This window comes from Scleropages formosus, chromosome 6 (genome assembly GCF_900964775.1).
Source record: "Scleropages formosus chromosome 6, fSclFor1.1, whole genome shotgun sequence".
NCBI lineage: Eukaryota > Metazoa > Chordata > Actinopteri > Osteoglossiformes > Osteoglossidae > Scleropages > Scleropages formosus.
This window is the reverse complement of record NC_041811.1, coordinates 25,280,379-25,352,467: the sequence shown is the minus strand read 5'-3', so window position 1 is coordinate 25,352,467 and position 72,089 is coordinate 25,280,379. Positions and strand designations below refer to the sequence as shown.

The 72,089-nt window shown below is 39.6% G+C and overlaps 2 protein-coding genes across 4 annotated transcripts; one reads left to right on the top strand and one right to left on the bottom strand.

The window, feature by feature from the left end:
- Window positions 1-45,834: 45,834 nt before the first annotated feature.
- Window positions 45,835-49,844, top strand: klf4 (Kruppel like factor 4). 3 transcript variants are annotated; one of them, XM_029253108.1, is made up of 5 exons: window positions 45,838-46,113; window positions 46,284-46,410; window positions 47,404-48,181; window positions 48,272-48,436; window positions 49,030-49,844. In XM_029253108.1, the coding sequence occupies exons 1-5, from the start codon at window positions 46,109-46,111 to the stop codon at window positions 49,203-49,205; spliced, it is 1,251 nt and encodes a 416-aa protein (XP_029108941.1). In that variant the 5' UTR covers window positions 45,838-46,108; the 3' UTR covers window positions 49,206-49,844. The 3 variants fall into 3 exon arrangements, with proteins under 3 accessions (XP_029108939.1, XP_029108940.1, XP_029108941.1); XM_029253106.1 differs by having other exon boundaries at window positions 45,835-46,113; window positions 47,404-48,436; XM_029253107.1 differs by having other exon boundaries at window positions 45,836-46,113; window positions 46,203-46,410; window positions 47,404-48,436.
- Window positions 49,845-53,233: 3,389 nt separating this feature from the next.
- On the bottom strand, window positions 53,234-69,039 carry rad23b (RAD23 homolog B, nucleotide excision repair protein). The gene is made up of 10 exons (XM_018755204.2): window positions 68,803-69,039; window positions 63,669-63,750; window positions 60,582-60,661; window positions 59,757-59,956; window positions 58,852-58,907; window positions 57,938-58,065; window positions 56,940-57,078; window positions 54,850-54,977; window positions 54,352-54,504; window positions 53,234-53,925 (listed from the first exon to the last, which is right to left on the bottom strand). The coding sequence occupies exons 1-10, from the start codon at window positions 68,866-68,868 to the stop codon at window positions 53,812-53,814; spliced, it is 1,146 nt and encodes a 381-aa protein (XP_018610720.1). The 5' UTR covers window positions 68,869-69,039; the 3' UTR covers window positions 53,234-53,811.
- Window positions 69,040-72,089: the final 3,050 nt, after the last annotated feature.

The following is a 72,089-nucleotide window of genomic DNA, read 5'->3' as shown; positions in this document are numbered from 1 at the left end:
TGCTCCTAGATAATTACAAGACTTGATCAACCACTACACCCCAACCGGACCGCTTCACTCATCTACTTCTGCTTGCCTGGTGGTCCCAAGCATGACAGGTAAAGTACGGAAGTTCTCGGTTCTGGTTCCGTTGTGGTGGAATGACCTTCCCCTCTCACTCAGAACTGCTGAAACATTTAGTAAGGGTCTGAAAGCTCACCTCTTCCAGACTCACTTGGCCCATGATCTCTCAAGGTCATGAATGGTGTAAATTTTCATGCACCGTAACTTTATGATCATCCCCAGATAAGCCTTTACACAGCCGCTACTCCTGCATTGTATGTAAATGTTTGTTTACCTTAAAAAAATTGTAAGAAGGTAATCAGGAATTGTCTATTCTGACTGTTATGCATCTACTCGTGCGATGACCATCAGTGCATATAGTGGAAAGAAACAAACTAACTTAAGAATCACACGCCTGCAACTATATCTCTCTTTCTCCTAATGTAATGCACAAATTGTATTTTCTCTGAGATGTGCATCGCTTTGGAGAAAAGCCTCTGCTAAATGAATAAATGTAAATGTAAATTACAAAATATTCAAATGTAATCTGAATATGGTACATAAAGCGCCTGATAATGAGGACAGTATTTGGATCATCAGATAGTGTAGTGGTTTATGGCACAGACTTGTAATGTGGTGGTTGAAAGGTCCTAGCAGTATCCTTGCTGTGGTACCTTAAAGAAAACTATACAGTTGTGTAAACTGAAAAAATCGCAGACTATATTGGCCAAGTACAAAATTAATAATAATTAATGTACTGCTCTGCTCTGGGTGGTGCGGTGGGTTGGTCCCGGTCCTGCTTTCCGGTGGGTCTGGGGTTCAAGTTCCGCTTGGGGTACCTTGTGACGGACTGGCGTCCCGTCCTGGGTGTGTCCCCTCCCCCTCTGGCCTTGCGTCCTGTGTTGCCGGGTTGGGCTCCGGCTCCCCGTGACCCTGTATGGGACAAGAGGTTCAGGTGGTGTGTCCTCTGCTCTGCTTCTACTGTCACCATACAAGAGCATGTAACCTTTGGCACAGAAACACTGAATGAGTGAAGGCTATTTAAAAATAAATGGTCTCTGTGCACCTGTGTCATGATTCTCTTTAAACAATTTACATTTTCATTTATAGATTGAACATAAATAACAATATGTTGGAATTATGGATGAGATAAACAGTCCTGTTTTACTACTCTGAAAGTTTTGGGAAAGCCCTGCTAATTCCTAGGATTCAACACTGGAGAGGTGTGTAGGTACGTGTGTGATATGTGTGTTGACTTGGCTATGCCAAGTAGAAGGGATTGCCACACCTTGACTGAATCAGCGCAGCAAAGGCTAATTCAATGAAACAATGCTGCTAAAGCGGTGATGAGTAACACAGTTGATGGCGTAATAACTGGGGCGAGTCTGACGTTAACAAAAACCAGTTTTAAAAACTTAAAAGAGCTGGAAATTTGCCACAATTCAGAGATGGGGCAAATATGCCGTTACCAGGCAATTATGAATATTTAAAGACAACAAATAAATAAATCAGAGAAATATTGTAATTGTAGATGAAGACAATATGTATGTTTTATGAGAACTTTCTCACCTGTCCATAATACTTTCTCGGTAATTGCCCTGGGAATCATCTGTAAAATGCAAAAAATATGGTTTTGAATGTTCTAAGGGCTAAAGACTCCCCTGAAGTCACAAGTTCTCTTTAAACATGTGCATGTCATGTGTTCAGTAATTTTTGAAAAAAGGCCAATACGCAGCTACTCATGTGAGGTATACTGGTTTATATGGTGGTACGTGATAAATTGACAGGACTCAAAGGTCATGTTCTCATCTAGATCTCGCTTTCTGTTGGCATAATGTGCTCTTCGTATTGTCCTCTGAGGTGTATGTTGTTTTTTGGAAAGTGTCTGCTAAAGGAAAAGATGTAAATGTAAATAAATATAGTTTAATCCCTGCACTGAAACAGACCACAGGGATAGCACTTCTACAGCAGTGATCTGCTTACTTCCAAAAGACCTGGGGCTCTTCAGAAAATTATGGTGACTCTCACCCTTGTACAGAGCGTGAATGTTGCAGGTCCTCTCCAACCGGTTCACTAGATGCACCCCCAAGTCCTCATGTGTTCCAAGCACTTCTGCTTCTTCTCTATATACGTTCCACTGAACACAGTGGATCTTCTGAAGTTCGCCACCATCATCATTGTCTTGAAGGGTTTCAAATGTTTTAGTATGTGCATATTTCTACTTTTAAAAAATGAAAATAGCATTGACTTGACAGAGGAAGGGAATTTGGAGTGTGAAATGTGGGACTATAGATGCAGCACACTGTTTGTCTACTATATTATGCGCACTGTAAGTAGAAGTGCTTGTTGAATACACACACACACACACACACACACTTTCCAAACCGCTTGTCCCATACAGGGTCACAGGGGACCGGAGCCTACCCGGTAACACAGGGCGTAAGGCCGGAGGGGGAAGGGGACACACCCAGGACGGGACGCCAGTCTGTCGCAAGGCACCCCAAGCGGGACTCGAACCCCAGACCCACCGGAGAGCAGGACTGCAGTCCAACCCACTGTGCCACCGCACCCCCCCCTTCTTAAAATACATGTGCTGAAAAACACTAATGTTAATTTGTACTCGGATTTACTTCATTACCTTGGATCAGCTATACTACTGTCACGACAGGCCGAGAGAACCGGGACGGAAAGACCCAAGTGTGGAGTCATTCATTTGGAGTCAGAGGATCAGGCAAGTTCTCGGTGTTGGGGACAGGCGGAAGGTCGGTCGATCGGCGGTCGGGGTCAGAGCGGGAATCCATGGGCGAGGTCAAGAGACGAAGCGAAGAGTCGTTCAAACGGCGGTCGGAGTTGAAACGAAGATCCGTGGGCGTGGTCGAGAAACAAAGCAAAGGGTCAACAACTGGAGAACGTGAACTGAGAACTGGAGATGAGCAAGGAGTCACAAGGAAGAGTGGTTGTCTCTGATGAGATTCCACAAAGGTATGGGAGCTGAGGAGGGTCTTTTAAAGGGTGAGCGGTTAATCAGGTGCTGGAGCAGAGTCAGATGTTGTCGGCTGAGTTGTGGGTGTGGACATGACAGTTAGATTATATATTTTCTTAGTTTCCAATCATCTAAAATTTTCTTTTCTGTGTACCTAAAAGAAATTTACAGGATGCAGATGACAGACAATAATACATGTAAACAATTTTGCAATGAATACACCCTTTGAAAAATACCTCAATCAGTGATAAGTAAAGGACTAACTAAAGACAAATTTTTATTTTTTCATTCTTCAGCAAGGACATTTTTGCTTTTATTCTGGTTTGTTCTGTGCAAAAAAAGTGAGTGGAAAAGAGCTGGACATGGAATTTTGAGTGCTAGTTAATTTTAAAATTTCTCATAAAGAGTACTGACAGTATAATACACTGTGAGTCATTTACTTTTTCAAGTAACGTGTTAAATTACAGCAAAAGTGAAACATTCACATTTTGACTGCATGAAACTTAAGCTAATAAGCCCTAAATTATATATGTTGTTAAACTGGTGCAATTTTCTTGTGCACAGTTGAACAAGTAGTCTGCAGTACAAGTACTGGTCAATGTAACTTGGTCTCTGAGACTGAATTAAAATTGCACTGACTTGCATCATTTATTACATCATATTACTAGTTTTAAACCTTCATTATTACCACTATGATACTGTTTAATAATTTTGTGTTATTTCACATCACTGAAGCCTTCATGCTGGTAAGCATTTTTTAGAAATGACGCAATCAAAGGTAAGTACCAATTACTTCTGCAGGTAATAGTGGACCTCTAGTATACTGCCTTAATGATTCATTCATGAAGCAGTGCCATTTGATCCCAAATCCCAGCAACCGTCAATTAACTGTCTTCAGTAGTGCTGAAGCTGTAAACATGAATAAAAAGTCATTGTGAATGTTGATTTCAGTCACAACAGTTAATACACCAAATTGTACCTGAGACACACTTAAATTTGATAGACATTATACCAGATATTTATATTTTTCAAAGATTTTATACTGTTACTGAATGAGACAGTGCGCACACACACTGGTCGAAACAACTTGTTGCGAGCGAGGTCGCGGCAAATCAGAGCCTAACCCAGCAACACAGGGCGTAAGGGGGTTGGGAGGGGGGTCCAACACACAAGACGAGACGCCGGAGTGTCACAATGCACCCCAAACAGGACTCGAATCCCAGACCCACCGAAGAGCAGGACGCGGCCAAACCTGCTGCGTTCCCCTTAATGCGGCAACACCGCCCAACAAATAGTTCACTTTCTCAAATTGTACCTGCAGGTTTAAATAACGAAGTGTGATCATGACAACATGATGTCACATGAACTGTTGTTGGTGTTTGGTTACTCAGCTATCGCTTTTAAAAAGAAAGAAGCAGAAAATCCATCCATCCATTGTCCCCAGCGGGGTCGCGGCAAGCTGGCGCCTTGCCCGGCGGTTCAGGGAGCAGGGCTGAGGGGGGACACACCCCGGATGGGACGGGACAGGACGGGACGAGACAGCAGTCCATCACAGGGCACCTCGAGCAGGACCTGCCACTCAGCAGGCACCAGCTGAACCCACCGCTGTGCAGCCCCCTATTCATATATAAATCACATATGAAAAAGAAAAAAGCTATTTAACAAAGACCATGTTTTTACTAATTCTGCAGTTTCATCCTGTTGTGCAGGAACAGCTTAATACCACACAGGGGAACAAACCAAGGGTGTTGCAATCAGTCCTAACTTGGTGAATAATGATGATTTTAAAACATTTAAATTGTGATGGGGGTCAGATAAAGAAAAATCAAGAACCGCCTCAACAGAAACAACATGACAAAAAGTTTCAAGCTCTGTGACTCAGGCCAGGGTCATTAACCAGCAGTTACAGGCCTACACTAAGTAAATAGTGATACTTAAATTGTTTCTGTCTAGTAAATTTTCTTTTATAAAAGTGCATTCAAAAAGTATTCAAACCCCTTCATTTCTTTCATATTTTTTCATGTTGCAACCTTATGCTAAAATCTTTTAAATTAATTTTTTCCCTCATCAATATACATTCAATAACTTGTAATGACAAAATGAAAACAGGATTTTAGAAATTTTTGCAAATTTATTAAAAAGAAAAAACTGAAATATCACATTGCCATAAGTTTTCAGACCCTTTTCTATGACACTTGAAATATAGCTCAGGTGCATCCCATTTCTTTTGATTATCTTTCAGATGTTTCTACACCTGTTTTGGAGTCCACCTGTGGGAAATTAAACTGATTGGACATGATTTGAAAAGACACATGCCTGTCTATATTAAGGTCCCATAGCTGATGATGTGTATCAGAGCACAGAAGGGCACTCTTGTTTAATAATACACTTTGTGTTGTCCTAATTCTGCATATCCACTTTCTTTAAATATAGCCCTTTGTGAAAATCCAGCCTAAGTATGTGAAAATATGATTTATTACTTCTTTAATTAACATGATTTTTAAGCCTTTTTAAGGTATCTCAGCAATGTCATTGACCCAAGAAGTGTTCTCAGTTGTAGATGTGGCTAAACTTCACCATTATTCTCAGCAAGAGAATTTTATTTTTTACATAGGTTCAGACTATATGTAACTTCTTACCTAGCACTAGATTTCCTCATCATTTGTCAAGCATTGAAAATTAAAATTAGAACTAAAAAATAATAAACAATGAATATGAAAAATAAAAAAACTCATAAAATGAAACACTGAATCTCTAAAAGAGTAAAATCTTTGTTTTCTGGCTGAGGAAAATTAAAACCAGCGTTACATATACAGTGTAGCTTTTTCAATTCAAAAATAATTCTTTCCAACTGAAATTTTTTGTGCAGATTTATGCAAGTATGCTTTCTGAAAATTGATTTAATCCTTTTTGCAGCTCATCCCTTGAGTAAATGTTTTAAATTAGATCTGATTTGAGCAGCAGTTAAGATATCAGTGAAACACCAAGAAAAAATACTTCAGAAATAATTAACTCCAGAACAACATAAAGGACAAAGAAAAGCATAGTCTCAGTTATTAATTTAAATGAGTGGGTCTGTTTTTGTGAATTTTATGACCGAGGAAATATATTTCTTTTTGCTTACTGGTTATTATAAAGGATCCATTTATCTTTGGGGCTGGAGGGTAGTAAAACACTTTCCTTGGGGTACTTTAACTCATTGGGAAGCATTCATCACAGTCAATTGCACACATGAGCAGAGTCAGTAAGTGAGCACAGTCGAGTCCATGATGGTACAGTGGAGGTTATGAATAAAATAACTCACATAATAACATTGTGTAGTGGACAGCAGGCAGTCAGGCCATGGAAATCAGGAGTGCCGAGGATTTCCCTGGCTCTGTTTTTCCAATCTCTCTGGCTCAGTGGTTGTCCTTGGAGAGTGTAAAAATGTACCAAAAACACACTGCATTAAATAGATGCCATGGAACATATTTCCACACAATTTCCACACAGGTCACAATTCTTCATTCAGAGATCATTATGTGTGTTGGAAATGTTATTTATTTTGAAATGTGTTTTGAAGGCCCCACGACCCTGACTTGGACAAGTGATTAATGACAGTGAATGAGTGTGTATTGAAGGTGAAAGGAGAATAAATTCATTCTGTACAAAAAAATTGCTGAGTTTTGACCAATATTATATAATATTATATTCTAATAGAGCAACCTATATTTTAACTAGCGATGGTCTGAACCCAGGGGGTGCAGCGGGTTTGGCCGGGTTCTGCTTTCTGGTGGGTCTGGAGCTCGGGTCCCATTTTGGGTGCCTTGCGATGGACTGGGGTCCCGCCCTGGGTGTGTCCCCTCCCCCTCCAGCCTTGCGCCCTGTGTTGCCGGGTTAGGCTCCGGCGTCCCGTGACCCCGCTCGGGACAAGTGGCTTTAGGCAATGTGTGTGTGTATGTGGTCTGAACCCTTAAATATATTGTTAATTAATTCACATTTGATGGTTTCCTAAATGTCCAGATTTGTAGGTGTATTTTTGCTTCACAAGGCCCATTCACAAAAGGTAATGTCATCATTTGTTAGCTTGGCAAGTCTATGTAGCCAGTTCTTGAAAAACTACATTTAGTGTACACACACACACACACATTTTCAGAACCGCTTGTCCCATACGGGGTCATGGGTAACCGGAGCCAACCCGGTAACACAGGGCGTAAGGGGACACACCCAGAACGGGACGCCAGTCCATCACAAGGCACCCCAAGCGGGACTCAAACCCCAGACCCACTAGAGAGCAGGACCCGGTCCAACCCACTGCGCCACCGCACCCCCACATTTAGTGTACATTTTTAAAAATATTTTAAAAAAATGCAACAAGAAAACCTGACAGCACTTTGCTTGGTGTGTCACCATGCTGGACACCACCAAAGAAAACTCGCAAAAGATCCTCTGCTGAAATAATACATTACAGATCATACAAGTTACACTAACTGTTGAACAGTTACTACTTGCTTGCCTTCAGTGACCATGGTGTCCCAGCTATTTTTGACATTTCATAAATCAAATACAGTAATTTTCGTGACTGTTTGGCATCATTTCCAGCATTCACTTTCAGAGGTTACTTGTTTTCGAGCCTGCTTAATTATGCCTGAGTGTCGTCAGATAAAGGCATCGCGTTTTGTGCGTCTCTTCCAGATATTACTCATTAAACCTCAATTTAAATCATATTCAAAGATAAGAGCTTTGATGGTTTTGCCCTTAGCAGAGTCCGTTGATTACGTCCCTAAGGTTTGGTTTTCGGTCATCTGCTCATAAGGAGCTTGTGCAGGCCGATACTGTCAGAGAAGAAGGCTCCGTTCCTGATCCAGTTAAATTTGCAGTCTGCAGACGCTCACGGCCGACACTTTTGACTCTTGCCGGCCCATTGTTCTGTTACTCTGATGTCTGCAGCGACTTGAGTTATTGGGCTCCAGCAGCCAGAAAAACAAACCTGAAAAAACAGATCCAACACGCTGATTGAAACTTTGAGGCATTTATTTTCTTCCTTTCCGGTCATGTAGACCACAGATACTTTTTGGTCGCAAAAAAAAAGAAAAACATTGGCTCTGCCTGTATTTCTGCAACCTCTTGGGGACTGTCCCAGTTTGCACATCATAGAGCAACCACAGAGTTGACACTGAGGCTGTGTGAGACTGGCAGTATAATCAAAACCAGATGGCATTTAAAGGTCCGTTGCCTGACCACTGCAAATAGACAATATGCGTATTGTTTACACTTTCTCTCATCCTGTTTTCTGTAATTCATATTTTGGCCACCTGTTTTGTGTATGAAGAAGCACAGAAATGTATTGCATCCAGTCAGCTGTACTTCAGATTCATCTGGATACACCATTCCATGGGCTGCACCCTGTTACCTACATACACTGAAACAGGCAGTGCATTAACATATCATACTACCATGTGCTGAAACTCCTAGAAACTGGTGAATTTCAGTGTGTGCAGCACTCATCACAACCACAACCACACACACACATTTTCGGAACCACTTGTCCCATACGGGGTTGCGGGGAACCGGAGCCAACCCAGTAACACAGGGCATAAGGCCGGAGGGGGAGAGGACACACCCAGGACGGGACGCCAGTCCACTGCAAGGCACCCCGAGCGGGACTCGAACCCCAGACCCACCGGAGAGCAGGACTGTGGTCCAACCCACTGCGCCCCCGCACCCCCGTGCCCCCCCTCATCAGAACCAATACATTGATAACCGTTTCAGAAGAAAATATCATTTTACAATAAATACAAAATAAATGCCAAGACAACAAATGCATACAAATACAATAAATAAAAACCACAAAATATAATAAGTTTCATGTTAAATTCATTACAACCAAAATCTAGTACAGTACTTGGACTTGCTGTTAATCGTATTATATCCCTTTTCCATGAAGTGCAAACACTGTATGTGTTAATGGGAGGGTGCCGCAAGTGACAAATACATAATTATATTTATATTTTTTAACGCACGTACACAGTCTGAAACCATTTCATTGCCTGGCTAAAGAATAAAGTAAAATCCTTTTGGCAGAAAGTAAAGATAGCTATAAATTATATAACTTGTTTGTTTCCACTCAGAAACACCCCATACATTTTTATAATCATTTCCCACTTATTTAGTAATATTCCAGGGTAACGGTTCATCCTGCAGGAACTCGGAGGAAACAAGCCTGTGTGTTAGAGGGACTTACCTTTCTTCTTTCTAACATCGCTGGAGTTTGACACAGCACAGCTCATGCTCAGAAACTTGCATGTATGCCTTCAGCGATCAGATGCTGCCGGTAGTGTTATCGCAAGTTGAAATCATCACGCAATTCATAGTTGGTACAGCTCTTACCAGAAGACAAAATGAGGAAATGGAGTCTGTTTCTTCCCCATATATCAGCAGCTTTTCAGATCCAAGCTTTGTAAAGGATATTCCGACATGAAGCGTACGACAATCCAAAAGTTTGCAAACAATATCTGTTAAACATGTGAGCGCTGTCTGGGGTAATAATATATGAGATCATCACCCTTGCATGTGAGTGATTTATATTCCGTATTGCAGAGCACGGTCCACGTACATGTGCAGACACTTCCGACAAGTGTTTTTGATGCAAGCGTAATTGCGAAGTGTCTGATTTGTTTTTGATTTTATATAAGCTCACAGTAATCAAGAATTTAATTCATTGTATAGTAGCTGTGTCTATTTTCTTTTAACTACAATAACAGAAGCATCCACTATTTTGGAGGCAATTCACTGCGAAACTGTTTCATTACGCTGTCGGTAATTGACACTATCAGGAGACGATTCTGTTGTCTTTAGATGTGGTGGTGACTGTCAGCATCATTTGAGCTCAGTTATTGCAACCATATTTGCCTCAGCATGCCCTGCTGTTTGTAGAATAACCGAAAACCCAGAGAAGTGACTTTGTGAATAATTACAAAGGGAACATCTTGGCAAATTAAAAACTTAAAATGAGCAAATACAAAATGCAGCTGAGTACAGATTGCACAAAAACCTCCACATATGCACTTCTGTTTCCGACACAACGGACCCTTTATGCTGCCAAAAGCTGTACATGTAGCAGTTCTGAAAATGTATTTTTAATGTGTTAATTTCTTTAGTTATTTTACTTTAAAAAACATACATTAAAAGGGGTTCATTTTTCTAGCCTGAAGAAATAAATTTGGATTCGCTCTTCGCTGGTTTTAATCACTGGAAAAGTTAGGCAAACATTCAAAATTTAGTGAAGGATTATCTCTAGTACTTTGGAGAATATCTGTCTTTTTAAATATTGAGCTCCAGAATATTTTAATTAACAAACTTAACCACACAAGAGTGACGTTTTGATGCGCAGTTTAAATCCTTTCAGTACTTTGTAGCTCAGACCCTTGAGGGATATAAGCCTCTCATGTGTCATTATTTGCACAAGACCCATCATATTAAGGTCAGACAGCGTTTTCATAGCTTTGGACAAAGACAAGCAATGGTATTTAGTGTGGAACAATTCAAACAGCGCTGGTGGAGTTCTTCAATCTTCTCACTTTTGGATACAAGAAACTTGAAGGAGTTTATTATGTGTTCTTCTCAGACACGATACCTTTTATTCTTATCTTGCAACTTTTCCTTTTCTCAAAAAAATATGTAGATACCACAAGTTTGCAAGTTGCTTGGTTTCGATAATATTGGCTGTTTACCCATAGCAAAAGCCATTATGATGCTGTAATCCTATTTGTCTGATTGAGTGAACACTTTCAAATAAGTGATGCTATTATGAATATGGGAAAGTCCCTTGATATGGTTATAAATCATTGTGTGAAGTGGTCCTCTGAGGAACTGGTTACTGATGTCATTATTAATTATCTATATTTTAATATGACATTCATGCAGAAGGAATGCGCGTCAGTAAGCTACCTTGGTTTTCAGTCCAGTTTCTAACAACCTGTAAATTATCAGTGAAGAAGAGCTCCAACTCTGCGGTGACAGATCTGCATGCTGCTCAAATAAGTTAAGTTTGAAAACCAGTGTTACAGGTTTGCTTGAAACTAGCTAGTTATAACACAAGACAAAAAAAAAAAATCAGCATTCAGACTGTTGCAAACACTTTTATACAATTTTTAGAGAGAAAATGTGTCTTGGTTTGTCATTTCGAGGTATCTTTAAATGGTTATGTTTGTGAAGATGTTTGAAGCGAATATAAAAAGAAATAAGCTTACAAAAACTTTCATGATTGCTTTTCTTAATAATGGAATGAGAGGCAGAGTAAAACTGCTTCACCAAAATATTAAATTAAGCTTTTTTAAATTTCGTTTGTTTCACGTGTTGCGTGCCTGCGAAGGATATCTAGTTCTTGTTAAATAGTATGTAACCGGTTATGTTTGATTAAAATTTCAGGTGTGGTAGATGGAGATAATAGTGGGGCGTGGTCCCACAGGTCACCCATATTCTTGTCATACAGAAATGTGACTTTAGGCCCAGCTTGGTCACTCGACCCAGTAGCTCCCTGTTCCACATACCACGAAAAGCTCAAAAAAAGCAAGAGACATCTCTTGGACTGTGAAAAAGGAAAATGCTTAAACAGAGGCACACCTTTATTTGCGAAGATGGCTGGGCTTCCTGTGACTCTTGCAAGAGAAACAATGTTCCAGATCTACTGACTGTTGGACACAGTCAAAGTCATAGTCATAGTCACAGTCATAGTCTCTTCTAGCTCCTAGTAGGGGGCTGCTTTGGGGACAAACCAACTGCTCAGGGTTGGCCTTCTGCCTCTCTTGTCTAACTACAGCACAGGGTGAGCCTCTCAGAAGCTTGTGCATCATCAAGATGGTCCTGCAACTCTTGTTGCACCTGGGAAATAGTCTCAGAAACCTGAAACTGAAACGTGCTTCTTATGTATCCTGGGGCTGCTCCATTATTCCCACGCTCTCTTTCTTGTCAGTTCTGCGTTTCACACCAGTTTATTACACACTTGGGCATGTCTGTAATTAGTCGTGGGAAACTTCATGGGCCAGAGCACATTTAATCTTTTTTTTATAAAACATTTTACATAAATAATAGGGAGAAAACCTTTTCAGATCATTTGAGGAACAGCCAATAGCAGACTTTTGAGTTTTCCCTTTTCACTCTCTACAGCTCTCCAGAGCCCTCTGAAATAATTGGAGTTTGATCATGCCTCTCAGAGAACAACCTACTAGACTTTACCTTACAACTACAAGCGTGTGGCTTTGCTCAGTCCACAAAAAAATAGTTATGCACATTTTTAGTAAAGAGAATTGTTAAAACATGCAAGTATGCAGTACTTGAAGCCACAGAACTGTGATCAGGTTAATTAGTGTATTTGTGCTTGCATTTGAATTATCTCCTATTAATTTAAACAGAGTTTTGCATTGGGTAACTGCTGAGTGGTGATTGTTATAAAAGAGATACACATCAGAATTCATTTATGGTCTTTTCATTGGGCCTTTCTTCTTGCCCACTTTAGACAAGTCATTAAGACACTGAAATTTTGGAACACACTATATTAGGATTACTGGCCAAGAAGCAGTGGTAGCATCATCCAAGAAGGGGCCCATGGGCCTAAAGCATAATCCAGCAATGAGTTAGTGCCGTTAAGGCTTTTTGTATATAAGAAAAGACAGGTCCCAAGAGCACTGATTAGGCTCCATCATGTACCGTTTTCTTAAGATGCCTAGCCCTAGTCTGGCTGCCTGAGTGATGCAATGCTCTGTAACATCATCTGGAAAAGACACACTCATTTCCGCACACAACAGCTCATCCACAATGGGAGAAATTCCCCTTGAACCTCATGGTCTTGATTGAGTAAGGGTATTTGTAATGACATCCTTCAGAAAGTGATCTTACATTCACTGTCTTTCAGTGTTTTTTCAGTGCAACTGTATGAAAGTTTTTGGTCATTGTCATTCTAATGTAGTTAAATTTCTTATTAAATAAGATACACACACACACACACACACATTTTCAGAACCGCTTGTCCCATACGGGGTCACGGAGCCTACCCGGCAACACAGGGCGTAAGGCCAGAGGGGGAAGGGGACACACCCAGGACGGGACGCCAGTCCGTCGCAAGGCACCCCAAGCGGGACTTGAACCCCAGACCCACTGAAGAGCAGGACTGCGGTCCAACCCACTGCGCCACCGCACCCCCTTTAAATAAGATATTTAATGTGAAATTTTAAGTTAATGTCAAATACTGTAAACTGTAAAAACAAAGGTCATATGGGATAAGAAAGAATTCATTAGAATTTATTATATTGCCCACTACATAAATAAGACTAGTTTACTATTGTACAAATCATGCAAACTACACACACACACACAACCAGAAACCGCTCTTCCCGAGCGGGGTTGTGGCGAGCCAGATCCTAACCTGGCAGGGCAGGGCAGGGCAGGGCAGGGCAGGGCAGGGCGCAGGGTTGGATGGGGCACACCCAGGACTGGACGCCGGTCCGTCGCAGGGCACCCTAGGTGGGACTCGAACCCCAGACCCACCAGAGAAAAGAACCCAGCCAACTCTGCTGCATCACCACGCCCCACCACAATAGGCAATTATTTTATCTTTTTTCCAAAATAAAAAAATCTAATTTCTGGGATTTCATTTAATCTGTCATTAGAATGGATAAATATGTTTTAGGCTGTTGGAGGCTTTTAGCACTATTTTAGGCTTAGATCTGTTCATCTAGAATGTTAAACCCTTTATTGATCTCACTACAGTACTAATATATTCTATTTCAAATTCCATGAATGATCAAATGACATTTGACAAATGACATTCTTCCTTCTCATTACTGTGTAATACCAGTGGATAGCTGGTAGTGTAATGGTTAGCACTGTTGCCTTTGGGCCTCAAGATTGCAAGCTCAGTTTTCACCTCTAGGTGCAGTACCCTTCAGCAAATTGCCCAGCTATACAAACGGGTAAATCACTGTAGGTAGACTAACATTGCAAGTCACTCTGAAGAAGAGTGTCAGCTAAATTAATTAATGTAAGATTTGTGAAATTTGTACTTTGCTATTTTAAGGAAAATCATACTTAGTTCTACTGGGTACAGCGTTTTAAACAGTTAATACAAGAAGCTTCAGCAATATTTGAAATCATTTGCAGTTTTTAAGACAACCCTCTTCTTATACCAGCTCTCTGTCTCTGATGGATTTTAATAGAACTCGTTTGTAATCCAGGGGCTACCTGTATATTAAGTAACCTCTTTACTTGGCCATCTAGCATTTTTATACCAGTGAAATCCAAATCTGCTGAGTCACTACAGCTTTGCAGCTGTGCATTCTGGTGGTACACATCTATACTGTTCTGCACTTCTTCTGAAACTTCTTCGCAATATATAGCAGACCAAGAGCAGGACTGATTCCTACTGAAAACGTATATGTCAATATCTTCTTTTTCAGTTGTCTTTTAAATCAAAATTTTGCGTTGAATTTATACTGTGACATAAGGACCATGCCAGGTTTATAAAAACACTGAGGTGCACTGAGGTGTGACAGGGAAATATAAAAAAATCCCAGTGGGAAGACTAAAGACAGAAGAATTCAGTACAGCAGATGCATTGAAACAGCCTCCCTTGCCTTTAAAGAATGACTTACAGTAAGTTCACTATCACTTAAAGTCATTGTTATTAACAGCTATTAACAAACAGTTATGCAGAGAATTACATCAAGCACAGGCTTTACATATTTGCTTTGGTTTGCCGTTCATTTCCTTTAATAGGAGTTTAATGCAAATTGAATTGGACCTGAAAAATGCCATTTGGTCAGATCACATTCTAGCTCAGAGAACTGCAATTATCTGAGAGTGTGAGACACTGATCTTGTGTTGTTTTAGGAAACTTTCAGTGTGTGCAAACATGCCACAGCAAAGTTAAAAAATGGAGACCCAGTACAAACTCCCAGTCTTGTTTTTATTTCTTAATGCACCAGATGGTTCAAATGGATAAACCACATAAGGTTATGCCTTTCAAATCAAAACAATAATAAATATCTGTTTGACCTATTACCTGAAATTAAACTGTTTGTGAATATTTTGGTAATCTCGAAAACGTCTTGTAACTTTATATGACACCTCTGTATAAAAAAATAAAACCAATCCCTAGAACTTTGAACCCTCAGAAAATACAATTAAACCCAATTTAATACATAAAGTGAAACATGTGTTTTGCGTTTGTCATAACCTTTAGAGGAATGAATCTTACTGTGTTGATATTGGAGTTACGGCTGTACAACAGAGTACAGTACGAGTGAAAACCAAACTTTCTATTGACAATACAATCATGTATTGTAGAATAAAGAATACTGCTGTAGCCCTCACCAAATCTCATAGTATTACAGACTGAGGACATACCACTACTGCCATGTGTGAAACCCCATAGTCAATGTCCAGCTGCTAGGGAAACCCAATGCTGGACAAAAGGATAATTTCACAAAACAAGGCATATTTCCTCTCGGGGTTGCCGAAGGAAAACTTTCTTTGTATTCAAGCAGTTTAGGCTTTCTTTTGACAGACACGTTTAAATTAAAAGACATAAATTTATTCTGTTGGTGTAAAGTACTCATTGTGTTATTCTCTGACATGTACATCGCTTTGGAGAAAATGGATAAATGTAAATGTAAATGTAAGCTACTTAGTTTCCAACTAAGGATATGGATAAAAATGTTTACATTCTCACAGACCCTGTTCTGACCTTATATTTACACATGACTTTGCCATGAGATCCATATCACAAAAAACACCTGTAGTGACTAAACTTCAGCAAAAGTCTTTGCATGGCAAGCACATTTTTTTTTAGAAATAACTTCAATCTAAAAGTGTTGAAGGCTTGTGCCAAAATGAATACAGATTTAATGGTGTGGTTTGGCTCTCTGTCTCTCTCTTTTGATTAAATGTGGATCTTGTGTTTTTGGAGTAATTGAAACCATCTTTGATTGTTTAAAATTGTGCTGCATCATTGAAATTAATATATATACAGGGACTTTATTAACAAGGGTGTAGGAAGAGGGAAACACAGAAATGTCCCCCCCCCCCAAGTTTGTGAAGCAAGCAAAAACACACTCAGTAAAAATAAATTATTTTTTTTTAAGGTGGGTAAATGATTTTGAAAACATTTTGCTGCTTTCATCTAATAGAAAATAATGTCCTCTCTTTGCCGTAAGTGACACCAAGTACACCACTAAATAGTAATATATCAATAATTTCCCCCTGACTTCATGAGCAGAAAAATGCATGAAAGTAAAGTGAGAAATATTTCCTGTTATCCTCTGACTCACCCAATGCATTAACCCATGAACTTCAAACATGGTACAGAGTAATTAAAAGAGTCTTTGTGAGCACATTGTGATTTGTTAAAATCTGAACATACAATTATTCTTGCCCCAGTCTTGGGTTGTAGCTTTCATTCGTTCTATTCAGAGTGTAAAACAGAAAACATACACCTACAAAGGATGTCAGAACAATACATGAAAGATTTCATTTAATACCAGGGAAACAAAGGGAAGCACAACTATTTAATTTACTCACTCTCAAAGTCACTTATCACTAGACAAGAAAATCTTATTAATAGAGTTCTCAATCACAGTATTTGTAAGCCTCAAATTTTGGTGCAATTGTAAGGTGAGTTTTGTTTGTATTATTTTATTCAGGAGTCTGCAGGAACAAACATTTAAATAGAATTTTTCAGAAATGTTTTTCACTAGGGAGAAAGCCCATGGAGCCTCCAGCAATATGTGTCTGCCATTATTCCCATGCCTTTGATTTTTACAAATACTGTTCCCCCAAATGTAAGCTACCTTGTCTTTGAAACAAAATCTTGAAACACTGTCTGTATAGCCTAAAAAATTAATTTGGCTATTAGAGCTTTCACAAGGTTAGGGTATAAAGTTAGCTAGTTAGTCTGTTAGTCTGCACTCATTATTACTACATTTATTCAGCGAAAAGCTTTGGCCCAGGAAAATAACAATGTTACATAAACAGCATTACAATGATCAACCCACTTATACAGTAGAGTATTTTTACTGCAATAATTCAGGGTAAGTACCTGATCAAGCATACAACAACAAGAGTTGGAGACAGACTGAGGACATTCGCCTCAAAGGCAACTGTCTACTAGGTTATACTACCTATTGCCCTAATTGTGAGTTATAAAAGACAGATTTTAGGAGGATCATTAGCTTTGAGGGAAAATTTTGTGGTCATTCTGGTAATACATTTCCATAAAAACAAATGATTAAATTTGATGATTTAAAACATTTTTAATGTTCTTTTATGGTCAATTTCTAAAATGACCTCTTGTTCCGTTGGCATAGATTCAGTTCAGCTGTTATTCACTCGTATAAAATCAACAGAAAAAAAAAAATGGTATGTGCGGGTTAATGTAAGTGAACTGTTACTGCCAAAGCCCTCACCATGTGTGAATAATCTGCTGGAGGAAACCTTAGAATACATTATGTTACAGCTCAACTTCACAGTTACAGTTGGAGGACAGAGGAAAAACAGGAAGACAAACTGCAATCACTAAATGGAGAAGAAGAATCTATTTAAGAAAGCATAAGCTTATTCCTTTAAATACTTCTATAGAAATCCTAGTAGCCTCTCCATAATGAAAAGAAATCATTTTTTTCCAGGGAAATGCTACAAAGTGAAAAAAAACATAAAAATGGAGCAAAATGTAAACAAATTCAAAGCTTTTGCACTATCGCACTATTCTTGGAAACAACAAAAAAAACACAATAATTGAAAAAATCATATTAATTATTACTTTATACACTAATAAATAACAGTTGGTAACTTCCAAGGCAAAGGAAGCACTTTGACAAACATGAAACTTCTTACTAGAGAATGCAGTAGAACTTATGGTAAAATTATAGCACATTTGCCAACACTGAATTGGACTAATAATTGTCATATCTGCATAACTATTATGTTGATTTTAAAAGCACATTTTTTAAAAAAAATTATTTTATTCTGAATAGTTGCTTCACTTCCTGTCAACCCTCCCTCTCCAAGTTAACATCTAACAACACAACTCGCCCAATTGATAGTAAATAATAGATGCAGTGGTATCTCGACCATTTTTCATTAGGCATCTATGTATTTCTGTGTTTAAGCACTAGATAATTTATCAGGTTTCTTTGTACCAAAAGATTAACAGTGGAGTTATACAAATCACTGTATTATTTTATTCTTATTTATGCTGCAGATCATTGCTTAAAAGCACAACCATTTCAGCAAATGGTCATGGAATAGAAACTCATGTCACTGACAGTTTCTGCTGAAACCTCACTTAAACTGGTGTCCATCCCAAGTATAGCTGCTGTATTTCTTTAATACATTTCATATCAACCTATATTAGGTCACACTACCCCTCATTTCCACAAACAATTATTGCACCAAAAAAACCTAACTTATTTGCACTACCACTTTAAAATCTGTTTACATCTCTATTTATTGAACCAACCACACCATTGCACTTCATCCCATAGAATCAGAATCAGAATCAGAAAGTGTTAATCAGAATCATAGTGCTTTTAGTTTGGTAGTTGTTATTATATGGCAGTTGTATAGTTATTGGAAATTGCTGTAGTAGTAATAGTATATGCTGTAGAAGTAGTATATGTTGCCCTCTATGTCACACTGTGGTCCAGGAGAAACGTTATTTCACTTCTATACAGTACTGTGCAAAAGTTTTAGGCACTTGGTGAAAAAAGCTGTAAAGTGAGAATGCTTCCAAAAACAATGTTCGTAATTAATAAACTTCTTACCAAGTTTAGGAACCAACTATTGTCAACAACCACTTGTCCCAAGCAGGGTTGCAGCGGTCTTGCCCGGGTCCTACTCTCTGGTGGGTCTGGGGGTCGAGTCTTGATTGGGGTGCCTTGCGATGGACAGGCGTCCCATCCTAGGTGTGTCCCCTCCCCTCTAGCCTTGCGCCCTGTGTTGTTGGGTTAGGCTCCTGTTTGTCATGACCTTGCTCATGAGAAGCGGTCTCAGGCAGTGTGTGTGTGTGTGTACTTTCCTTCTTTAATGACATACAAAACCCTTACTGTAACACTGGAACTTTTTGCAAAAGGAATGGTTGGAAATCTCAGATGTGCTCCTTCCCATTGACACTAATTCAGAAGACATTAAATAACCATCTAAAACAAATATTTTTTGTGAAACATCTAAGTGCCTAAGACTTTTGCACAGTACTGTATGTTCTAAACATATTGTGGGAATGTCAATAAAGTTGACTTTGACTTTGACAAAGTTGGCTTGGATGGTGACAGTTCTGTCCCATAATTATCCCTGAATTTTGGAATGTTCTTTCAACATTGCTTTGGCAAAACAAGAACGTACAACTTGAAGAGTGGCGGAATATGAAAATTAATGCAAATAATATCACCATACTAAGAGAACAGCGATCACACAAAAGGAGTGTACGGAAAGCAAATAGCATCTACAAGTTATTGTATTAACTGCCACATTAACAACTATTTGTGCTGATGATGGTATGTCTACGAGTAAAGCATTAACTTGAAGCAGTGGGAATTAACAATGAGTTTATGAAATAATATTAAATTCACATTTGTTTTTCTCAGCATTCATTTACGCTTTTTCTGTTATAGGCTTGCTGGTTATTGTGTAACCACATCGTTTGAGTCTCAGCGGGGGAGGAGAGACAGGACTGGTGTAACCGCGTGTGCTGAGGTTTCACATCATGCTTTGAGGCGAAGCTCTGGCGTTGCTCTGTCTCTCACCAGGAGCCTGGTTAAGGAGAAGCAGACAGATTCCAGACATAGGGCTTCATATTACCCTTTCTTATGGTTGTGAGTGCCGTCCACATGCATTGCAATGAACTGCTACTTTTTAAATACAAAATTCTATGTCAAAATACAATATATTATTTTAAAATTGTAACATTATTCTTTCTGTTTGCCCACCGCAGCTTTGTCAGCAGATGCCAGCGTATTTTTGTGTGAATCACATCTGAAACATTTTCCACATTTTCACCTTATGTCCTTTTAGGCATGTTTAGCACTGGTTCAGGCAACTGCAGTCTTGCAGTTCCATCATTGTTCAAGTGAAGACAATACACTCATTAAATAAGCAGCCTAGTAGCAATATCTAACACTTTAGAGATCAATATCCTTTCCTAGATTTTTTGATTTTTATCAAGAGGGGATGTGGTGGCGTGGTGGTGTGGTGGTGTGGAGGGTTCACCTGGTGCCTGCTGTGTGGCGAGTTGGTGGCTTGAACCCTGCTTGGGGTGCCTTGAGATGGACTGGCATCCTGTCCTGGGTGTGTCCCCTCCCCATCAGTCTTGCGCCCTGTGTTGCCGGGTTAGGCTTGGGCTCTCTGCAACCCCACTTGAGAGAAGCGACTGTTGACAATGGATGATTTTATAATTTGTTTTTAAACTTCTGCTGTTTTCTCAAAAGTTTCTTCTTGGATATATAAAGTAAAAAGCAATGTTGGATATTCTAGAAAATATACTGTAGTAATTAGATCAATAAAAATAGATGGCATTTTAAAAGTTGATCCCTACCCCCCACACCTCAGCTGACATTGAATGAATATATGAATGAATGAATGAATGAATGAATGAATGCTACCTCCTTGCATTAAGCCTAGTAGCTCACTTGGAGACATTAACCCAATAACCAGCTCATGACACTGATTTATCTGTCTCTGTTACTTATAGACTTACAAAAGGTTCAATCACAGAGTCAATGATGTTAACCCAGCAAGCTATAGGGACACCTTTTCGAAGAAATGTATGTTGGGTTCTTCTTAATCAAGAACTGATGAATATTTAATAGATGCTTAATAGCTGATGGTTACAGACACTTGGGTATTGACATCATGTCAAAATGTCAGCGTGGTGTCAGTGATGATCATTATAGTGACAGCGGTATTTATGTTTTAATATAAAACAAAAACAATTAGATGACCGTATGCTCCGCAAGTCCAAAACATCCAACTTTTGACTGTAACCGACGGATCAGATTACTGAAGCTGCGTCATATTCCCTCCGAAAAGACGTAAAGCTGGGCTCCTCGCTTTGAGGTGTTCACTCAGAAATTCCTCCCAATTTGCAGTTGTCAAGCGCCAAAGTGATGTAATCTGTATTGACAAGCTTGCTGTGGTCTCTTGATGACATCACAGGCTGATGTCATGCAGACAGGCGTGGTGTGAGCAAAAGAAGCAGCTGACCCTCGCTTAGAACAGAGGAGAAATATGCACAGTTCCCTCAGTCCCTGGAGAGTAACTTGAAGAAAGTGTAATGCGCTGTTGAAAAGAAAACACATCATGACATCACCCGTTAAGCTGCCTGTCTCCTAGGCCTTTCAGTATTAAGACTTATTATTTATCGCTGTCTTGTCCATGTATTTCAGATGGTGCCAGTTTAAACACTGAGATTAACGTTTTCAACACAATTCAAACTTTCATTAGTGCCGCAAATGTTCCTTGGATTAGCAAATAACTGCAAGAATTTAAAGAAACAAACAACATCGTATCGCACTGAAAAACCGATGTCAGCAAGCACCGGAGAAACGAGTTTATTTACTACTTTTGTTCTGTTTCTTTTTTCGTTTCATCAAATACTATTAATGCTTTCACATGAGGGAAAGGCGGTAGAGTACAGGAGAATTACTTAACTGAAGTAGTTCAGGTTAATTAGCTAAAATTTAATTTGTGGAAGGAAATGTGCTAGTGAGGATACACTACACATAAAATGTGAGTGATCGATGTATTATCGGCTTTCCAGTGTGGTTACGGTTTTGACAGAAAACCTCTGAGGATGCCACAAATTAAAAACAGTTCAGTAATTAATTCATTATTCATCTGGAATTCATTGCTATAATTATCAATATTCGTGACCCTGTTCTTAGTAATATAGCACATCTTAACGTGAAGCAGGAGTTTTCCATTAATGAAATGTCCTTAGATAAGATTCAGATTTCTCACCACCCATTTACAGAAATTACTTCTCCAGCAAAGGGTTGTGGTGATCCGGAACCAGTCCCAGGTATCCTAGGGCACAGGGCCTGCAACCCCCGAATGGGGATCCGGGCCATTTCGGGGCCATCACACAGTTAGTCAAAGAGGCACACGCTATGGGCAGTTTAGAGCTACCAGCTCACCTGAGAAACAGGTCTTTGGACTATGGGAGGAAATGTTAGTATGCACAGGTGACACATGAACACAAGAACACCCAAATTCTGCCTTGACAGATATGGACCCAGATTCAAATCGAGAGTTGAGAAGCAGTCCGGGACAAGCATCAGTGGGATAGCCTTATTATATGCTGCGATTACTTATACAATATGTGTAATATATGAAGATAAGAATTTTAAAGAAAATGTACAAGTTCCTATTTCAGATTGTGAAGAATATGGAATCCCAATTTTGGCATCCTCGTACATCATTACAAAAGGTAGATGCCAATATCTTCCTGATACTGCTGGAAGATTGCAGTAAAACCATAGATACACCAATGCACAACTGAGGTCTCCTCTCAGTCTAGCTGTAATTTGTTACTGAAGATTTTGTAATGCAACAGTCACTGTGACTTTTGAACATTTTGAAAGCTGTATCTTATCTGAGGGGGGTGTGGTGGCGCAGTGGGTTGGACCGGGTCCTGCTCTCCAGTGGGTCTGGGGTTCAAGTCCCGCTTGGGGTGCCTTGCGACGGACTGGCGTCCCATCCTGGGTGTGTCCCTCCCCCTCCGGCCTTACGCCCTGTGTTGCCGGGTAGGCTCTGGTTCCCCATGACCCTCTATGGGACAAGCAGTTCAGAAAATGTGTGTGTATCTTATCTGAGCTTTGTTTAACCTTCTTACATTTACATTAATTTATTTAGCAGACACTTTCTCCAGAGTGACTTCCAATGAACTCTATGTAGTGTTATCAGCCCACACACCTTATTCACCATGGTGACTTACACTGCTAGATACACTACTTACAAGGGGCCACTCATCCATACATCAGTGGAACACACTCTCTCTGTCACTCACACACTTTTAGTGAACCTGAACAGCATGTCTGTGGACTGTGGGAGAAAACCCACACAGACATGGGGAGAACATGCAGACTCCACAGAGACTGAGTGGGGATCGAACCCACATTCTCTCGCAACCACCCAGGCGCTGTGAGAGAGCAGTGCTACTCATCATGCCACCGTTCTTTCGAGGAATGTTTATTTGCAGTTTCTAAAAACTTTTTTTAAATGTTTTCCAGCATTATCACACTATATTTCCATTGCCACAAAAGCAATCGTTTATTGTCTGTCTCTCTTTGAGATCGGCACCAATAGTTGTATACAACATGCTTATTAAGCAATAACCAAGAAACTCCGTTTGTGAAACACTAATCCAGGGAACGATAAGACATATCAGTGGAACATAACTAACTTTCACAACCTGCCGCAGCAAGGCCAGGGGGCAGCCAGTTTCTAAGTGGGTGGAAGACTATTGACAAAAGGAGAGAAAGGGAGAGAAATGACTTGCAATACAGTAAGCAAGAGCATTTACAGCATTTCCTTTTCCAGTGAAATTCAGTATTCCTTCGCAGAGCATTTGACTTGCAAATTCAATCAATTCTTCTTGAGTTCATTCCTTTATAAACTTTTCTAAATCATTGTTTTATTAAAAAATAATTAATTCAATAGTCTTCAGTATTTTTAGTATTTACTCAGCAAATCGGTACATTTTATATACATATGTTAAGAAATTTCAGGTCATGTATATGAGTAAATTCCATCTGAATGTCCCATGTGACATATAACATTACAAAAATAACACAGCAAATATAAAATATTTAAAATATACACCCTATCGAAAAGCAATCCTTTCACTTAATGATGTCGCTGTGTTTTTCAGTGTTTCGATATTCATGGAGTACCATGTATCTTTTGTTTTATGTTGTGCTTTTAGTTATTTGGCCTTTTACGCTGGTTCACTGTGCTCTAGGGTAATAATATTATTCATCGTCTGGCTTGCATAGGGTACTTTTCCAAAAGCCAGAACCGGGTTAACTTCTGGGAATTGTGGACAATAATTCTAGGATGCAAAATCCCTGCCTGCATTAGAACAGTGCATATAAAGAGGAGCAATGGAGTCAAGTTTCAAGACATTTAGGAAAAGGTCTGTATTAAAATAAATAAATGTGTTTTAAAGCACAGTTTACCTGCCAGCATAATTGCCAGAAGGATTTAAGTCTGTGTCATGATAGAGACAAACAACATGCAGACAAAAGTCTTAATATATGTATATGTTTGAAGTAATTTGTGCCTGGTCTTTCTCATAACCAAGGACTGGCAAATGTATTCCAATATACCTCATATCATATAACTTTATTGCATAACATTATCTTTCCATTTGATGTTTAAAAGTTAACACTTAATTTTTCTAATTATGTCTTATTTAATAATATTTAAAGATAGCTTCTAACAATACTGAAAAGTGTAACTTGTTGCGTCCATCTATGAGCATTTTGTTCGCTTCGGACCAAATTTTCTTAGCGAATGTAAAGAAACTTTGTTGCAACTTGTGTTCTTTTCAACGTACATTTCAATACTAAACACACAGAGACAGCTGCACAATGTTTTACATGCAAAGAAGTCCCCCAGGGAACAGCAGGCCCAAAGTTCCACTGACTATGATAATTCATATCTGACCAGTGAGAGCTCCAGCAGTTACAGGCCTGAGATGACCCCAGAACTGGAAGGTTGCTTTAAGAATTTGTAATTTACATTTACATACACATTAAGACTGAAAATGACCCATTGATGATCGTGGTTTTTATACAGTGTGCAAACTTGCTTCTTAGATTTGATATCTGGTTTGTTCTGACTGAGTGAGAAGGTGGATGTACCTGAAAAGTTATTTCATATTGCTGTGGTATTTTATTATCTTCCATTATCTCTCAACAACTTCAGTAGCCTGGTCTATTCATTACTAAAAATATGTTCTTGCACTAGAAAAAGCATGAAGTAAAAGACTTAAGTTCTCTCAGTGCTTACACAGATGTTCGCTAGACTTGACAGTCATTCTGCACAAGAATAGGAGTAGACAGTAGAGGCCTTGGTACAATAGTTTAGAGTACCTGTAAAGCATCATGCTTTCCTTGAGTAAACACATTAAACCTAAACATTTAATATCCTTCCATATCCTATACCATTCAACATGCTTTCATATGTTTTGTTTTTGGTGAAGCATTTTAACAGTAAAATGAATAACACATAATGTTTTCTTTTGACATCAGGATTTAACTTTAACAGAAAGTGTAAAGATGAACAGGTACAAACGTATATCACAAAATCCCGAGAGAAAATTTCTGCTAGGATACTAATTACAAGTCTAACGCTTGGTAACCACTCTTACGTCCTAGGTCCGAAGGCCTGTAATATTTTATTTGTAAGCATGCGTCTCTCTCCATTCACAGTTGGAGCTAAGAAGAATAATGGACATCCAACTGTCATTGACCCGCGGAAATAGAAGAAAGCTGAAAAGTCATATGGCCACCTGACCAGAGAGAAAGGTTGGTTCTACCAGAAAGATTTGTGTTTTTGCTGTTGCTATCAACGTGCTGTCGTTGAACTTAATATTTGTGCATGAGAACTTGTCCCATACATGTGTGCAGAGGAAGTGTAACGACTTTCTAAAAAGTGCTAAAAGCCTCCGCTGTGTATTCTGTGTAAGATATATGTAAATAGTTAATTGAAAATAAGTGTAAACAAGCAATTGCTGGAAAGGGGTGTGTGCACTGTTTCCTTTTGCACTGTTTTTCTCCTGTTTTTCTTTAGTTAGGAGTCAGGTTAGATTGGCGTATCTTTGTTTGAATTGATTTGAGTGGTACATCTTAATTTGAATTAATGGGAAATGATGGTTAAGGACACAGACCTGTGGGCTTAAAGTTGTCTGAGAGTCACCTCTTCACATTCCCGAAGGGGTTGATGCTATACTTGAGCTTGCTTGAATCTTAACCTTGAAATTTGATTAAATCTTAATTGTTCTGGCCAGTACTGCATCTTGTTGTATTAATGGGTAAGATAATTAATTTTTCTGTACAAAAGTTTGGTAAAACAATAAATAATGCTATGATTATAAATGACATGATTACTATAGATTCTTTAAGTGAATTGTTTGGGACCACTGTCCACCTCTTGCTCCCTTACATTCTTGGAATTCATTTTTAATACCTGGATGACAGAAAAAGGAAATGACTCAGGCAGGTAGTGTGAGCTGTCCGACGAGCCAGCACCCTTGGATGGTGCCCAGTGCTGAGCTCAGCAAAACATCTCCATGCAGATTGCCTGGCAGTACAAGGAGCTTCCTTTTGTGGGTGGAGATGATTCAGAGCTTGGTGAGGGTGAAATGCCTGCTCACAGCTGCAGATCAGGGAACACTATCTGTGTGAGGGCAGGTCCCTTTACACACAGCTGAACACGCCTGTTTTCTCAGCCCCGCTGAGGAATCGAGGCAGCAAGTTAAATGTTATCATCTGGAAAAGAGCCCATGATGGAAAATCATTTTTGCTGAGAGGATAAACTTTCACTTTTTTGGCAAGCTAAGTGACACGGTGTTGGAGGCTTATCTGTTGCATTGTTTTACTTTTCGATGGAAACAACTGAAGAAAAGCCATTGTATCTCCATCTGAATAGTTTCCCTGGAAAAAACTGAGAGTTGAAATAAAGTGACGCTTCTCTTCCCATCTTCCCTCTCCTTTCCTTCCTCCAAAATTCAATATTAGTGCATCATCACCTTACCCGTGCCTCTGGGATGGGGTTTTTTTTGTTCTCATAATTTCCTCTACGGCTAGGATCGCTGGCTGGGATAGGAACTCTGTAACCAGTTATTAGAATAATGCTTTCCCTGAACATATCTTTATGATATCTTCATAATAATGTCATGACCAACTCATGAATATTTTAGTTTTCATAACTTCTACGACTTTTATACAGGAAAGCTGGTAGCGTAGTGGTTGGAGAAGCTGCCTTTAAACTCAAATGTTGCAGCTTTGAGTCTCAGCTCTAGCTCTAGTACTTTTGCGCAATGTATTAGCCTTGACACTGCCCACACATAAAAACAAAAAAAAATTCTCAGCTGTATAAATGGTAAAATAATTGTATGTAGCTTGACACTACAAGTTGCTTTGGAGAAAAGTGTCAACGACATGAAGTAATGTGACTAAAGCTTTACAGAGCATGAAACTGTAAAATTTTAAGAGAAGTGGACATGAGAATTTGTATTGCATGCAAAGTAATCTTTTCACTCTATCCCATCTGCTGTTAGCACGAATAGGAACAATGATTAACATGTCCAGCTTCTGATAACCAAATCTTGACAGTATTAAAGATAAATAACATAAAAAAAATATGCTTGTCAAGTGTACCTGTCGGAGGAGCACCCTGAGAAAACACTAGCAGCTTTTTCACACACTGGCAGTCCATCAACCAGTCAGGGTGGTTAAGAAAAGAGAGCTCATCTGAGATAGTTTTTGTGGAATCTTGCTCTGCGAGCGCTCTCATTTAGCCTGGAGATTCCTTGCCTGTCAATCCCTGTTTCGGTGTCCTTGTTCACATTATTCGTCCGATCACTTCTTTAGTTTGAAAGCATTCCCCTTGTCATCACTCTAAATACACTCTGTATCCAACATGAAGTTGCTGTGTCTCTTGATACTGCCTGCTTACACCCTAAAATACACAAGTACTCCATCCATCATCAGTAACACACACACAGAAACTGCTTGTCCTAAGCACAGTCACAGCAAACCGGAGCCTAACCTGGCAATACAGGGCGTAAGGCTGGAGGGGGAGGGGACACCCCCAGGACGGGAAGCTAGTCCGACACAAGGCAGCCCAAGCCGGACTCGAACCCCAGACCCACCAGAGAGCAGGCGAAGGTCAAGCCCACCACACCACTGCACTCCCTCTCATCAGTAACCACTTCCCACAATCCCATTCAGGACTGCAGCCAATTCTGTGAAACACAGAGCAGAAGGAACACCAGTCCGTCACAAGTCCATCTAAAAACAAGGAGCTGTGAGACACCAGCGCTATTTGTTTTGTGACTGTGCCACTCTTTAAGTCAACACCTGTTTCATCAAAATTCTGAATTTGAAATAATTATAATACAAAAGGTGTGGGGGTGCGGTGGCGCAGTGGGTTGGACCAGGTCCTGCTCTCTGGTGGGTCTCGGGTTCGAGTCCCACTTGGGGTGCCTTGCGACAGACTGGCGTCCCGTCCTGGGTGTGTCCCCTCCAGCCTTACGCCCTGTGTTGCCAGGTTAGGCTCTGGCTCCCCGTGACCCCCAATGGGACAAGCGGTTCAGAAAACGTGTGTGTGTGTGTATAATATAAAAGTTTGCAGAATCATTTTTAAAAATTATCCATTACATATCATAAATACGCATTTATTTATAGATGTCAGATTTTAAACTATCTCGCCATCCATTAATAAAAATGTTGAACTACTTAATCATTTTAAGATGCTGATTTAATGTTAGGCAGCAGGTAGCATAGTAATTAGGCCTGTCCCCTTTCAGTCGAAATACCCTGGTTTGTATCCTACCTCTTGCTGTAGTACCATTGAGCAAGGTACTTACCCTAAAGTCCTCCAGTAGAAGTTACCCATATAGGAAAGTAAATGCAAATAGCTTAACATTCAAATCTCACAGTGTAAGTCTTCTTGGAGAAAGTGTCAGCTAAATGAATGTTTTAATAAATACAGAAGCCTTTAGGGCAGCTGGTAGTGTAGTGCTTAGAACTGCTGACTTTAGACCCAAAAGTTGCAGGTTTAAACCTTACCTCTGGCTTTAGTACCCTTGAACAAGGTACTAACCCTAAGTTGCTCCAGTAAAACTTACCCAGCTGTACAAATGGGTAATAATTGCAGGTGGATTAACATTGTAAGTCACTTTAGAGAAAAGCATCAGCTAAGCGTAAATAGACATATGTACACTTAAGAATACATGATATAATTATCTTGTGAATGCTTGCAGCAGAATTTTGATTTCTGCCATGGTTAATGGTCTACTAGTGGGCAGTATTTGTACACCTGGACAAGCCCAGCTGTTTTTCAGCCTGTAGACACTGGTTGTCTTTGTGCGTGTGTGTGTTTATGTGTGTTTTTTCTCCATACCAGAAAAAAGGCTTTGGGGAATCAGGCTTTTAATAAAGAAGTGGTCACTGTTCCTGTGCTACAGTTGTGTGCAAACAATTTGCCAATAGGTTTATAATTAAATGTGTCTACTGTAAAAAAAAAAAAAGGTCAGTGCAAACAAGCACTGCCATTTTCTGGCCACTGCGGTCCTGGGACAAGGCACAGTGCTCTTCTTTTACTGGCAGCATAGGTATGGCCAGCCATCACAGTCAACCCATTACCTCTGCCTGTTATCTGATCGTTCCTCGGGTCTAATAGTATGCAGTCAGCATCATCATTTCCTATTGCGGCAAAATTATGACATTATTGCTATAACTGGCAGCCTGGCTGGCGCAGATGGAGGTGATAACCATCAAATTACTGTGGGGGAAGAAAAAACAGTCAGAGTACGAGTGCTAATTCATTGCAGCAGGGTGAGTCCTGGTGTTGCATAACACAGCATGAGGATGGAGATCAGACTTCTCCGACTCTAAAGGACCCAGTTGTTATTTCTTAGGAAGACACTCTTTCAGAATGTGTATCTGTTTCATGGAGTTGGGGAAAGTAAGGAAGGTAGGGTGTTCAACAGCCACCCATAGAAGAGTAGGCAGGTTGAAAAAGTGGCTTTTAACGGCTTTTTAAAAGCTGTTAAAAAACGGCTCTAAAAATTCCCACTTCATACCCAATTCTCAGTCTTTGTTTATACAGCTTAGAGTCCAGGGTTGAGATTTAAGTTGGTAGGATGAAGATTCCTGGCATTACTCTAGCTTTCTTGTACTGTGTCACAGTGGTACTGCAAGCTATTGAATGAAAAATTGCAGGTAAAATACTGACATTACTAAATCTCTTCCTGTTTGTATTTGAACTTTGGACAAGAAAAACCATTTTGGGAGAGGGCCTGAAAGATCATAAATGTCAGAGGCTTGAACACATCACTGGTGGGATATGGAAAAATCCCAATGGGGGAACTGCAGGTTAGCTGCCCTATGAGTCTCTCGGGGTGCTCAGGGGTGCTGTGTGCAGTGAAGGGTAAGTCACAAACTGGATGGAAATAAATGGGTAGAGAAAAAAGGGAGAAAGAAATAAAGGAATCGATAGTCATGACATAGCCTGTCATCCAGTTCTGCTGTCAGATGCCACCTGCACAAATAAATTTCCCATGCCTGTTGCTCAGTGTGCACCAGCATCCATTTTTCATTTGAATGACAACACCAAATGCATGGCCCAATGTTTCACCCACTCATGCTAATCTCGTTTTGGCACTTGTTTTTTTCCTTCATACTTTCCTTTTTACTTTTTCACAACTCCCACGGTTTACACAGCACAAAACACATATGGTTCGCTGCTCCTTAACGGCCCAGCTAGCAAAATGTCAGAAACATCAGCTCGTTGCGAATTTAGTCATGAATTTAAAAGATTCAAGAATAGACGCACTGCTTTTGAACACGTTCACACACTGGTCGTGGGTAAAAGCAGGATTTCATTAACCAAGCGTAAGTGTAATAGTACGAGAGCCCCGTTTACTGCTAGACACTTTACAGAAGTGTCCAAAGGTTGAACACAATGTTGCACGGCAGGGAACCATCTGCTGTTTTCACTATCCAGTTCTTCCAAGACGTCTTTCGTCCGCACACGGACTACGTGTCCCCAGATATATGGGTATATTAGATGCATGGCTACTATATACAGTACATGGGCTCTTTACTCTCTACCATTATAATTTATTTGTTGAACTGATGCTTTTCTCTAAAGCACTGTACAACATCAGCTTTGTATACGAAGCTACTTAGAATTATCTATCTATTCATACTTCTGGGAAATTTTAACTGGAACAATTCAGGAAAAGTACCTTGCTCAGAGACAGCAGGAATGGGAATTCAAACCCAGGTGTTTCGAGTGAAAGGTGATAACTCTAATTTCCATGTTACACTGTATAGTGAAAAATAATTTCATGGACAATACAATGAGATTATTTGAAAATTCAGACTGACAAAGTCCAGATCCTTCTGTATGTTGGAGACGAGTACTTTTTAACAAATGTATGTATTTTAACAGGGGTGCAGGGGCACAGTAGCCAAGCGGTGGGTCTAGGGGTCGAGTCCGGCTTAGGATACCTTGGGGCGGGCTGGTGTCCCATCCTGGGTGCGTCGTCTCCCCTTTCCGCCTTGTGCCCTATGTTAGGCTCCAGTTCGCCGGGACAAGCAGTCGTAGACATTGTGTATGTCTGCATTTTACGCTCTATGTCACTTGGAAGAAAAACTTACCTTCTAGCTTCTTTTTGTTTTCAGTCTGCTGCTAGTTTTTCATGCTTTCATTTTTCTGAATCCACATTACTAGTACATTATTGAATTGTTACAACCCAAATCATTTTGTTAAATTCTATGGAAATTCCCACATAAATCAGTAACGTTTTATCAGCTAAAAACAGCCAATTCTGTTTATTTGTTAGCCAGCTGGGTAAATGTTTGCATACTGCATTTTTGTATATTTATATGCATTTTAATCTGTAGATTTTTTACAATCACTTTCAGAAAAAACAATACAATTGTATGTGATGTCGACCAACAATTTTTTTTTAATTTTCTGGGATGTGTTTCAGTTCAAAGGCATGAACTAGAGTGTAAACTCAATATAGAAGTATTTTAAAATGTTTAAAAAAGTGAATGTATAAAAAGGTGAAAGAAAAAATAATTAATAAAAAGAAATGAACACTGTACTGAATATTTGTAACATCATTCAGCAATCCATTGTGAAGAGGAGTGACTAGGGTAAGGTTGCAGTAGTAATATCTACAGCAGACTCATGAGAAAAAGAAGTTTACATTACCATGGAGATAACCATAACATCTACAGAAAAACTCCTGGAACCTATGAGTTTTTTGAATGTCACTCATTAAAATGGGAGACAGCTGGCAAGTGGGGGATACAGTAATGGAATATTGCTTATAAACCTATAGAAATTGCATATACCCTGCTGAATAAGTCTTTAACCAAAAGAGCTGCAATTATTTGGTAAAGCATCAAAATTTAAAAAAAATCTACTGACCAAACTTAACAGTTTTTATATTCTAAACACATTAGACATATGAAAGGTGAATTTCGCTTAGATAGGCTTGGTTTGAAGTAACTGAACACCCCCAACTAAATGAGAGCCACTACACATTGTTACGTACCCAGTTCTTTCTTGCACAGGTATTTTATAGTGAATTTCAAGCATGAGGCACAATGTTGCACATAAAAGATATAAAGGTTCCATAACTGTTTAGTGTCCTTGGTTGATATTAGCCTTCACCAACATTTTCAGATTAATTACAGATGTACAGTGATTCATTCATGTGCTCTTTCAGTAATAAATAGCTGTTCTTAATAGGTGACAAGGTAAAGCATGACCAGCCAAATACTGCAGAGTTTCCGCTTAGACGGACATGACTAGTTATGGAATCCTTTCCTTTGCGGGTTTAGAAATTTTTATTTATTATGCTTGAATTAGTTGTATATTAAAATCTGTAGGTCTTTTTCATCTTGTTTACTTTAAACAGCAAAATACGTATTTTCACCCTTGGTGTTTAATACCATTTAAGCAGGAAAAATAAAGCGTACTTCCAAGAATAGCCCTGTGTTTCACTGTTGTGTTGAAAAGAGTCAATGGTGGAGGATTCTCTCAAGTACTGTACTGTGGAACGAGTGCATCACGTGTTGTGCTGTTCTTACAATAAACCTCAGAAGTGACTCATCACATTTTCTTAGGTCAAAGTTTAATCATTTTGTTTTTGTAATATAAATATACTCCAGAAAAGGCAGGAACATGTAAAAAAAAGACAATACAAATAGAAATTTAATATGAATTCATCTGTACAGCATGAATCATAATTAAATTGTGCACATTTTCAACAGAAGAAAATGTTTTGTGGTTTTGCGTTTGAGTTATGCGATCATTTTTTATTGGTCAGGTGGACTTTTTCACTTCTGCTGGATCCCTTGAGGTAATCCCTTGTCATAAATGACGATGTTGTGAAACGTAAGCTTTTAAAATAACGTCAGCATTTTTTGTATAATTAGAAATTAAGTGACTTTCTGAAGTTATCCAAATCAAGGACATGAGAAAAGAAAAAAAGGGGTATTATGTTCTCACACACTGATAAAAAAACCAACAGTTTTATTATTATTGCTGGAATTATCACTGGAATCATTGTTTTCCCAGCCGAACTGAGTCCATTACGGATGGTTTGTAATTATCAAGATCTCTTACAGATAAAGCTCAGATTGTGCCCCTTTCAGTGCAGTTACAAAATTTTATTTATGCTCATAGTCATTGCGACTTATTATGGTTATCATTGACAAGTGTCTTTAGGCCAACATTTAGGCATTATTATCTTAGAGATTTGATTCGCATTCTCCGTCAATATGCACAAATTCATGGCAAATGAAAGCCCTGAGGTCGTTATTTAAGAACCGTGCTTTTTTGCAGTTAAAGATACTGGTTAAGGATGTGGTTAAAGCCTGAATATTGCTGTTACTCCTTCAAGTAGGTGAGTTGCCCGATTTACTCATAAATACATCCTGCATTTAAGTCACTCTAGAAAGACATTTAAAAAAAACTTCTCATATGCAGCAAAAAATAATACAGCACTGGTGTGTTAATAGTTCAGTTTAATACTAATCTTAGCTAAGATGTTGATGAAAGTGACTCACTGAAAAGTTCCATTCATTATGGTGATTCAACACACAGTGTCTTTATTCCCCTTAACTTCTCTCAAGCCCCTGTAGTCTGATGTCATGAAAAAGCATATTTCTCAAGACTGCAGCTCATAAGACCTCTGGAAAAACTGTAGTCTAACCAAAATGATTTGAAGGAAAGCGCCATGACAACTATTTGGAGACATTCCAACAAGCTAAGAAAGCACCTGAGGCAGATTCCTCCAGTTTCAATAGTGGTTTGCTTACAAGCTTTTCAGTGGTAATGATGACAGCAATGACTGACAAAAAATTATTAAACAATAAAAACAAGCTTTTTGTTGTTATCCAAATATTTTGAAAGATGTATGCCGTGGAAACCAGCAAGCCTGCCTATGCAGATAAGACTTGTCACGAAACCTGGCACAAATGAAACTTAGGCTGTTTACCCCAGATGGGAAAAGCTACTAGATGATTGCACAAAAGATGTTACTAGTATTAACATAAGCCCCTGCTGCAATAATGTTTCCTGTTTAAGGCCAGTGTTAAGAATCAACCACTATCCATTCATCGTCAACAAGCCCTTGTCCCAAAACAGGATTGTGGCAAGCCGGAGCCTCACCCGGCAACACAGGGCACAAGGCCAAAGGGGGAGGGGACACACCCAGGACAGGACACCAGTCCCTCACAAGGCACTCCAAGCAGAGCTCGAACCCCAAACTCATCACACCATGCAGACCAGCTGAACCCGCCACACCACTGTGTCAAATGGTAACCACCCATTATAAAACATTTGTTCAGTGGAGGGTTGAAGTGGCCTGAAGCCTGTCTTGAACGCATAGGGCATGAGGCTGGCTGGACCACAGGCAGGACGCTAGTCCATTGCAAGGCAACCACATAGGTCAGGTCACTCACACAAACTAAGGGCAATTTTGTTTCATTAGCCTGCCAGAAACACATGTCTTTGGACGACTGGTGGAAATGCAGGCAAATACAGGGAGAACATGCAAACTGCACAGACTGAAACCCACATTAACCCTCAGTCCAAGAGCTGTGAGGTATCAGCACTACCTGCTGCACCACGAACCATTAGTACTCAATAAACACTATATGGAAAGTAGGCCATTAAAGGAAAAACAAGAAGCTATTGATACAAACAAGCTGACCATTACCTGCCATTAATGTAATGACTTTCATCAAGAGTTCCATAAGAAAATTAAGAAGACTGAATTTGTACAAGTTCATTGAAAAGTATTCTTCAGTTCTAGCATGAATGACATCAACGTCTATGAAGTATGAGAAATGTGTATTTTCCTGTGTGACTAAGTGTCATTTTTAGTGTTGCCCCTTATCACATATCACAACAGAAAATTAAGTATCCATAAATGTACTACTGGGTTATGATGGCAAAAAGGTGTAGCCTGTATTCTATTGTTAGTTTATTTTTAGGTATACATAAATGTAAAGAACAAGCTTATTGGCTACCACTGCAGGCTGCAGTGGGAATTATTGATGTCTGTCTTGTACTATCCTCTGTGAAATAATTTTCTTACGAATCCAAGTCTTGTTCCTGTTTCAATCAACTGGGTGTCTGGGGTAAAAAATATAGTTTTGGGGTGTCTGGGATAACATTGTCCACATTATGAGCCCAAAACCATTTCAGTATTTCCGTATATTCTAAAGAAAATTTTGGAATAGTGTATACAATTCTTGCTTCAGGGGGTGTTGTGGTGTGGTGGGTTCAGCTGGTGCCTGCTGTGTGGCAGGTCTGAGGTTCGAGCCCTGCTTGGGGTGCCTTGCAACGGAGTGGCATCCCGTCCTGGGTGTGTCCCCTCCCACCTTGGCCTTGCGCCCTGTGTTGCCAGGTAAGGCTCTGGCTCACCGTGAACCTGCTCGAGACAAGCTGTTGGTGACGATGGATGGATGGATGGCTAGATTCTTGCTTCAGTGAACACACCTAAACACTAAAATGCTGATATATTTTTCATTTTTTGATTCACAAATCACTGCGAGGTAAGATCTAAATTAGTCCTTTTCTGCACGAGTGGTGCTTCAGTTCCACCAACTCTGAGATTTCTACCAGAGGTAAATATCCAGCTGCAGCTAAATGAGTACACTTTTTTCTCACAACCACAGCAATGTTCTAGAGAGAGAGAGAAACCTTGGCTCATGAATCATGCTTCCTGACATTACCCTGGTCACTGGCCCAACTGTGTCCCACTCTTTGACATTTTCTCAAGACTAAACGTAATATTTGCTCAGAACAAAGAAGTATCCTTTCTTTGCCCTTTAAATGAGGATGGTGGAAAAACAGCGTAGTGTACCTCATGTCTAAATGCGTTGTACTAATCCATACCCTATATTTTCATGAGACCAGACTGGATCCCTGAATGGATCTCAGCCAAGTGACCACAATTTATTTCTTTTTGTATGTTGTTGAAACTGCAGAGCCAGGAACACTTGGACCATACTGCATAAGGAGCCTTGGTATAGGACCATGACCAAAATCTCAGAGTTTCCCCGATAACCACACTTTATCTATTTTAGGCTAAAGAACGAAGAGATTAACAAGATAAAAGGAAACAGCAAACCTTCAAGAACCTCCACAGGGCTTCCATTGCCAAACAATCACCTGATTCACTGGACTGACTTTGAAGACCATTTGGAGAGGGCCATATTTCCATTACATGAACACAATTACTATATTGTTGCTAGTAGTCAAAAAACTCTCAGAAAAAGGTTTTCAAGACAAGAAAGTTATTTTTTTTACCCAAAAATGTAACTAAACCTCAGATTTATGAGATATAAGTAATGCGCTGTGCTGATATATGTACGTGTCAAATGTGGTGTGATTTGTATTGTCAGTTGACGTCCCCTCTGTCCTGTCTTTGCAAGCTGTCTTCTGAACTTCCTCTGGGCCTCTGACCTCACTTTCAGTTCTGAAACCCGTGAAGTGACCACAGGACCGAAATACACATGAACTAAATGCCACTTTCCAGAGATCCCCGGTTTGAGCCTAACACAGATGGGGTCCAAAGGCAGTCAGCCTAAATTTATTGAAAAGTGTAAGTTACCTTTGAGTTTCTGTTAAGTAAATACATACATAAATTTCATCCATATTACAAACCATTTGTCTGAGCAAGGTTGGTGAAGATCTGGGGCTGTCCAGGGAAAGACACAGAGTAAGGTGGAGTACTCCCAGAATTTATGGGATCAAACGTGGGTCAATATCTACATACTGGCAAAAGAAAACAAGGATTATTGTTTGCCAGTGTGCATGGTTTGTGAAATTTTTTTTAGCGATCACCTGGAAAGTAGCTGGATCAATTATATCTCACATACAGTAAGAGTATCTAACTAAAGTGAATCCGGGCTTTTACAGAATAAAAAAAAGTGTAATGTACTTACCTAAATTATCACCAATGCCATTTTCCATAAATATTACCACAGAAACTTCAAAACTTTAAAAAAAATGTGAAGATATTCAAAAAGAAATACACTTTATTAGTGCATTATACCGGTATTACTACAATGGTAGGTTATAAACATATAGATTACCCCTTCTAGAGGGTTAATGCTTGATATTTTAATTGCAGCTTCTTAATTTTAGCCATTTAAGTACAACTCATCCTGGGATTTTTATGAATTTTACTTCATTTATAACAGTGATATTATCAGACATTAATATACTAAATAAACTGAACTCTACTGTTCTCTACTTACAATTAAAAGGTGTAAGATATATAGTATTATATACCCTTACCCTAATTTCATTGAGGTGTTTCAACACACACACTCCAGATTCCAGTAAGGCAAGTGGGTCGTACGCTCAATTTAAGGACTTCTAATTTGGGCTGCCCTTCTGACATCATGCCACCCCTCATCTGGTGATGTGTTGTACCCGGTGCTCATTTCCTCCACCACTCTGAAGCACCAATCCCACTGCTGCCTGTCCCTTTTTGCGCCGCTCCTCATGTGAAAGCTGTTGATTAAAGCAGCCTCCCCGATCCAAGAGCCCGAGTGACCGAGAGGGTTAATGGACTTTTAAAGCACCGTTGAATCACTGCCCTGCATGTTTTCTTTTTTTATTCTTCCCCTGTTCCTGTGATTGGGCTCCAACATGTGACCAGGAAGCGTGGCTCCTCTCAGCTTCCCTTCATGACTGAGAGGAAACGTCGCAGCAGGGAAGAGGGGACGGCTCTGCGCTGTTACGTCGCGGGTTAAAAATAACCAACATATTTAAGGGAGAAACGGAATCCCGCGGCAGACAGACAGCCAGGCTGGCCCTTCAAGCAGAAAAGCTCCTCTCTCCACAGCTGGCCTCTGGAACAGCCGGTGTGATGCAAGCTCCAGGGCCCTGCCCAGCCTTGCTTGCCCAGCACTCTGTAAACATATCCTCAGACCCAGCACTTTGAAGCCATTCCATTCTTATGCTGTATAATCCACGCAAAGTGTGATCATGAACCGATGTGAAGATATTTCAAGAAACTGAATTAAACGTTATGGCCATATACAAATATAACTAATGAATCAAGTTTTATGCTATTTTAATATTCAGTTTGTATCATATGATGATATGATTTATAAAAGCAAAACACAGATTTCTATGCAAGAAACTGCCCCAGACTTTTGAGCGCACAGTTGCATTTTATGTGCCCTGTCCTTTTTGTTGCTCTTAATAGGGTGTGATAAACCACTGTTTCGCTTATCACCAGTAGCAGACAACAATGGAAATGACTTAACCAGTCAAATTTAGAAATGATTTCACATTGTGGTTAAACTTAATGTTGCCTTCAATGAGAATATTAAAACCCCTTACCTTGTCATTGGCTTCCTGTAGTCAAGTGTTCATTGTCAACAAAACAATGAATCTTGGTTCTTTTAATCAGTCTTTTACTTATTTTGATATGGTTGACGTTAACAAAAAACAATTTGGCATACCTATGACATAGCAAGGATCACTGAAAGCACCCAAAACTTGTGAAATCGGAAAGAAAAGAGCAGCAGGCCAGCATAAGAAATCCAGAACAAAACTATTCCAGAACAAGAAAGTATAAAGAAACGTTAATTTCTGAGTTCATAGAAAATAGCTACAGCAACAGCTGGATCTCTCTTTGTTATGGTATACCTATGGCTTACACAGTTTAAACAAGTTTTTTTTTTAAAAAAAAAAACTGCTAATTTGATGACTGGCATTAGAAAACAGGTTTCTTGACTAAAAAAATAAATTATAAATAATACTGTGAAGCAATTAATAAAATTTATTTACCCATTTTTTCAATTTTTCACAAAATGTTAATTTCAGGCAATGACTGGTTTTTACAACAACACAGTTACTAAGTGACAAGCTTATTAATATTTTCTCCTTTATTTTTCAGAGATAAAAAAGAAACCTGGAAAAAAGGAAAACATTTCAGTGCAAAGACAGAAAGAATCTTTACGAATAATAGAAGGTATGCAGACAAGGAAAATTTGACTGACAGGAGCAGAGATCCTTCATATAACTAGTTTAATGGAGCTGGTGGATGCTCACTGAGCACTCTGAATGTGTTCACACTGGTTTTAAGTTATTATATATTTACCTCAGCAATTCTTAGTTACATATGTGTATCCTGAACAAAACAAACAAGCACAGAGGAAAAAAAAAAATATCACAAATGCTGCCAAAACCATAGAGCCTTGGGTGAGCATATTTGCGTGCGATTAATATTTGCTCTTCAGCATTTCCCATGCAGTATTACTTCATGTCATCTGGTAGTCACACTGCCTGCACCACAATGCAGCTCAGTGTAGCTCTTCTTAATAAATTACCCTGTCGGTATCAGTTGCGAATACAGTAAATGACTGATTGTAACTTGAAATAATCACTCTGCACCACTCCACTTATCGCCTGTGTGGTGGGCAGCGGGAAGCACATTTATAAGGGACTGGACTTGTGAACAAAAGCTTGATGACTAAAGCCCTGAGAAAGGGCTATGAGGGTATACTGTTTCTGTACATGAGAGAATGGTGTTTGACCTTTAGGACATTAGTAAATCCTAATATTATATAAATGAAGAAGACATATAATGGTAAATTACACTGTGAGATGATTTGTACCGTATTACTGTCTGCTGACCAACTACATAACAATTCTCCTACAGTTTACTTTTTTCATAGTCTACAGTAATGATCCTATCAACAGTCTGCAACCAAATATTCTAGTTACTGTCTTATAGGTAGCCTGATCACTGACTCGGCTCAGCAAGAGTACAGGCAGTTTTGCCTTCTCACCCATTTGACATGCTTCATAGAGGAATCCATGAAACTGTACAGTATTAGGAGGTTTTGCTATACTTCTGTAATTGAAGTTGGCTGAATCAATGTACATGTGTAGTAAATAACTTTTGTGCTATTGCTTGACTGCAGCTAACTGAAAAGTCATCAGTAAGAACAAGATTACCTATTTACCATTTCTTAAAAGCTGTGCTGTGAAAAATGCAAATCACTCTACCTTGACAGCAATTTCCAATAAGTATCAGTTATCAAAAGGTCTGAATCATCAAAACTTCTCAGCAAAAAGAACATGAGAGAAATACCAGTGTTTGAAAGAAGCTAAATAATTAACATGGGGTAATTAAAATGAACAAAATCTGGTCCCCTGTGAGGAAGAAAAATTAAAATAGTGTGATAAGTTGTCGTCTCCTACATCTGGATGGGTTTATGCTTGGAGAACACCAAAGGATGCCTTCAAACCGCAGTTTCTGTTGCCAGCTGTTAAACATAATGGTGCAACTGTAATTTAATGGGCTGCCACCTCATTGGAGTCACTGGGTCAGATGATGTTCTGCATAATGATATATTGCCCTAGGAATATTCTAGGTGACCAGCTAACACTACTTCCTTACAATGTTCATAGAGTCAAAGATGATACCATTGCCATCGACACTACTGAAAAGATTCAAGAGTGGTTTCTTGAATGCAAGATTAAGCGAAATACCTTTCATGGTCTTTTTCATCACCACATCTAAACATTGTTGTACTGGCATGGGGATGTACTTGAGTGCAAATTGTGGAGTACATTTCTACCTTCAACATCTCTCAAAGAACTGAAGGCTTTTCTTCTTAAAAATACCCCAATAATCCTTCAAAGCACACTTCATTCCACAAAGGTTTCAAGCTGTGCCAAAGGCAAATAGAGGCTGTACTATCTGGAGAATCAGTTTTTTGGAGTTTACATTATTTTTCAGCCTGGACAATTGTAATTGTAAACTGGAGGGATATCTATTAGTAATATACAACAAATAAAATACCATGAAATTATATGAATAAATATCAACTTATTGATAAAACCTGATGTAGATGGTAGATCATAATTTTTGGTCCTCACATGAATTTGAAAGTCCTCTAGAAAGACAGGAGAAAGAATGATAAAATGTTGTGTGTCAGTTAAAATGAAGAACTATTTCCTGCTAAACACAAATGCTATGACTGTAAGCCATATTCTCCACATGGACTTCAGATATGATTATAAACAACTACGGGCGGATGCTAATCTTTATTCTCAAACAGAATTAGCACATTAACAGAAATGTCTTTGAAAAAAGAAAACAACTTTTTAAAGTAGAGGTCTTGTATAATATTTTGGTCTTTTAGGGGAAGAGGGGTTAATTTTCACACACACACACTTTCAGAACCACTTGTCCCATACGGGGTCACGGGGAACCGGAGCCTACCCGGTAACACAGGGCGTAAGGCTGGAGGGGGAGGGGACACACCCAGGACAGGACGCCAGTCCATCGCAAGGCACCCCAAGCGGGACTCAAACCGCAGACCCATTGAAGAGCAGGACCCGGTCCAACCCACTGCACCACCGCACCCTACCCGGGTTAATTTTCAGGTTTTTAGAAACTATTTTATTTTACTGATGAAAAAACTCAGTTTACAAAAAAAAAAAAAAAGTCAATATCACTGCAAGTACTAGATAAGCAGTACCAACAAAGGACATCTAGTCTCCTGAATTCCAAAATGCACTGTCTACTACTATAAATCTTTATCAAGGGTTTTCAGTCCTTACAAACCTCTGTAAGCATTCTGGATTTTGTTTCAGCTGAGGGCTTAAATAATTATGTTTAATGGAGTTGTTAATGCTTTGTACAATTTAAATTAAAATCTGTGGGAACACTGGTGAAGTCAGTTTCAGAACTGCCACAACAAACACGAGCACAGCAGCATTGCAACATGAGCTGCAGACAAGCTGCTGAGAAATTTAAACCATTACAGTTTTTTGGCCTACAGCAACTGACAATACTGTTTTGATAACACAACTGCAACAATGGAAAATTATGATATATTACCAAACAAAATATGTGCAGTTCACAAGAGAATGTGAATAATTATAGAGAACATTGCAAAATATTTTTGATATATCAAGAATATTCTTGAATATTATATTCCCTACGTTTCTAGCATTCACTGTTAATATTATCTTTTAAGACACTATAGAAAGATTTGGGATAGGATAGGAAAGGATAGGGTAGAGTAGGAGAACACTTCATTAGTCCCTGCAGGAAAAAACACAAACATATTTAAGATAAACCATATGAAATCAATCTAAAAATCTGATTGATTACAACCAGTCCCTCTATATTACTCTGACTCATGTAAACAAAGACAACATACTTTAATAGTTGTGTGTTTCATGGAGGGAGAAAACAGGTATACAGAAGTAAAATGATGAAAGAGTTATTTGCTGAAACACTTTTCTGATTACATCCTGATGTAACAGGATTTTTGAGGGTTTGTCCTTAACACAAAAGTTTTAGCTAATACCTCTAATTATGGGATAGGTTTACGTTGGCCTGAAATCACTATGTAAACATTTCACAGGCCACTTCAAAAACAGCTTGAGCGCATTTTCAGTGCTTGGTATTTAATGTTTTATAAATAACTTTCACATCCAACTTGGAGTAGCTCTTTGCAAAACTACACTTCCAGTGCTAGGGATAGAAGACAGGATATTTTCAAGGTGCAAATAGACTGAATGCTCTAAGCACTGACATTTTTCTTTGTGCAAAAAAATAAACTTATATATCATCATTTGGAATAGTCTGTATTCTTTTCTGTCATTTATTATTCAAAAACGTGGTAGTTTGTGATATACTGTGGGTACCATTTTTTCAGCTCTATTTGTTTAATGAGTAACACACACACAGCATCTGAAACCACTTGTCCCATATGGGGTCATAGGGAGCTGGAGCCTAACCTGGCAACACAGAGCATAAGTGAACACACCCAGGAGGGGATGCCAGTCCATCACAAGGCACCCCAAGCGGGACTCAAACCCCAGACCCACCAGAGAGCAGGACTTACTCAAACCCACTGTGCCACCATGCCACCGCACCCCCTTGTGTAAGAACAAGCCACTCTTTATACGACATAATCCACAAGCAACTTTTGTGACTTTAACTTCACTTAGTAGGTTGACAGCTTGGACTTCAGCACTGGAATTTGTCAGTGTGTGTCTTTCTCAGAAAAGTTTTTAAAAATAGGATTCTGATTTGTGAATTAACTGCAGATCCATACATTTGTGCTAGGTGTTTAACCTGGGTCATCGTTTTTGCTTTAATCCTCGGTTAAATGCACAGATATACTGTGTCACTCAATTTCATGCTTGCATGTCCAGGAATATTCTTGACAAGATTCTTTACAGTGGTAACATACATTTCATCATCAACCTTACTTATCACGATTGCAAACTCAAAATAAATATGAAAACTGCTGTGCATAAAGTCGAAAAGTGCATATTGAAAATTAAATATCAGATTTTATATATTGCACTGTATATGAATTAATATTTTCTGAAAATATTATGAATTATCTTTCATGCACATGATTATGATCTCTACAGCTTCTTTCCACAAGAAAGAAGTACATACAAAATTTATATTGTTCATATGTCAATGTTCATCATAATCAAGAATGACAAAGAACTGGATGCAGCAAAAGCATTCACCTCTGTTTTTCTGAAAAGGCTAAAAGATGAAAAGGACAGAGTCAGTCTGAAAGGTTTTTGTATGAAGTTATTACACATTTTTGCCAGGTTCTAAAAACACAAATCTTTGTGGTAATTTTAAACTTGAAAAACCCTAAAAGTTTCAATGTACTAAGCTCCGCATATCTCTGTGCATGTGATTTTATTTATTTCAACTTATGTTTTCATGAGGCCACAGCTTTGAGAGCAAGAAGAATTCTGAAACATATGGAATAATCTTAAAACTATTCTACATTTAAGCACAGAAAACACAGCAGACCCAACATGTGCTGTCACGCCAGGATGAAACTAATGAACCTGTTACAAACGCCCAGTTTTTTGCACAGTAGTAATACCAATGTCAAAAACAATGATCTACAGTACTGCCATATTCAAAATTCCAAGAGTCAATCAATGCCTGACTTTGACTAAAGCTCATCCTGTAATCATACAAACATCAGGCTTCTGCACATACATCCTGAAGCTGTACTGAATAAGTGAAAGACTAAAGACTTGAATTAAGAGCCCTTACATGCATCATCAATAACTGCTCTTCCCAAGCTGGGTCACGATGAGCCGGAGCCTAACCCAATAACACAGGGCGCAAGGCCGAAGGGACATACCCACCACAGGACGCCAGCCCATCGCAAGGCACTCTAAGCGGGGCTCGAACCCCAGACCTGCAACACAGAGGGCACCAACTAAACCCACCGCACAGTAGTGGTCCATTAATCTAAGGAACGCATATAAAAAGCACACCTTACTTACATTCTGAAAATGTGTTTATCGACCTAATTGACATCTATTGCTTTACAGCATCGGAAAATCTGGAAATACATCAAATCTGTCAGTCTATTTCATCTTTATTTGGCAAGAGCGAATGGTTTTGGCATGTAGTCAGTGCGAAAGAGTGATCAGCAGATGAGTGCACAGGCCTGCCACCCGGGCAAGCGCAAAGCACCGTTAAAAACCCCTCCGGGCACCTGAGTCACCAGCGCACCTCTCGCAGGAGCCGGTGGAGCCGCAGGTCACGTGACGCGCTACGTGCTTCTCGCGCCTCTTGGCAGCGCTCAAGCTATGAAGGCTCCAGTCCTACTGATACACACCTGCACCTTACCTGTACTAGTGATTTTCGCATTACTGTTCCCACCCACAATGAAGGCATGATATCGCTGGCACGTCATAGATTACCAAAATGAATGCTAAATCATATCATTTATTTTTACTGTGATATAAATTAAAATTTTAATTTGTATTAAGGATTAATCTATTATTAGCACCATAATAGTAGTGGTACTGGTCGTAGTAATAACAGAGGTAAGAACTTACTAAAAAAAAATTCTCCCAGACTAAATACTTTAAGCTTCGTGCAAAGCGTGCATAAATCTTCAACAAGAAGAAAATTTTACTATGATCATTCTGAACCCAACTCCCTTCGTTTAAGATAATGCAAAATGTTATTAATCATGCAAAGGAACAGACGAGATAAATGAAAAACAACAACAAGCATGTGTTCTTTTGAAAAGACAAATAGGAATAAATTAGAACTACTGAGGAAAGCGCGGCTCTCTCAAAGGACCGGGTTATGTGTGTGCAGCTATCTGATCATCTTCATCATGATGATGGTTTCGTATTAAAATAAACATTACGGCTACTTTGTCGTTTTAGTTCGAAGACCTGCCTATATCCTTTATGTGGCTGTAGGTAGGTTCGCGCGGATCCGGTTCTTCCGCATTAGAAGTGAATGAAAGACAAACACGCGATATCTCCCTGCCCCTCTCTCCCGCTCTCCCTCTCTCCCGCTCTCTCTCTCTGTTGCTATCGCTCTGTTTGTTTCTAAACAGTAACCGGCACTGAACACCAGCTGCCTGCTTTCGTGCGTCACGTGTTTTTCGGCGTCGCCGGGGCAACGGGGAGGCGTGTCTTCGGGACTGATTTTAAAAGTAGGGAAACCCGTCTCACGCGGTCCAATACGCCAGTTTCACGTTACTGCGCAGAGTCCCTCTGCATGGCAGCGCCGGTACCGGCGGGCGCGGGGAATCCCCGGGTTTTGTCTCGCGCGTAATCCAATTTGGCGGTTGCGGCTCGAGAGCCCCGGCGCGGCGCTCCACGCGCCGCCGCGAGCGCGGACTTTGTGTTTGACTCGCGGACCGAGAAGCGGCAGTCGCGACTCATGCAAAACAACCGGCGCGTTGTTTTACACAGGAGACTAAAGCGAATTAAAAGGAGAACTAGTCATTGATGAGGTGCGCGCTTTCTCCTTCACCTCACTTATTTTGTTAGTTATAACCAGTAGACTATGTATATATATTTTCTTTTTTTTTTTTTTGGTCAGTGAGAGCATCGTAGAAACAAGTTTTGGGAGGTCACGTCGTCAGCGGTGACAGACAGGTCTGACGCTCTTGTGCTCCAGCAGGCAGCCGCCGAGCGACTTCGACATGGCGCTAAGCGGGACGCTCCTGCCCTCCATATCCACGTTCGCCAGCGGCCCCGCCGGCGTGAGGAGCAAATCGGCCGGAGCGGCAGCCGGACTGGCCGCATCGGTGAGTGCGGGAGCCGCTCGCAGTGCCGCCGCCCACTCTGCCTTCTTCTTCTTCTTCTTCTCTTCTTCTACGCGCGCACATACATACATACGTACAACATGTTGGTGTGACGTAAATGATTCATGTACGAGTTGCCCTGCGCACACATTTATTGTTGTTGTTTTCGATCGTTTTATATAATACACATGATTTACATGAACACGTTGTCCCAGGGGACAGCGTGAGATAATTAACTTTACGGTGATTTACCAATTTTTACAGCAGGCAGGGCGTTCTTACTGTACCAGGTCAAGGTAAGCACTGTACCTTGATCGAGGGTACTGCAGCAGGAGAGGGGATTTAATCCAGGAACCGTAGATCTGCCCGGGGCTTTACCTCTGTCGTGCCAGTAACGTTTATAGTCGTTATAATGAGAAGCGGTGACAGTGGAGAGAGACACACACACACACAGACACACACACCTACCTACCTACCTACACCTACCTGTTTTGCTGTCGACCTGAGCCACACTGAAGTTTCGTTTCACTTTACTTTAACTCCTTGCCAAGTTCTACACTGCAACAGTGCTCACTGTACAAGCAAAACTTAAGTGTTTGATCAACTACTTTAATACACTTTTAATTATGAAGAAACCTTCAGTTGTTCATCCTTTCTCTGGTCGTGTGGCCCTTTGGGGGAATAAATACTTTGAAAGAGGTGCTTAGGTCAGATTTACAGTAGAGAAAATAACTGGAGGTTTTGTTGAGCTGCTTGTTCCTGTTCCTCAGAACCTTTGCTTTGGTTTTTTTTTTTTTTTTTAATAGAGTATCTATACAAACTGACTCGAAGATCTTTGAAGTAGGCTCAAACCTTTTGGTGTTCCATTTATTGTGACGTCTACTGTTGAAGCTGTGCCTATCGAGGTTTAAAACACCATTCCATTTCTGAAATATGTGTATCAATGTTGGTTATGCTGGATAGGTTCATAAACATTTCCCTTTCATGTCTCCTTAGAGATGGAGAGAGGAGTTGTCCCATCTAAAGAGACCATGTGGACCTTCATCTGGAGGTTACCCCGATCACGACATTCACGCAAATTTGGTCAAGAAGGATCCTGAAGACCTGGATCTGCTGGACTATGACTTCATCTTATCCAACACAATGCAGCAGCAGCAACAGCAGCAGCAACAGGATTCAACAGTGGGCAGTTGCCGAAACTTGCCCACCTCCCCGGCTTCCTACCAGTTGCCCTCCCCTCAGGGCACGGCAAGCGACGTTCTCTACACAATCCCAGATGTCAATGACGTGCCCCCGTCAGGGGGCTTTGTAGCAGAACTTATGAGACCTGAGCTGGACCCTGCTTATTTGCAGCCCACCAGTCTTCATGGAAAGTTTGTAGTCAAGACCACCATGGACATGGCGGAGTACAGCCAGAGCATTAATGTCGGCAAAAGCAGCACTTCCCTGGAGCCCTCTGTGTCATTTGTTTGCCCCAGGATAAAGCAGGAGAACCCTAGCACGTGCACCATTAGCCAGCCAATGGACACCCACCACGGTGTTAACTCACATCCTGGGACTTGCCAAAGACCTCTTCTTGGCCCTCATGATTTTACCTCAGGCCGGCCTCGGGTAGCCAGCCAGACGTCAGCATCCCTTCCCCAAGAGGTTATGAGCAGAGACCACCTCCCCACCGCTCAGGTTTTAAGCCACCCACCACTGCCTCTCTCCCAAGGCTACCATATTTCTGCGGGCTACCCTCCTTTCCAGGCGCCTCCATCCCTGCAGTACCAAGGTCAGTCCTATCTCACTGTTTATGAAGAACCTTTGCACATTCCACCTTTGCTGCCTGAGGCGATGCTCACCCCACCCTCTTCACCCCTAGAGCTCTTGTCCCCTGGGGACTCTTTGCCAGAGGAGCCTAAACCCAAGCGAGGGCGCCGTTCATGGCCCAGAAAAAGGATAGCTACCCACACATGCGACTATGCAGGCTGTGGCAAAACGTACACCAAGAGCTCCCATCTCAAGGCACATCACAGGACGCATACAGGTAGGTTTAGTCCTGTCTGCACAAAGGATTATTGATCAAGCCGTTGATGAGTTTGAAAATGATTACGTCACGGTTTTGTTGTTTGAAAATTTACTTTAGTTCTTTAAAGCTGGATAAACACAATTTAGGAAATATTTTGTGAAAGTAAAATGAAAGTAATTTGATTCTTGAACTTTGAAGAAAAGGTTATGACAGGCAAAAGTTTAATTTAAAAAAAAAAAAAAAAAAAAACTTAAGAGAATTGGTATTTTTATTGTGGTTCCACTGAAAAGTAAAGCTGTAAATCATTAAGCTGGCATAAAAATTCATGAGTGAGTTAATAACAAACATTTGTACAGCATGGCAGCAATTGTACTGATTTTCACTGCTCATGCACAAAATAGCTCTTACACTGCTTGCTGTAAATTTCTATTGTCATTACTGTAGCTATAGAGAGAAAGCTGAGTTGACTTGTGGAAAAGTTGTATGTCCTTAAGTACAACCACAGGTTGAATACTGTTTTATGCGATATGGTACAGATACTTTATTTTTACAGCAGTCCTGTCAGTTTACATTTCAAGTGAATGTAACTTTGTTTTAAACCTGCTGTTTAGGAGAGAAGCCTTATCACTGTGACTGGGAGGGTTGTGGCTGGAAGTTTGCCCGCTCTGATGAGCTTACACGCCACTACAGGAAACACACGGGCCATCGCCCTTTCCAGTGTCAGAAATGTGACCGTGCTTTCTCAAGGTCCGACCATTTGGCTCTGCATATGAAACGGCACTTATAGGACTTGATCCTCTTTGGAAGGGGAAAGCTCAAAGTGAACTGGTGACCTATCGCACATTGCCTTCAGACTGCGACCCTACGACACAAGCTCTTGCCAATGTCAAAGGAATCTCATCTAGGGCTTGGACATCAAGATGTTTTTGTTGGCTTCCAGTGACCTAGAGATTGCTCAAGACCCATTAAGATCAGTTTGTGTTCCCTGGGACTTAACTGGAATCCCTACACTGACAAGACTTGGAGGACCAAGTGCCAAAGCGACTGGAAATGTATGAATTTCAGGGAAAATGCAAACAAGTGACTACCAGTAACTAAGAGGCCTTCAACTGTTTCCATTCCATTTGTCTTCTAGAACACACCATTTGTGTGTTGTATTTAATATAACTTCTGATATTGACCTAATAAGCCATTAAATTTGGGTACAGAATAATTTAAAGTATGTTACAGAATGGTGCTCAGATTTGTGTATTTAATGGTACCAAAGGAACAAAAGACGCAGCTTATCTTTCTAGTGCCATATGAATATCTGTGAGGATCTCAAAGTTTATTCCACATGCTTGACTTCAATCAGGTGAATGTTTTGCTTCTCGGCAGTGAAGTCAGTCTTCTCTGTGCTGTGGTTGCAAAGTGCAATAATTTAAAACAATATATGGGACATACATTAAAAGAACAGAATATGCTGAACAAATGCTAACACTCAATATCTAATATAATCTGTGATCTTTAATATTGTATATTTGTAAATAATTGTTTTGTTAAAGTTGAATTTGTATATATCACAAATATGCAACAAATAAAATGTATTTAATACATTTAAAAGAACCTTTATACCTTGTATAGTTATTTTTATCTTTGCTATCTGTATGAAGCATTTTATCAGCAAGACCATTTACAATAAACATTGGTTAAATTTGCTGATAAAGCAGCAGTCTTAGTACCATAATATTTAACATTTCAAGAGACTTAATTATGGAAAATGCCTTTTGTTCTCTTCTAAATAAAATCCTGCTAGAGAAATTTATCGTACTATAAAATTACATTTTATAAGATTTATTTTATGCACCAATTTAATCAAAAACACCTGACTTACTACAAAAACTTTGTATAGCATCTGTTATACAACCAAGTACTAAGAAGAGACCAACCAGAGTCAGACACTTGGAATTTATGGGATGTTAAAGGAGCACAAGAAGATTAATCAATGTTTAAAGTCTAAAAAATTTTACACTGAGTACTATGTAAAGCATGTAATGAAGTGCAGGTAAAGATATGGCAATCAAAGTGAACAACTGCATGATACCTTATGGTTTAAACTGAACTTTTGCTCTTTTTCCCCTTTGGAAATGTATTAAATGGCAGTAAGTCTATATTAATTTTCAGTCCAAATTAAAACCTTGTAGTTTAGCCTCCAGTGCTCTTTGATCTCTGTGGTAATGTTACCATGATTGAATAATGAAGATTAACAAATAAACTGTAAAAAGAGGAAAAGTTCAAATACATTTTTTTGATTATGTAGACTATTATAGCTTCAGCACTCCCATTTTCATTGTGTTCTGATATTTTTAGCTGGCTTCTCCATAGCATAAAGCAAACACATAAATTAACATTGTGAATAGTAGTGAAATTTGCCTTGGGCAAAGTTTTACCTGAAAAGGTTAGTACAAACATTTCTTGCATGTCTTGTTTTCATGACATTCCCTCTTAATATGTCAGAGGGAAGAAATATGAGGCAAGAGAAAGTGCTCAATGGGATTCACTTCTGTCATATCATTTGATCTGAAGTCCCAATTAATCAGTTTATGCACAATGTGCAAGTCATTGATTCTGTTCCTATAAAGGACAAGTCATTGAAAATTATATTTATCACTAAAGCACTTGTTAACAATAGTCTGTTGCACACTCACTGTATACAGCTGGATACAAACTTAAGATATAACTATTTGCCATCCTTGGATGTGACATTTTGTTACATCTGCTGAATATTTAGTCATGTAATCTGATGTGTACTGTTGATTTTTCTTTTAATTTAACTGACACAAGGTATCTTACAATATTGTATGATATGCTACTTAGTGAATTTATCCATTTATACAGAACATTCTTACTGTATCAATTAAAGGTTAAATGTCTTCACCAAAGGTACAACACAACTGGCATTTGATCCAGACACTTGCAACTTGCAAAGCAACACCACTAACCATTATGGTGCCAGCTGTGGATGTGAACTGATCATCTTGAAAGCAACTGCAATGCTACTAATGGCTCCTGGATTATGATTATTTAGATAAAAGGTATGAAAACATGCAAATAAACATACAAAGAAAGCTCAGTTCTGCTAATGATTAATTAATGACAGCCAAAAAACTACTCATCTCCACATACACTATTTTTAAACTTTAATAAAAGTTATTACACTTGGGATACTACTATAATAGCATATTACTTTTCCAATGCCTGACATTCTCATTTCTGTGAGAAGTCAAACACCAACATGTTTATAGGACTCATGGTGTCATGTCAGCTGGCAGTCTTGTATCACCCCCCAAGGTACCAGGTCCTCTTACCAGACATAGTAAACAAAACCTAATCCTCTGCACCCCAAACTACACTCAACAGAAGGACTTTTTATGCAAGAATAAACAAAGAGATGCAAACATAACTGCAGAAACAGACCTTGCAAGACCATGACCCGGATTCCTCAAGAAGAGAACAGGACTACTGCAAGCCATACCTACCAAAACTGGGTGAAGGTTCTAATTATTTTTTTTCCAGTTGCTCCATACTCATTTGGTACAACACCCCCCCCCCCCCCCCCCCAAAAAAATATAGGTGTCGTGAACCTGAAAAGGAGCTTTCAGCTGAAATAAGAACGCTGAAATTTGTAACCACAACACCCCCTTCAGGGTATACAGGAGACTGCAACGGTCCTCAGAAATGGATGAGCTCAAACCTACCCACGAACAGAATGACCTTTATTTTGAGTATTGTTATCACAATATAAAGCAGGAGGGTGGTACGATCACTTAGGGTACATTGCTTTTAGAATGGGATATTCAGCCACCTTAATAGTACATGCAAATGCAAATTACTTTGCAGGAGTGTTGCTTACAAGATAACCATCAGGTGTTGCTTTAAGTATGTGACCCATTTATACAGCTGGGTAATTTTATGGTAGCCATTTATGTTAAGTGCTCAGTGGTGCACACATTTAGTAGGCTTTGAACGAGCAACCTGCAGGTCACTAGACAATGTACTTAACCTCCATGCTACTTGCTTTTCTATGTATTAAAAACAAGCCTAAGCAGAGTACTTTGTTCTGTGCCCTGAAAAATGGAGAACTTATCTGCACTTTGTTTTCATGGCAATTTCTGCCATCGTGTGGCCAACATTTGTACTGCACTACATTAATGATTAAACAGAGAAAGAACTATGCAATTGGTTGTCCAGCTTATTTTCGATTGTAAGGCTACGTTGCTTTTGTCAGTTAACACTGTATACTGAATGTATATAGCAATGATATCTCCGCAATCAAACTTCATTTTTCCATTAGTGAAAGCCATATAACAGCTGTGGGAAACTAGTTTATCCATGTCAAGTTATCTGTATATTTTAGGGAAGTTAATAGGCCCTTTCAGCAACTTCATGAACTAGAAAGTTAATACACGTGGTCCAATGAACAAATTAATTTAACAGAAAAACTTTGCATGTTGAGCTGTTTAATAATCCAGTTTTCAGAGGAAAAAAGTGGAAAAAACAAATGTAATCAATTGCTGTTTTTATGTAATAGTGCTGGAAATTGTATGGAAATCATATGCTGCTAATACAATGGCTCCACTATTTACTTTTAGCTACAAACTTGGGAAACAAGTATTAAAATATCACTCAATCAAAATTTGATTAAAATAAACATAACCCATATTAAATATGTTCAAAAGTTTATTTTTCTGAAAAATAACAGTAAATTGTAGTAATTGGTAATGTCAACACTAAGACCTACTGTAAGCAATTTACATGCCATAAAAGGTTCGATAACACAATAATGAATTGCTCTCTTCCATCTGTATGAGAACACAGCAATATTTCATGTTTCTGTGCCATTTCCAAAAGATTTTGAAAACTTTGCATGCATTATGCTTAGACAGATGGTTAAAACAGAACTTTACTGTTGTGAAAAACTGCAGTAAACAGTACTAACTATACTGTTCTGCCATAAAGGGAAGGAAAAAACATTTAAAAGTTCTAACAGGAATGCTGGTGCATGGAAAAAAACCAGAAAATCCCAACTACCGATGACCACTTGGAAACTGGGAGACATGTGACAATTGACATTTTCAATCAGTACATTTCTTTGATAATATAATCAGTTTTATATCCAACCTATCTGAAGAGCAGATTGCACACAGCTGATTTCTGATGAGGCAAGATGGTTTTACTGATTAAATAATTTTATGTTTTCATAAACAGTTCATTTTTTGTACAGAGAAGTTGATCCCATGTTACCAAGATACACTGTAGTAAAATCTATGAAAGAAAAGGCCAAATTTCTGATGCAAGTCAAAAAAAAAAAAAAAAAAAGAGAGGAAAAAAAGCTGAACAAAACTAGGTTCCCTTTAATCATCATCAAAGTTCTGTTGTAAAAGAAAATTTGCTGCCAAGTTCTCATTCTTCTCACAGGCAAAGTAAGCCTGTATGACGAGTCCTTCAGGGAATCCTAGTGCTTTTAGCTATAAGTAAACACAAAGCAGTGGTCAACTTGGTGCACCTGCTTCTTTTTACACTCACTTTCAACAAATATGCAATACTGTTTTCTTTTACACAGAGATAAAATGTCACTGATTAGCATTTTACTGGTAACCCCTGTGTTAACTAGCATGTATCATATGCAACACATGCTTTTAACGGTTATATTTTCTTATTATATATTTTTGTTTCTTTCCAAGAAAACCCAAACCCTCTTACGACAACTTTATAAGTTACCACATCATTAGTAATAAGATAAATGCTTTCGTTTCCGTGAGCTGGGCTATAAAAATACACATTGGGTAAAAAATAAGAATGATTTGTATCGCAACATTGCATAAATGGACAATTTAACAAAAAACAATGATCCCTTAACTGCTGGTCAACTCATGACTAATATATGTACCTACCCTTTCAATGGCTTCTTTTTCCTGTGGGGTAACCTGAATGTAGTTCATGTGGCCACCTCCAGCCTCTGCCATCCCTCCACCTCCACCCTGACCCCCCTCTATGGCTGGCTCATTCAACATCTGGATGAACTGCTCTTGGTGACTGCTGATTTGCTGAAGGGAAGATATTTTATAAGCTCTAAATCATTTAAGCTGGACATACTGAGATCTGCAGGCAAATGGATTAAAGGTCAAGTAAGGACAGAATTCACATGACAAGCCCATTTTAGAATAGCAAATTCAGGAAACCAGAGAAACTGATGGCAACTAAACAGTTCACAAAGGGAATTACACATCAGCACGGAGATTACCCAAAGAACTGACAACAGGGGCTCAAGCTGAATAGTTTTTTTTAGGTGAATGAAGGTCTCAGTTTAAACAGACATGTAACAGCTATTCAAAACAAAAATCTTTCATCTGTCTTCTACAGTTTCCTAAGTGCAGATGTGCTCTATATACCTGTAGTAGCTGGGGATTCTCCCTCCCAATTTGTTGGAGCAGGGCTGGGAGCAACGATGGGTTCTGCTGGATGATCTGCCTCATCTGCTGGAACTGAGGCTGGTTCCTGAGGAACTCCAGTGGGTTGGCTGAAACACAGAAAGAACCATGAAACACAAAGTACTATAAGATACCACAACACTTGCAACCAATGTGCCTTCCAACGAGGTGCCCTGACCTCATTAAACCAGATCACGTGACCTGCACCATCAGCTTGATGACCGTTAACTACTCCTTGCGTTCAAGAAATGTATGCTTTACTGAACTTGCTGAAGTCCCAAATAGTTACCACTGTGCAGATGATCCCCAAATCTCCTTTCCTTCAATCAGCTCCTAGTTTTCAGTACTGATCAGGAATGTCATAACACAGATAAACAACCGACACCTGAAATAATTTCTCAAAATCTGATATGCCCTACTTAGTATTATTTCCTCTCCACTTAACATTTCTCTACATAATATTACTTTGTTACTGTCACCTACTATACAAAACCTTAAGAGTCTGAATAAATCTTCCACATACAATCATTACATTTCTTCACTAACCCACATCTGCAAAATCTGCACTTTCCACCATGACTGTGCAAACTCAGCTATTTGTTCAGACACTTGTACCCTCCCGAATATTTCAAATCTTTTATATGACTGCTTTCTCAAAAATGCTTCTGCTCAGCTGCAACACTCATTGCTATACTTGCACTATTCCACTAGCTCTCCATTACTTTTGGGATGCAGTTTAAAAAAAACTCTCCCCACTGACCTCCATGTTAACATGTCTGACCTCTCACAGCAGACTCTCTGTGCCTCCTCTTCCCAGAAACACTAGAAAAGACTGCTCATTCTCTTTCAGCTCCCAAGCTATGGAACAAACTTCTGCGGAAGAGGTGCACTATTGTCTCCTGACCTTGCACTGCATAATGAACACCCATCTCTTCAACTCTCACCTTGGCAGTCTAGCATCTAAGTCATTCAATCTTTCCCTGGCTTTCAGGAAAAAGTCTAGTTTTTGTCATACACTCAGCCCTCATGTAACAAAGTCTTGTACAACAGAAAACCACAACTTATGAAAAAAAAAAACGTACGCATTTACACACTCTACTTCAACAATGAGCATTTTATCCACTGCCTACTGTATCTTTCACTCTGCAAAGTGCACACCATACTTACCCCGTTCCAAAACCAACTACTGCATAAACGTTCTACTAGCCAACCACAGCACTTAATATATATAACAACTGAAACAGCAGATTCAGTATTTAGTTAAAATTCATGTAGCAGATTCTTTTCAGCAGAGCAACTTGCAGCAATAAGATACTTATACTGATGAAGCCATTAACAGAGATGAGTAATTTACGTCGAGAAATCCGGTACCATGCTCAGGAATACTACAGCAGAGATCAGAAATTTGTTAGTAACTCAGTTCCTGTGACAGCATACTGTCTTCATGCTTTGCAGGACAAAAGACATATGCACTGACCTCATGATAATCAATTATCTGTCAACTAAATAGTCACAATGTCTCAGTTAAGGGATTGCACTTCCTATGCTTAGAGGATAGCCTTTGGCTATTAATAAGCACTTATTAGGAAATGGATATTGATAAAAAAAACAAATGAAAATGCAACATTAAAAGACAAGACAGAAATAATTTTGTTATTAATGGGTCCAGTTTGTCTAATCTTAACCTTATGTTAGCTACATCACATCATTCATTTGATAATGTCATCATTCAGATCCAACATCGAAGGTCACTGTGGGCAAGACATCAGCTAAATAAATGAAGACAAAAATCACTACTTTCTGACCTTTACGGTAGCATTGTCAATGTGCAAAGGGACAGCTGCTTTTTAGGATAATATTGCTCTCTGTCCTTTGTCTTCCTCTGTCCAGCTCTCTGCATCTTCATGTGTTTCTATCTCTGCACATCCCTGACTGTGTCTGTGAATCTGTTTCTCTGTTCATGTCTATGAATGTTTGCCAATACACATCCATTTGCACGTGTGCCCAATGTCATGTGTGCGCAAAAATAAACAAGTTGGATTCTGACTCACCCCCACTGGTGGTGACAGACTGTGCCGGAATGGTGCTGGAGGGTGATGACACAGAACCAGCGGGGCCACCAGGATTTCCTCCTAAAGGAGGCACCACAGGGCTACTTGCTGTGCTACCAGCCCCCTCTGCTGGAATACCCTGAGGTGGAAGACACTCTGCTGAAAATTTACATTGTCAAAGGCAGAGAGGCAATTTCATTCCGCTAAGACAGGGGGAGAAAGTCTAGCCCGATAAGGTTTTTTTTTTTTTTTAAGAATCAGGATCTTAACCTAGGTTCCACAAACCCTTTAGGGGTCTACGGACAGGCTTCATGGGGTATATTAAGTTGCTTTGAAAATTATGATTTCTAACTAATTATGTTATATAATAAACTATTATCCCATTAAAATCCATGACATAATACTGTGATAGAAATCAAGTTTCAGTGAAATCAATCTCTCTCACACACACACACACACACACACACACACAATTTTCAGAACCGCTTGCCCCATACGGGGTCACGGGGAACCGGAGCCTACCCGGTAACACAGGGCGTAAGGCCGGAGGGGGAGGGGACGCACCCAGGACGGGACGCCAGTCCGTCGCAAGGCACCCCAAGCAGGACTCGAACCCCAGACCCACCGGAGAGCAGGACTGTGGTACAACCCACTGCGCCACCGCACCCCCTTCAGTGAAATCAATTAAGTGCAATATTTTATCTGAATTTGACAGTTTTATTTTTAATGAGAGTCCATGACATACATTGGATTCTTAAACAGGTATGCAGTTTGTTAAAGGTTAAGAACCTCTGTTCTAAAAGAAAGCACTAAATGCACAACAGAATTAGAAATAGGTACATTTAAATAGCATGAAAACAAAAAAAAAAATTAGAACAAATCAAAAAATTAATATCAATGAAGTATTGCAAAATAACCTCTTTTCAGTTGTACTTTTCTGACAAAGCAGAACAGGGATCATAGGTAAACACGTAATGGTTTGATGGAAATGAGCTCACAGTCAGCAGGTACTCCACTGCTCTGTCAGGGTTGTTGAAGCTGGCTCTCAGTGCAGCCACCACCTGCTCCCGCTCGTATCCCATCAGCATGATCTCAGTCACCATGTTCTCGTAGGACTGACCTGTCACTAGAAAGCAAGGACACAATCTATGACAAGCCACACTTCTTAAACATATAAAATACATACACAAAAGCAAGTGAAATTAATACGAATCAGCTACTGCTTGCTGACTTTGTAACATTAAATTTTGAGCCAAGTACATGCATCAATGCTGTTAAGCTGATGGCAAAAGCCTAAGCCAGAAAATGTTGAAAATGGCAGCATCATAACCAAGACCGTGTACTGTCCTTCCTAACTACAGAAACAGTTTAGCTATAGAACCTGTGTTAAAAAAGCAAACAAGATAAAAACAAAAACTATGACATATTTGACAAAGGCAGTACTGAAATACATTTCTTTTTCAGTGACAGATAAGTTAGTGAACAACCAATGCTGAATATCGAGCACCACCAAGTGACTTTCTGTTAGCAATTTAAGAGAACTGCAACCAGCGTAATTGTGTCCTGAGAAACTTGACAAAGGCAAATGTTCAAATAGGTCCAATGCCACATACGACAAAGTTCCAACAGTAGATGATGTAATACTATTGTGGTATTACACTACAAAGGACCAAAGCAATACACTGGATGGATAAAACCATTAACCCTTATACACAGGTATAGACGAGATAGGGTACCTTTGTAAAGGTACGGTGCATGCATTCACTTTTTCAAATGGGCAATTACAGACAGTGTTTGCAGACCAACCTTATCAGAACTAATGTTTGTCATTTTCATTATCTGTATTTATGGCACACTGACTTCATTCAATTCACAACAAAGACGACGGTTAAATAGTGGTGAACATAATTACCAAGGGCAGATGTGGCCTCCTCAAAAATGTTCACATTTGTCAGGAGACCTGATGAGCTGCAAGGAAATTCAAAATGAAGTCCTTTGTACAACTGTCAAAAAATTATGGCAATACAAAGGTAAATACAACAACTTATCTTCCAGCTTTTTCATAATTTGCACCATGAATTCCTTGTAACTGGTCCAAACTTTTTAACTGTGTTGAGTCTCCACTGCATCGTAATTACATATTTAGTTTAAATCTACCAAGGCTGCATGTCTGACTGCTAGGAAGCACCAACATAAAGGATTTAACTATAACTCAAAGTCAACTTTATTGTCACTCTGCCTACATGTGAGTTACACATACAGGAGAAGAAAATTCCATTTCTCTTTGGACCGCCACACCACACAAAACATACAGTGCAAGGTGATATGACGACTCCTAAATGTGAATGAGCAAAAAAATTTTAAATTATGGCGAAAATGAAAAAAATTTTTTGTATTTTATTTCTAAGAACAAAAATATTAGTGTCACATTATATTGGGCCTACAGGGTAGTTAATAATAAAAGTCTGCAAAGGTTTAATATCAGTTTTCCAGCTCCATTCATTATCACTGGAAACTCAACTGACCCATACCACTACTTATCTGTACACTCATCTTGATCGAAGCTCTATAAAAATGACTACATTCACATTTTGTGTGACGGCTGAAATGTGTATTATAAAGCAGTTTCAAGTTATTACATTATGTAGCAGGTACCAGATACCGATATCCAAACTGGGTGACCTTATTAAAGGGTTCTGTATGAGAATGACAAATGAGCACAGCTTGTTTGGTATGTTCATCTTCCAAAAGGTAAGCTTATTATGGTTTCCCTCACTTATGAATTAATCAGTTTGAAACTTCCAGTGCATGAGGTACCTCACGGAAGAAGTTGGGGTTGTGGTTGTCTGGGGCTTCTCCTCAGTGGGCTTTTCCTCCTGGGTAGTGTTTTCAGTTGGACTTTCAGCTGTAGTTGAGGAGGCCGGTGTGGGGGTTGTTGTACTCTGTGTGGTGGGGATAGGGGTGGACGTTGTGGCAGAAGCTGAAGAAGGCTGGGCAGCTGAGGGGGCTGCTTTAGGCTGTGGAAAGGAGAGAGGAGCATAGGGCACTGAATGTAGATGAACAAACATAAGTATTGTGTGCATTTGCTTCTAAAATATTAAGGTTTCACATATTGAGAGATAATGGACATACTTTAATAACCAAGACACAATTTCATCTCAAAAAAAATCTTAGAACATGTGGGGGGGGGGGGGGGGGGGAATCAGCAGTGCTGAATCAACTGTGGGAACCTTTATACTGTTCTTCACTGATTATAGAATTTCCATTGGTTGATTTCTCTCACTCAATTTGACAATTTTTCACTGGATGTCACTTGATGTTACCCTGAACTTGCCCTAATTTGAAATTATACTTCTACCAGCATGGTACAGCTTCAGACACTTTCAGATGAGGCTGACCTAGTTGCAAGTACGTCAACCAAAACTCAGCTCTGAAATTTTTGTCATCGCAGACATAAAAGGAGAAACTATTCTAAGGTACAGGAAAGCTATCAATTTTGTTTAATTGGCCATAAAGACTTTACCTTTTCTACATGGTCTGTGTACCATTATTAAACATTTCCCATTTTTGTGCATCAAATTAAAAACTGCCAGACACACTAAGGACACTGCAGAATTTGAGGTTGGAAAGAATCATTTTTACCTTAGCAACCATGACAACCACAAAGTTCTTCTCATCAATCTTGTACTCCTTGAGTGCTGTGTCATCATTGAGAATTTTACCTAAAGGAAGTAATTTTTAAAAAATTACACTTAACACTTATGAATTTAAATTATTAATCTTCTACTAAAAAAGAAAAAAAAAATACCCCAGCCAATGGCAGCATTGCCAAAAATCTTTTAATAAAATGAAGGCACTTTGCTTAGGCAGGATATCCCTCTTAAGAAAGCGGCTAGCAGAAAGAACACTGTTAAAGCAGACACCGCTACTTAAAAACAAAAAAATTCCCTGGTAGGAACTAAATGACTGATCTTTTCTAACAATTTATGCAGCTTTAAAAAACATTTTGCAAGATGTTATGAAAAATCATTTGCACCTTTCAGCTTTTTTTAACTATAAATTTGTTCAGATCTTTTTGGCTTTTCTAACAGCACAACAATCCTTCACTTAATGTGGTTGATTCATTCTGCGAAATCACCCGATTGGGTGAGGTCTTATAATATAGGGATCATTTTTTCTTAATTCAATTTCTTAATTCTTGATTCTCAAATCAAAAATGTCAATTAAAATTAGAAACCGGCATAAAATGCATTTTTAAATATGCAAATAACACCAACATATTTGTAAGAAAAACTATGATTGCTAGCTTTTCCGTTAATGTTACGCTTTTATTCATTCATTTATTATCAATAAACTCTTGTCCAATGCAAAGTGACAGTGATCCAGAGCATACCTCACAAACACAGGGTGAGAGATAAGGTACATGATATAACAGACAGAGACTTTTTATAATTTAGTTCACGGATGTTTATATCAAAAAGAAACAGAAGTTCCCAAAAAACACTATGTCACCATCTAGCAAACACTATGCTGCTTGAGGGGTTGTGATACATTCCAAACAAATCTTTTATACAATTTGATCTTCGCTTGATTGAGAGATTTAAAGCTTTATTTATGCTAGCGAAAAGGCCATCTCCTGTCTTGCTGCCAGAAATAAGCTGGTGGAAATGAGGATATAACATGCAAAAATGACGCTGTTTTGAGTTTATAAACCTGATATATGGAGAAGAAAGGTTTATGGCAGGCCATAACCTGGCAACACTTGCCCTATAAGACAGCTGACAGCTGCACCTGAGAGCAGCCTGATAATTGGACAACAGTCCCAAGTGCAGCCAATTATCCAAAATAGCATAAAAGGCTGACTGGAAGGTAGAGAAAAAGAGCTTTTAGGTAGATTGTTGGGCGGCACGGTGGCACAGCGATTAGCACTGCTGTCTCAGAGCGTCTAGGTGGTGCGAGAGAACGTGGGTTCGATCCCTGCTCAGTGGGTGTGGAGTTTGCATGTTCTCCCCGTGTCTGCGTGGGTTTCCTCCGGGTGCTCCAGTTTCCTCCCACAGTCCAAAGACATGCTGTTCAGGTTCCCAAATAGTGTGTGTCACAGAGTGAGTGTGTTTCACTGATGCATGGATGAGTAACCCCTTGTAAATAGTGTATCTAGCAGTGTAGTCACCTTGGTGAATAAGGTGTGGGCTAGTAACGCAACACAGTATCCGTTGTAAATCGCTTTGGACAAAAGCATCTGCTAAGTGAATAAATGTAGATGGTTTTGCTGGTGTAACAGATTTGAATTGTTTCTCTCTGTGTTGTGATTTGTTAGATTTCAGTTTAAATGTGGGGAAATGCAGAAAATCCTACCATAACATTACTGTTTTTGAGTCATTTCCTTGGTGTGGAAAATAATGAAATGGTCAATCATGCCACCTTCAGCAGCAGTGACTGCAATTAAAAGCTTCCTGAAGTTGTTCACCTGAATCTCTCTGAAATGTAGAAAAATTTTAGCTCACTCCTCACTTCACAAGAGAAATGCAAGATTCCTTTAATGACACCAAGGTCCTGTAGCAGCAAAACATCCCCAGACTATCTCACACTACCACCCTTTCACTGTTGGTAGAAAGACTTTATTCTGAAATGTATTTGTTTTCTCCAAATGTAATGGGGCCCAAGTCATCCAAAGTAATACTTTGATTAAATCAGACAAGACATTCTTGCAAATGTCGATAGAAAGAAACAGCTTTTTTTTGCTAAACTATCTAAAGTTTCCATGTTCTTTTCTCTGAACAGTGGTTACCACCTAGTCACCTTCCTATTTTTAAGTGCTTTATTGTGGAATCATGAATACGGAATTGAGCTTTAACAACAGAAGCTTGTGAATCTCCAGATATTGTTCTGGGATTCTTGCTGAGCTCATTAATGATTTTATTACTTTGCTTCTGGAGAGATTCTAGCCATTCCTAGGTAGTTTCACTACCATTCCAAACTTTCTCCAACTGATGAACAAGGTTCTAACTGTGGTTTAAGTTTCAGAGCCTTAGAAATGGTTGTGTAATCCTTTCCAGAGTAATATGATTCAGCAATTTTTTTTTCTCTCCAGAGGTCTACAAAAATTCCCTTTGAGTGTGGCACGATGTGGCTCTCTGAAAGTGTTTTGTCAATCTGACTTTTCCTGGTAAGGTTTAAGTAGTAGAACATTATATTAGACAATTAGACAATACTGGCTCAAATCAGGCCTAACTGCATTCTAAAAGCTGATTAATCAACCTCCTAATTAGGATGGCTTATTTCTGGGGCTATCACTACAACTGACAAAATGACCCAACCATATTTAACACCAATAAACTGCACTAGTGTGTGACTAGTATAAATATATGATATAAATCCATTGAAAGCCATAACATGTAATAAATGTGAACAAGCTGTGCTGCGGGGGCACAGATGCTGTGGGTTTTCTGCTTGTAGTTCATGATTAGACATGGGATTGATCCCCACTCAGTGCGGCATTTACGTGGGTTTCCTCCCACAGTCCAACAACATGTATTTCAGGTGAACCGAAAACTAGTGTCCTTTGTCTGTGTGTTAAATTGTTCTGGTGAATAAGTGGATGGATTACTGCTGGAGTTCAGTATAATGCAACATTGTAAGTCACTCTGGAAAAAGCTGTCAGCTAAATACTACATGACACAATGATGCTTTGTAGTTAAAAAAAAAAAAAAAATAATAAAAATGACATACCTGCATATATCAATTTTTGCCCAGCTACTGGAAAACCATCCTTTCCTTTCTCGTTTTCAATTTTTTCTTTTAGCGCCTTTACCTGTTTACAAAAACATTGAATGAAATAATTATATTGAACATTGTAATATGTAACATTTTAAACAGTATTAAATGCAACAATGTAATGTATAACACCTTAAAGCTAAGCCACAACAAACTGAGGAACTAAATCTAAAAGTGACAAATTTCTGGCTGGTTTTGTAAGTTCCTTGTATTAACACTGTACCCCATCGGTGGCAAGAGAAAGCTAACCTTCAGCAGCTAAAAGGTTTAACAGACTGACTCCTTTTCTATAAATTCCACTACTTTTAAAAGCATTTCATAAAGAATTGTAATTCCATTACAGCATTGTAAGAAATTAAGCCATCAAAAAAAACTTGTAATGCCAGCCTTTATTCAGTGTACACGCACCTGTTTTCCAATAGTACAGCTCAACAGCAGCAAACTACATGCAACATACTCACCATGCTTACAATTATAAAGAAGATTGTGTTATTCTTCCAAGAACATTTAGGGATTTTCTGTGCATTTTTAAAAGTAGTTCAGACAGTTGTAGATTCTGTTTTGAAATGAGCACGTGTTTCACTCAAGTAAACAAGATGTAGAATGTCGGCATTTCACAGATTGAAATATATGCATTTTTCAAGATCACAAATAAAATACTGATAAACCATTAATATTATCTGACTATAAGAACTCCCCAAAATATCTAACGCACACATCCATATGTGATATCCATATTCACTCTTATTCACTATATTTTTGTACTACTATTTTCTATATCAAACAAGATAACACAGGGAAAACTGTGACGGCAGTCAGTGTTGGCTGGTAAAAGCCCTTCAATCAGACAAAAAACTATAACACAAAAGAAAGTCAGAGCATCATATATTATGGCATCTGAAAAACACAGGTTTAACAAGGCCATAATTACTGAAAACCTGCACTGCATAAAGCAAGCCAACTCCCATGGGCTACATTCACAAAAAAAAAAAAAAAAAAATTTCCTTCATAAAAGTAGACATGCAATAGCCACTTGATACACTGAAAACTTTATTAAATGGAGATTAGTGGGTTCTAACAGGACAAGACTCTAAAACACATTTTTTTATTAACAGTTAAATATGTATGAACTCGCTGCCAACTCCACACTCGCATTCAAAAAACGTTTGTTCTCTAGAAAACCTTTTAAATTATATACACCCAACCTACCAAGGCAATAATAAACAAAAGTATTACACATACTGCAAAACAATGGAAAAACTCAATGGCCTTACTTAGCTTATAAGAAAAACTAGTAATGTTAAAAATATATAGTATATGTCTCTGCTCAACAAAGAACTTTGTAAATATCCTACAGATTGAGACTGTCCTTTTGCCATACTTCACATTCACAGCACTGTTTATGCATACACTGTCAATGGACTGAATTGATTGTTTTGTTATCTCATAAAATTGCACTGGAAATCTATAACCATTTATCTGACTCTTCTATAAAGATCTGGTGTGGATGATACTGAAAACAGAGGGAACCTCTGTCTAAGCCTGAATTGCTCCAAGCTAAATCAGGGACGCAGAAAGAGTAACAGCTGAACAGGAAAGGAAGAGCCCCGTTGAGCATGACTGCAAGCAGTTCTCTAACCCTGCATTCCACAAGGACACTCTGCTGGCAGCACGTGCCCCAATTATTCTGGGGCACAAGATCATGCAGTCAATCAAGGGTGCTTTATAAACTCTACTGCTACAGACCAAGTCCAGATCTTCAGAACAGAAAGCCACTTATATTTCATTCCTATCAGAAGCACACTAGCTCCATGTGCAACTAATGCTCAGAATTACAAATTTGTGAATATCCATTTTGAAGTCAGTATTTTCTTCAATTTTCTATTTTACATGACAGACTTTTCTCATCCTAACCTATAAATACAAGAGAAGCCTGCATTATTAAGCATTTATTGTTTGTATAGATAGAATATAAAGCTGAAAGTGGCCATAAGTCTGAGAACTTGATAATGCTTAAGGGATAAATCAGCAACAATGAGGAGTGAATAGGAGGTAGTGATTAAGCATTTCTGTTCTCAGTAATTTTAGATTAAATTTAAATGTTTCAAGTGAATAAAATAATTAGTTTTTGCATTATCTGAGATTTCTACACAGCCTAACCCACAGGTAATTTGTAGGAATCGTGTAAATTAAACTTTTATTGTGACCGGCTACCCCATCCAGGGAGTATCCTGCCTAGCCTAGTGCCACATGCTTCTAGGATAGGCTCCAAACCTCCAAAATCCTACCATGTGATGAGAAATTATCTATACTGAGTGACGATTGGAACATAACAGTAAAAGTGACTTTGTATTTACAAAGATGAGTTAGAGACTGACTTTCAGTTCCAATTGTATTCATTGGTTCAGGAACCAGTTTGATAATGTGGGAAATTCCAACAAACATTGCATCTTGTTAGCATACTGTTTTTACTCAAAGAAACTTACATGCATTTAGGATACTTCAGCAGAAGTGAACAAATCTGAATGTAGATAACATACCAAGAAAAGCATACTGGTTAAAAAAAATAGAACTCAAATCAAAGTCCAAAGATTTCATTATATTTGTATTTGGACAAGAACTTGTAATTTTGATGCAGTACTCATGCAAACAAGGATGAACAAAAACTTTTTGTACTGGCACTGTAACTGTCAATGTAGAGGCGTGGGTTTAATACTAATAAATAAATTAGGGGAACAAAATTAACTTATTTTTTAGAAATGGAACAAATACATTAAGTATTAGCACAAAAACGAAGAATTCAAAACAAAATTATCCTTAGTTTCAAAATCAAGAAGGCGGCATATGTTAGCCTAACTGCAGAAAACAGAAAACACCATATCAACAGTGCAAATATTGACTTTTAAAGTACAGGACCCAGCACTAACAGGATTGAATTCTGGTGTACAATTTTGAATAGTACAATATTGAGCAATGTTTTAAAGTTCAAGTAAATTTAGTTTACCTTAATCATATCTAAAACCCAACAGTGTAACTTGTTTCCTCAAAACAGTAGTTATTTCAGTAATACAAATTCACTGTGACTCAGCTTCACCATGCCTACATGGAAATAAAATGCATCAGCAGGAAAACCCCTGTACTACCCAAAATTCAACAAAATCCCCCATTAATTTTGGACCCCATGATAAACAATTTAAAATGTGACAACACATCAGACAAATTCATTTTACACTAGCATTAGGGATAATTTTGTGCATACCACAAGTCACCAGCAAACAGTTAAGCATATCTGAAACACTATTCAGTAAGTGTTTTAATCATTCATAAAACCATGTATGATACAGATTTTTGGGCTGCTGATACTGTCTCCAAAAGGAACATCATGAAATCAGAAATGTGGCAGCTGGGAGCGTAGTGGTTAGAGCTGCAGCCTTTGGACGCAAAGGTTCAAATCCCACCTCCAGCTGTAGGATGCTTAAGCAAGGTACCTACCCTAAATTACTCCAGTAAAAATTACCCAACTGTGTAAATGGGTAAACCTCAACACAGTAAACTGCTTTAGAGAAAAGCATCCACTAAATGAATAAATGTAAATCAGGCCTTGCTATGAAATGGAAAACTGAAAAACCACCACTCTTTGAAGAGGTTAACACACTAGTAAAATTCAAAATGCATGGGAATACAATGTAGGAATGCACCATGGGTCATACACAAATACATTGTGGAAGGGAAAATACATGATTTTCCTTAAAATAGCAAGAGAGACCTCAAGCACAAGCTCACAAATATTTACTTATTTAGCTGATGCTTTTTTTCAGAGACTTACAGGTTTACCTTACTTAGTATTTACCCATTTGTACAACGGGGTAATTTTACAGGAGCAATTTAGGGTTGTACCTTGATCAAGGGTACTACAGCTGGAGGTGGGATTCGAACCTGTAACCTCTAGATCCAGAGGCAGCCGCTCTAACCACTACGCCGCCAGCTGCCCGTATAAGAGCTGTACCTTTCCGTAACACCAAAAATTTATGAAACCTCACAAACGAGTCTTTCAAAACACTTCAGCTTAGTTATAAGGAATGTATTTTGTAAAACCGTCGGTGAGAAAAGCGAGATATGATTATCATCGCAACCTGTGTGTGCGCTAGCCTAGTAGAGCAGACAAAATAGCGATTGGTCTTTTTTAAAAGGAAACTGACTTCACCGACAAATAACGTCAACTCCTCGCTCTGGTACTACGAGCTCTAAATAAAATTGCAGGTCTTAAAAAGATCATTTACACCACAAACCAGTCCTTTAAAATGGGAGAAATGAAAGCATTACACAATCGGATGCTTTTAGCTGGGATTCCAATTTTCGGGATGCGGATGGTGAAAAGTTGCCAAGTTTTAGTGAAGCAACTAGCGTAGCTAATGGCTAATGCTAACAAGCTGTTAGCTAACGGTTGGGCTCAATTCAAAAATTCTCTCAAGTCAGAACTGTCTAAATGTATCTTACTATTCCCTTCGTATGGTGGCTAAAAAAAACGCAGGACCCAGGAGCAAATTTCGGAAAAAGCAGCCTGCTGTAGTGTATAATCTATCTTAAAAGCATGTCAGTTTGTGCGGCCTCGGTCGTGTTTAGCACGGTGTAGTTAGCTACGCAGCTAGCAAACTTGGTAAACTAATCTATCTTGTTGTTGTTGTAGGAATGTTCAAAACTGTTCAAATTATAAGTTACATGACATTAAACTCTGAACATGCCGAATGACAAAACTTTAAAGGCTGTGTCATCAGTGAACTGTCAAGAGTACAATTGTTCACTGTTAGATAGTTAGCTAGCTAGCCAGCTGTGTCAACGTTGCTAATGCTAATATTTAGTGAGCCAAGATAGCCATATTTTAAAGGCGCGTTCATCGATTACGCTTACAAGCAGCTTGTTTCTTTGAAATCAAAACAGCAAGGCGGCGATCTAGGAACGTAATCTTGCTAAGACTGTGTGAAAGTACAAATGCGGTGCTGAGAACTTAAGTTGTATCAGTGTATTCCGGGCGTCCCGACCGTCACCGTGTACCATCTTGAAAGCCGCGCACGTTTCTATGCGCGCTTACCGTCTCCTCTCCGTCAATGTCGATTTTAAACGTCTGTTGCTGGAGGGTCTTCAAAGTGATCTGCATCTTGGTCGCAAGCCTATTTTATAAAACGTAACGACTTTATTTATCCACACTTCACGTCTTTAAATAAAGAGACACGCTCCCGACTAGTTTCCCAACTGTTTTCGCTCGCTCATCACAGACTGTCCGCCGCCATTACTGTCTTTCTGAGCTCCTAAACAAACCCGTGCTCTTTCCAGTGACTAAGCATGCGCAGACAACGCCAGCTTTCTGCGCATGCGCAGACACTCCTGCGCTGCAACGAACAGCAGCCGCATACACGTCTGAGAATTACTGTATTGTCAGTCTGCCCAAAGACTAGCCCAGCGCTCTTTAGAACTGTATTTATTAATATGATTTCGCTGGGTGTTTTGTAAAAACACTTATGCAACGTGGAGAATTTCTTACCAACCCTAAGAATAAAAAAGAACAGATATTCTGTCTCATTTAAAGTAAACCCATCATCCTCAGTGGGATACCTTTAATTTTCTTAGTCTTGTTCATTGGTTCCTTCAGCTGTGTATTTATCACAGTACAGTTTGGTATAAAAACATGTTTTACCTCTTTCTCCTTCTTTAGACACAGGTAATTACCCCATTCTGTGTCTGGGTCCTCCTGAAGCATGACGCCCACATCTGTATAAGACGAGTGAAAACGGATATACACTTACAGCCATGCGTGTGCTGTGACTCACCCACTTCTTTTGGCTGTGTAGGCACCGGGCTCCATCAAGCCATGTAACAGTGTGAAGCAAAGTGCTCATTCCACCCACAACCTAGTGCCTGATCACAGGTGTCACTATTTGAGAACCCCAGCCGTCTCATCCGCCTAAGGGAAAAACCCACAAGGTCCTGTTCCACAGGCCTCCTCATGACAGACGGTTAGTGTGAAATGTCTCAAACAAGGTTCCACACCAATGGAAGCAAAGCAGTCCACCTGAGTAACACCAGGGAAACCCATTTTCTTCTTAATATTTTTTTTAATTCATTGATCCGGAGTAACCAGGACAGATTCTGTTAAAACGAAAATGGCTCTTGTACAGTCATACAATGAGACATGGGGTTTCCTCTTGCTTGTTAGTTTCACCTCTTAGAGTCTCAGTAATCACTCCCCATTTGGGCTGTAAAACAATGTCAGCTTGTCCCATGAATTAAATTTACTTTCCATTGTTTTTGTTGATTACTTTTTTCAATACTGTTCTTTTTTGGCATTAACTGCTGAATTAATACACATACACATACACACACACACACACATTTTCAGAACCGCTTGTCCCACACGGGGTAGCGGGGAACCAGAGCCAACCCGGCAACACAGGGCGTAAGGCCAGAGGGGGAAGGGACACACCCAGGACGGGACGCCAGTCCGCCGCAAGGCACCCTAAGCAGGACTCGAACCCCAGACCCACCAGAGAGGAGAACCTGGTCCAACCCACTGCGCCACCGTGCCCCCCTGCTAAATTAATACATAAACATCAAATGTAATATGTATACATGTTTTGTTTGTGTCTGTCAAGTGTATGGTATGTAATGGCTTTGAAAGAGCTGACTGAGCAGAGCTGGACAGCCATACAGTATCGCAGAGTAATCAATCAAAGGAAATGGCCGTATGGTAAGTTATAGCTACATAATGTCATATACTGTGTAATAATATGTAGCACCTTGAATCCACCTACTGCTGTAATACCTTTCAGAAAGATGCTTACCCTGAATTGCGCCAGTGAAAATTACACAGCTGTATAAATCGGTAAATCATTCTAAGTAGTTTAACATTGTAAGCCGCTTTGGAGAACACACACACATCATCTGAACCACTTGTCCCATATGGGGTGACAGGGAGCCAGAGCCTAACCTGGCAACACAGGACATAAGGCTAGAGGGGAGGGGATGCACCCAGGACAGGATGCCAGTCTGTCACAAGGCACCCCAAGTGGGACTTGAACCCCAGACCCACCAGACAGCAGGATCTGGCTGAAACCACTGCGTTACCGCGTCCCCCTGCTTTGGAGAACAGTGTCAGCTAAATTAATAAATGTAAATGCTACGGAGACAAACTTCAAGTAATTGTATCAATTTTAATGGGATTTAATGATATTTTAACGTAAATGTGTCCATTTGGGACTCACACACATTGTTTGAGACCGCTTCATCCCAAGCAAGGTTGCGGTGAACCGGAGCCTAACCCGGCAACAGAGGATGCAAGGCTGGAGGGGGAGGGGACACACCCAGGATGGGACACCAGTCCATTACAAGTCACCCCAAGCAGGACTCGAACCCCAGACCCACCAGAGAGCAGGACCTGGCCAAACCCGCTACATATTTGGGACTCAAGAAGGCACAAAAAGTATCATCAAAACAGTAATTACACCCTTGATTTATGAGAATAAAACTTGCCAAGGGGGGGCGCGGCGGCACAGTGGCGCAGCAACTTGGCCAGGTCCCGCTCTCTGGCAGGTCTGGGGTTCGAGTCTTGCTTGGGGTGCCTTGCGATGGACTGGCGTCCCATCCTGGGTGTGACCCCGGCCCACTGCCTTGTGCTGCGGGGTTAGGTCGTGACGCCACTTGGGACAAGCAACTTCAGACAGCGTGTGTGAATGACCATGTTAAGATGAGGTAAGACTGCATACAGTATTTTCAGTATGTCTTACAGTGAATTTTCCAAAGCTATATTTTAATGTTCAAAATTGTTCCTTTGTTCTAATGATTAGCCGGATAACATGATGAAGGCCAAATGTTCTATAATGACTGTGGAGTTAACATCCATCCATCCATCTTCCTCCGCTATCTGGGGCCGGGTCGCGGGGGCAGCAGTCCGAGCAGAGTCCTCCAGACTTCCCTCTCCCCGCACACCTCCTCCAGTTCCTCTGGGGAAACCCCAAGGCGTTCCCAGGCCAGCCGGGAGACATAGTCTCTCCAGCGTGTCCTGGGTTTGCCCCGAGGCCTCCTCCCAGTGGGACAAGCCCGGAACACCTCCCCAGGAAGGCGTCCAGGAGGCATCCGGAACAGATGCCCGAGCCACCTCAACTGGCTCCTCTCAATGCGGAGGAGCAGTGGCTCTACTCCGAGCTCCTCCCGGGTGACTGAGCTCCTCACCCTATCCCTAAGGGTGCGCCCAGCCACTCTGCGGAGGAAACTCATTTCTGCCGCTTGTATCCGCGATCTCGTTCTTTCGGTCATGATCCAGAGTTCATGACCATAGGTGAGGGTAGGAATGTAGATCCACCGGTAAATTGAGAGCTTCGCCTT

Bases quoted from the DNA above. Each gene is read 5' to 3' on its own strand.
- klf4 (XM_029253106.1), top strand. The intron at 46,411-47,403 runs GTGAGTGCGGGA...ATGTCTCCTTAG, and splicing joins CAGCCGGACTGGCCGCATCG to AGATGGAGAGAGGAGTTGTC. The intron at 48,437-49,029 runs GTAGGTTTAGTC...CCTGCTGTTTAG, and splicing joins ACATCACAGGACGCATACAG to GAGAGAAGCCTTATCACTGT.
- rad23b (XM_018755204.2), bottom strand. From the start codon at position 68,868: ATGCAGATCACTTTGAAGACCCTCCAGCAACAGACGTTTAAAATCGAC. The intron at 58,066-58,851 runs GTAATTATGTTC...CTTGCTTTCTAG, and splicing joins GGAGGCCACATCTGCCCTTG to TGACAGGTCAGTCCTACGAG. The intron at 54,978-56,939 runs GTGAGTCAGAAT...TCTGTGTTTCAG, and splicing joins GTCTGTCACCACCAGTGGGG to CCAACCCACTGGAGTTCCTC.